Source organism: Phocoena phocoena, chromosome 3 (assembly GCF_963924675.1).
Source record: "Phocoena phocoena chromosome 3, mPhoPho1.1, whole genome shotgun sequence".
NCBI classification, from domain to species: Eukaryota; Metazoa; Chordata; class Mammalia; order Artiodactyla; family Phocoenidae; genus Phocoena; species Phocoena phocoena.
Window position 1 is genome coordinate 155,062,624 of NC_089221.1, and position 71,372 is coordinate 155,133,995.

Consider the following 71,372-nt stretch of genomic DNA (forward strand, 5'->3'; position numbering starts at 1 on the left):
CTATTCAGATCCTTTGACATGTTTAATTAAATTATTTGTCTTTTTATTATTGAGTTATGAGGTCTTTATAGATTCTAGATACAAGTCCCTTATCAGATAGATATATGATTTGCAAATATTTCCTCCCATTCAGTGGTTTGTCTTCACTTTCTTGGTAGTGTCTTTTGATGCACAAAATTTCTTAATTTTGATGAAGCCCAATTTGTCCATGTTTTTGTTCTATTGCTTATGCTTTTGGTGTCATAACTAAGAATCCATTGCCAAGTCCAAGATTTATCCCTATGTTTTCTTCTAAGAGTTTTATAGTTTTGGTTGTTATATTTTAGTCTTGGTACGTTTTGAGTTAATTTTTGTATATGATGTGAGGTAAAGGTTCATTCTTCTGCATGTGGCTATCCAGTTATCTGAGCACCATTTGCTGAAGGGATTACTCCTCCCTGCATTGAATGTCTTGACTACCTTATCAAAAATCCATTGACCATGGATAAATGTTTATTTCTGACTCTCAATTCTATACCATTGATCCTTATATCTACCTTATGCCAGTGCCACACTGTCTGGATTACTGTTGCTTTGTAGTAAGTTTTGAAAACAAAGTTGCGAGTAGTCCAACTTTGTTCTCTTTCAAAATTGGCAATTTTGGATACCCTGGGTTTTCATGTAAACTTTAATGTCAGCCTGTCCATATATTTAAAAGAGCCATTTGAATTTTGACAAGGATTACATTACAGTTTGTGGAGTACTGTCATTTTAACAATTTAAGCCTTCCAATCCCAGAACATGAAATATCTTTCTTTCCACTTATCTAGATCTTATTTAAAGTTTCAACAATGTCTTGTAGTTTTCAGAGTATAAGTTTTCCACTTCTTTTGTTAAATTTATCCCTAAGTATTTTGTTTATTTTAATGCTATTGTAAATATAATTGTTTTCTTAATTTCATTTTCAATTGGTCATTGGTAGTTGATTTTTGTAGAGTGAACTTATAATCACTTGTACCTTATAACCTTGCTGAACTTGCTTTTGGTTCTAATACATATTTTTTAGAAGAGTACTTAGGCTTTTCTATGTACAAGGTCATATCATCTGTGAATAAAGAAAATTTACATCTTCCTTTACAATCTTGATGCCTGTTATTTCATTTTTGCCTAATTTCCCTGGCTAGAACCTCCAGTACAATGTTGAATAAAAGTGGCAAGAGCAGACATCTTTCTCTTATTCCTGATTTAAGGGAGAAATTATCCAGCATTTCACCATTAAGAACAATGTTAGTTGAGGGATTTTCATAGATGCTCTTTATTAGGTTGTGGAAGTTCACATCTATTCCTATTTTTTTAGTGTTTTTATTATGAAAGGGTGTTGTATTTTGTCAAATGTGCATTCTGCATCTATTAAGGTGATATTGTGGATTTTGATTTTTAGTGTCTTTATATGTATACTACAACAATTGATTTTCAGATGTTACACTTTGCATTGCTAGAATTAATATCTCTTGTCATGGTATATAGTTATTTTAATACATTGATGGAGATGATTTGCTAGTATTTTGTTGAGTATTTTTGCATCTATATTTGTAAAAGACATTGGGGCATAGTTTTCTTTCTTTGTGATGTTTTTGTTGTTTGGGTACCAGGATAATAATGGCCCAATAAAATGAGTTGGTAAGTGTTCCTTCCTCTTCTATATTCAGAAGAGTTTCTGAACTATTGGTATTAATTCTTCTTTAAATGTTTAATTGAACTTACTAGTGAAGCCATCTGGGCTTGAGTTTTTTCTTTGTGGGTAGTTTTTTATTCCTCATTCAATCTCTTTACTTATTATAGGTTCTGAAGTCAGTTTTGATAGTTTGTGTCTTTCTGGGAAATTTTCCATTTCATCTCAATTATCTAATGGCATACAATTATTCATAATATTCCTTCATAATCCTTTTTTTTCTTGTAGTTCAGTGGTTATGCCCCATCTTTCATTTCTGATTCTACTAATTTGCATTATCTCCTTTTTTCTTAGTCTAGCTAAAAGTTTGTCAATATTGCTGATCTTTTCAAAGAATCAACTTTGGTTTCATTAATTTTCTGTTGTTTTTCTAGTCTTAATTTCATTAATTTCCACCATAATCTTTATTATTTCTTTTCATCTTCTTGCTTTAGGCTTAGTGTATTCTTATTCTAGTGTCTTAGGGTAGAAGGTTAGGTTACAGGTGAGATCTTTCTTCTTTTCTAATATGGGCATTAAAAGCTATAAATTTCTTTCTAAGCATTCCCTTAGCTGCACCCCATAAGTTTTGGTGTGCTGTGTCTTCACTTTCAGTCATTTCAAATTAGTTTCTAATTTCCCTTTTGATTTCTTCTCTGACCCATTGGGTATTTAGGAATGTGTTGTTTAATTTCCACGTTGGTGAGCGTCCCAAATTCCTCTCTGTGATTGATTTTTAATTTCATTTTATTGTGGTTAGAGAACATAATTTGTATAATTTAAATCATTAAAAAATTTATTAGCATATCACCTCTTCTAAAGACTCTTACATCTGATCTTGAGAAGAATGCATGATTCTGCTGTTGTTGGGTAGAGTGTTCTATATGTTTTATGGGTCTAGTAGGTTTATAGTGTTGTTCAGGTCTTTTATTTCCTTGTCGATCTTGTGCTTACTTGTTCTACTCATTATTGAAAGTAAGTTATTAAAATTGTTAACTTTACCATTAATAGTCCCTTTATTGCTGCCAGTTTTTTATTTATATATTTTGATGTTCTGATGTTAAGGGCCTCTATGTCTGTGATTGCTATATCTTCCTGATGGATTGATTCTTTTTTAAAAAATTAATTAATTAATTAATTAGGCTGTGTTGGGTCTTCATTGCTGCAGCTTTCTCTAGTTGTGGCGAGTGGGGGTTACTCTTCATTGCGGTGTGCAGGCTTCACATGGCAGCGGCTTCTCTTGTTGCAGAGCATGGGCTTTAGGTACGCGGGCTCAGTAGTTGTGGTGCCCCAGCTTAGTTGCTCTGCAGCATGCGGGATCTTCCCAGACCAGGGCTCGAACCTGTGTCCTCTGCATTGGTAGGAGGACTCTGAACCACTACACCACCAGGGAAGTGCCTGGATTGATTCTTTAATCATTCTAAAATGTTCCTCTTTATCTCTGGAGACATTATTTATTGATATTTTAAAGTCTGTTTTGTCTATTAGCATAGCCGGTTCAGCTTTCTTATGGCTGCTATTTACATGATATATCTTTTTCTATCCTTTACTTTAAATCTATTTGTATCTTTGAATTTAGATAGCATACAAGTGAATCTTATCTTTTTATATAGCCTGACAATCTCTGCTTTTGGCTGGATCATTTAATCTATTCACAATTAACATTATTATTTATACAATTGGATCATGTCTGCCATCTATTTTTTTCTATATGTCTCATGTCTTTTTTGTTCTTCTATTCGTCCTCTACTTTCTCTTGCATTACGTGACTATGTTACATTATGTAATATTTAAGTTACATGCTTATATATGTTACATAATTATGTAACATTTTAAGTTCTTTAATGATTTTTTACACTATATTTTTATTTCCTTAGTGATTGCCCTTGGGCTTACATATACATCTTAGTCAATCAGAATCTATTCAGATATATAGCAACTTAATTCCAATGAGATATAGAAATGTTACTATTATATAGCTCTATTCCTTTCCCCTTTTTTATGGTATTATTTTTATACACAATTTCATCTATAAATATTAAAAATATAACAATATATTGTATAATTATTACCTTATATAATTTTATGTCTTTTAAACAAGCTGAGAAAAGAAAGGAGATCAAAGATATAGTTAATAGGGCTTCCCTGGTGGCGCAGTGGTTGAGAATCTGCCTGCTAATGCAGGGGACACAGGTTCGAGCCCTGGTCTGGGAGGATCCCACATGCTGCGGAGCAACTAGGCCCATGAGCCACAACTACTGAGCCTGCGCGTCTGGAGCCCATGCTGCGCAACAAGAGAGGCCGCGATAGTGAGAGACCCGTGCACCGCGATGAAGAGTGGCCCCCGCTTGCCACAACTAGAGAAAGCCCTCGCACAAAAACGAAGACCCAACACAGCAAAAATAAATAATAAAATTAATTAATAAACTCCTACCCCAACATCTTCTAAAAATAATAATAATAAAAAGATACAGTTAATAGCTTTTGTCATATTAGCCTTCTAATTTACCACTTCTGGTTCTCTTATTTGTTCCTGTGGCTTCAAGTTAACATCTGCAGTCATTTCCTTAGCCCAACACAGATTTGTTCCCATACTCCTCCTGTGAGCTATTGTTTTCTATATGCTAAAGGACCAAAACACAAATATATACACATTATTTTACACAAGTTTTTTTAGTTCTGTTAGGAGTAGAAAGAAAAGGAAATATGCATTTATACTATCTTCAATATAATTACCTTTACCGGTGTTCTTTGTTTTTTCATGTGGAATTAAATTACTGTCTGAGATTACTTGCTTCCAGCCTGAGGAAATTCCTTTGGTATTTCTTGTAAGATGGGTTTTCAGGAAACAAATTCTCTCAGATTTTGTTTATATGAGAATGTCTTTGTTATGTCTTCATTTTTGAAACATAGCATTCTTGGGTATATGATTCTTGGCTGACAATTTTTTTTTTAATTGAACACTTTGACTATGTTATCCAAATGTCTTCTGGCATCCATTGTTTCTGCTGAGAAGTAAAGAAATCTTACTGAGGTTACCTTGTAAGTGATGATTTATTTTTCTCTTCTTGATTTAAAGATTTTCTCTTTGTCTTTGGCTTTCAGCATTTTTCCTGTGATGTGTCTGCTTGTGAATCTCTTTGTGTTTATCCTACTAACAATTCATTGAGCTTCTCAAATGTGTAACGTTTTTCCTCAAATCTGGGAAATTTTCAGCCATTTTTTTCTTCAAATATTTTTTCTGCTTTCATTATCTCCTATCCTTCCAGCACTTTCATTACACATATGTTGATGAACTTAATGTTGTCCCACATTTCTATGGGCTCTATTCATTTTTATTCTTTTTTATCTCTATTCTTCAGCTGATATAATTTCTGTTGATCTATCTTCAAGCTCACTAATTTTTCTTCTGATAGTTCAGATCTGCTGTTGAGCCTATTATGGTGAATTTTTCATTTCAGTTATTATACTTTGCTCTAGAATTTCCATTTGATTCTTTTAAATCATTTCTACCTCTTATTGATATTTTCTATTTGATGAGATATTGTCAACATACTTCCTTTACTTTAAGCATGGTTTTCTTTAGTTCTCTGAAGATATTTATAATGGCTACTATGAAGTATATGTCTGTTAAGTCAGACATCTGTCCTTTCTCCAAGCAGTTTCTGTTGCCTGCATTTTTCTCCATGTAATGGTCAGATTTTCCTGGGTTTTTTTTTCCATCTCATGAAATATTTTTTGTTGGAAACCAGACATTTTAGGTAATATATTATAGCAATTCTGGGTACTGATCTCTGTCCTCCGTGTCCCCAGGACTTGTTGTCATTACTTGCTGTTTATTTGTTTAGTGACTCACAATTATTTTAGTGAAAATTTCTCCCCTTCAGTGTGAAGACTTGGAGGGTGCAGCCTTAGGCATGTGCAGACTCACCCTGGGAAGATAATGATTTTAGCCTCTTTGTCTCTCTCCCTGCCCATACCCAGATGTTGAGCTACACTAATTGCTGACTGATTGCTCTGTTGTTTTTAATAATGCCCTGGGGTTTAAATTGCTGCACAGTCTGATCAAATTAAATTTGGGTTCCTGAACAGGGATAGATTTTGAAGTCGGTGTTTGAGATTTGTTCTGACAACAAAGAACCTAAGGAGAGCTATTCTTAGTGGTCTCATTTCCTGGTTGTCTCTGTTAAACTAGGCACCCTATGGCTTAGCTTATAGTTCTAATAAATCTAGCAGTGTCCCCTTTTATTGTTTTTCACCACAAGCTCTATTATTTTTTAGCATAATGCTAAACAGTCTTTAGGCTTGAATAATCCTACTTTCTGTTGCAAATAAGCTCAGTTCCTTTTGGACAAGCTTCAAAGTATTCTGTTTGACACCTACCTCTCCCTCTGAGAAAAATCTTTGAGCCTCAGCTCTAGAGCTGGGAGTGGGGACAGTGGCATGCTTTTCTCTGAGAAAAACATCTGCTTTAATAAGAGGGTATTCCGTGGAAGAGGAGGGCAAGCTGCAGCCTCTGGTCTTGGTTTGCCTCTCCTGGTATGGAATCTGTACTTCACATGCTAGCTGGGGTGAGGGCCATTAGGGCCATTGTAATCTCAGTGGACCACACTCAAGGTAGAGCCCCTCTTGTACAAGTAGAGACTAAACAGAATATGGGAGCCCCCACCTCTTGACCACATTCACCAGGAACTTAGCTTCTACAATGGACAGCCAAGGGCAAGAGGAGAAATGTTGATGCCCTGCCCCTCCCGGGCCTCCAGTTGGGGGATGAGGAAGAGGGTGCCATGTGTTCTTGGCTGCACTGTCTGGAGTGGAGTTTTCACTGGGGGAAGGGAGCTGGGGGAAGGGAGGGAGGGAGCAGGTTGTGCTTCAGTTGCCATAGACGCTCACTGTTTTTACCAAATTTTAGCAGGTTTTCTTGAATAAATATGTCTTCCTTTTCTGTATGCTTCAGGCCATTTCTAAAGAATTTAAATGTTTGTTTTAAAATAATTTTCAATAGTGTCCATAGAGCTCCTCATACTGCCATAACAGTGGAATCTGTGCTACCATTTTTACTAGGTTCCTATCTTTTTTATGTATCCCTGATGAAGTTTTTGAGTGTTATGCCCCTGTCCCATTTCCCCCATACACTCTATGGTTTCAATTGTGGAATTTTTGTATGGAATGATGAATTTTAAGAACCCATATGTTGAATTAAAACAGAGTTGATTGTGGGCTGGAAGTAAAAGATAAACCACACAAATAAAAAACAACAGAAAGCAGGTGTGGCTATAACAATGTCAGACAAATTATACTTAGTTAAGATGTATTTCAAGAGTTAAAAGTTACAAATATTATACACAGCTAAAAGGGTAAATTCAATAAGAAGATATAAACAATCTTAAATTTGTATGTCTCTAATAATATTCTTTCAAAATACGTAAAATTGATGATAGGTGCTACCAAGTCACATTGTAAAGGGCATGGATAGAGAAGTAAAGGATGCCATCTATCACATTAATAGAAGAGAAAAAAAATAATAAAAAATACTCGATTAATCCATTAAAAAGCAAAAAAAACTTCATTAACTCATAGAAAACAAATACATAAACATGTAATAATATAAATTGAAATTATGTAAAGCAAAAATTAACAAAACTAAAAGGAAAATTGACAAATCCTAATTATAGTTAGAATTTTAGCATACCTCTTTCAGTAATTGAAAAGAACAAGAAAACAAATAGAAAGTTAAGGAGACAGAAGATTTGGACAGCATGATTAAGCAACTTGATCTAGGAACATGTATAGTGCCATGCTACACAAACAACCTTTTCAAGATTGGTAAGTTTACCAAGATACACCACATACTGAGCCTAAAGGCAAGTTGCAACAAATTTCATAGTATTGAACTCAGTGAGAATACATTCTCTGATCACATAAAATTAAACTAGAAATAAAAAGTCCCCAAGTATTTGTAAATTAAACAACATACTTCTACATAACCCATAGTTCAATGAAGAAATAACACTGGAAATTAGAAAATTGTATGATCTGATTTACAGTAAAATAAAGGAAAACTACAAAACATTATAGATATAAATAAAAGAAAAACTAGATAAATGCATGGGCATACCATATTCATAAGTGAAAACTGTTAAGATGACAATTCCTCAAAATTCCTCAATGTAATTCCAATCAAAGTTCTAGCATATTTTTCATTTTTTAAAATTGACAAGCTGATTCTATAGTTAATGCAAAAAGCCAATAAAAAGTAAGACACTCTGAGAAAAAAAGCATGTATTTCAAGGACCAACACTACTACATATTAAAAGTTATTATAAAACCACAGTAATTACAGCTGTGTGGTACTGGGCAAGACAGGTAAGCAGACAAATGAAACATAACAGTCCAGAAACAGATTAATCCATATAAGGTGACATGGTTTATAATAAATGTGCATCTGCAATGCAGTAAGAAAAGGCTGGTTATTTCCATAAAATAATCTAGATCAACTAAATAGCAATACAAAAAACTCTTGATACCAATCTTACACCATACACAAATCAATTCTAGATGAGTTGTCGATATAAATGTAAAAAAAGAAAACTAACACATTGAGGAAAAAAGTTGAAGAAAATATCTTTATGAGTTTGGAGTAAGCAGAAAATTTTTAGAATAGAACACACAAAAGTGCACAACAGAAAAAATTATAAAATGTACTACATTAAAAATAACTTCCATACTCCAATAAAAATTAATTTAATAATAACTTCCATTTACCAAAGGTAATGTTAAAGTAATGCAAAGGCAAATCACTGAGTAGATGATATTTGCAATGTAAATGCTTAACAAAGCATTTGTATCCAGAATACATAAAGAAGTTCTACAGATTAAAAACAAAAAGACAACTACATAAAAAAAATATTCCAAAGAACAGAACAGAAACTTCAAAACAGAGAGTATCCAAATAACCAATATACACATAAATGCAAATTCAGCTAAAATGAGAAGACTTCCAATTCCACCATGACAAATTATCCCTCTGACTATAAACAACTAGAAAACCATACAAAATGTATCAAACAATGCTTTTCAAATATTGGACAACAAACCAGGTGAGTTCTACAAATAGTCCAACTGTCTGACTGGATGAGTCATGCAAAATTTTCAACTTTCTAGATCATGGCACAAGGAGAAGAAACCCAAATAAAGCACAGTAGACCTGCTGAGTTAAGACAACATACCTTAGAATTAGGGAGGCCAAGGCAGCTTGAATTTGTGGTACAAGGTTCAGGACAAGATTAAGTTATGCATAAGAAGTACTCCTTAAATCTGTAAATGAGTCACCTCAAGTTTTTTGCTGAGTGTTAAGCTGCCTTTGCCTTTGCATAGGCAAAAATCCAAGAGGCTGGGAAGAGGGCTATGGACCAAGCATTTCCAAGAACACACAAAGGGCTGGAAGCAACAGCCAGAAGAGACCTTTTTGAACACCTGAGACATTCAGTAGAAACCCGAAAATAATAAAGCCTTAGTAAGAGAATACTACATCTCCATAACAAAGCTTAAAAATAAGTGTCAAAAGAAACAAGATGATCTACAAATAACTTGACTGTCTACCAGAACAAATATTAATACCCTCAAAAGGAACATAACAAGCCCAGACATTCATAAGTATAACATATAAAATGTAAAACATCCAATAAAAATTACTAGACATGCAAAGAAGCAGGAAAATGTGACACAAAACCAAGAGAAAAACAGTCAACAGAATACAAACTCATAAATGAGAGCAATGATGGAATTAGCAGACAGTGGCTTTAAAAGTTATAAATAGAGAGGAGCCAAGATGGCAGAGTAGAAAGATGTGCTCTCACTCCCTCTTGCGAGAACACCTGAATCACAACTAGCTGCTGGACAGTCATCGACAGGAAGACACTGGAGCTCACAAAAAAGATACCCCAGGGCTTCCCTGGTGGTGCAGTGGTTGAGAGTCTGCCTGCTGGTGCAGGGGACACAGGTTCGTGCCCCGGTCCGGGAAGATCCCACATGCCGCGGAGCGGCTAGGCCAGTGGGCCATGGATGCTGAGCCTGCGCGTCCGGAGCCTGTGCTCCGCAACAGGAGATGCCACAACAGTGAGAGGCCCACATACCACAAACAACAACAACAAAAAAACGATACCCGACATCCAAAGACAAAGGAGAAGCCACAATGAGATGGTAGGAGGGGTGCAATCACAGTAAAATCAAATCCCATAACTGCTGGTGGGTGACTCAAAAACTGGAGAACAATTATACCACAGAAGTCCACCCACTAAAGTGAAGGTTCTGAGCCCCACGTCAGGCTTCCCAACCTGGGGGACTGGCAATGGGAGGAGGAATTCCTAGAGAATCAGACTTTGAAGCCTAGTGGGAATTGATTTCCCCCAGGACTTCGACAGGACTGGGGGAAACAGAGACTCCACGCTTGGAGGGCACACACAAAGTGTGTGCATCGGGGCCCAGGGGAAGAAGCAGTGACCCCAGGGGAAACTGAACCAGACCTACCTGCTAGTGTTGGAGGGTCTCCTGCAGAGGCGGGGGCCGGGGGGGCTGTGGCTCACCGTGGGGACAAGGACACTGGCAACAGAAGTTCTGGGAAGTACTCCTTGGCGTGAGCCCTCCCAGAGTCTGTCATTAGCCCCACCAAAGAGCCCAGGCAGGCTCCAGTGTTGGGTTGCCTCAGGCAAAACAACCAACAGGGAGGGAACCCAGCCCCACCCATCAACAGTCAAGTGGATTAAAGTTTTACTGAGTTCTGCCCACCAGAGCAACAGTCAGCTCTACCCACCACCAGTCCCTCCCATCAGGAAACTTACACAAGCCTCTTAGATAGCCTCATCCACCAGAGGGCACATACACAGCAGAAGCAAGAAGAACTACAATCCTGCAGCCTGGGGAACAAAAACCACATTCACAGAAAGACAGACAAGATGAAAAGGCAGAGGGCTATGTACCAGATGAAGGAACAAGATAAAACCCCAGAGAAACAACTAAATGAAGTGGAGATAGACAACCTTCCAGAAAAAGAATTCAGAAAAATGATAGTGAAGATGATCCAGGACCTTGTAAAAAGAATGGAGACAAAGATCGAGAAGATGTTAGAAATGATTAACAAAGACCTAGAAGAATTAAAGAACAACCAAACAGAGATGAACAATACAATAACTGAAATGCAAACTACACTAGAAGGAATCAATAGCATAATAACTGAGGCAGAAGGACGGATAAGTGACCTAGAAGACAGAATGGTGGAATTCACTGCTGCGGAGAAAAATAAAGAAAAAAGAATGAAAAGAAATGAAGACAGCCTAAGAGACCTCTGGGACAATATTAAACTCAATAACATTTGCATTATAGGGGTCCCAGAAGGAGAAGAGAGAAAGAAAGGACCAGAGAAAATATTTGAAGAGATTATAGTCGAAAACTTCCCTAACATGGGAAAGGAAATAGCCACCCGACTCCAGGAAGCACAGCAAGTCACATACAGGATAAACAAAGGAGAAACACACCGAGACACATAGTAATCCAACTGGCAAAAATTAAAGACAAAGAAAAATTATTGAAAGCAACAAGGGAAAAATGAAAAATAACATACAAGGGAACTCCCATAAGGTTAACAGCTGATTTCTCAGCAGAAACTCTACAAGCCAGAAGGGAGTGGCATGATATACTTAAAGTGATGAAAAGGAAGAACTTACAACCAAGATTACTCTACCCAGCAAGGATCTCATTCAGATTTGATGGGGAAATCAAAAGTTTTACAGACAAGCAAAAGCTGAGAATTCAGCACCACCAAACCAGCTCTACAACAAATGCTAAAGGAACTAGAACAAATCATCTCAAAATTTGTATGGAGACATAAAAGACCCCGAATAGCCAATGTAGTCTTGAAGGGAAAAAACGGAGCTGGAGGAATCAGACTCCCTGACTTCAGACTATACTATAAAGCTACAGTAATCAAGACAATATGGTACTGGCGCAAAAACAGAAACATAGATCAATGGAACAAGATAGAAAGCTCAGAGATTAACTCATGCACCTATGGTCGACTAATATATGACAAAGGAGGCAAAGATATACAATGGAGAAAAGACAATCTCTTCAATATGTGGTGCTGGGAAAACTGGACAGCTACATGTAAAAGAATGAAATTAGAACACTCCCTAACACCATACACAAAAATAAATTCAAAATGGATTCTAGACCTAATGTAAGACTATAAAACTGTTCGAGGAAAACATAGGAAGAACTCTCTTTGTCATAAATCACAGCAAGATCTTTTATGACCCACCTCTAGAGTAATGGAAATAAAAATAAACAAATGGGACCTCATGAAACTTCAAAGCTTTTCCACAGCAAAGGAAACCATAAACAAGATGAAAAGACAACCCTCAGAATGGGAGAAAATCTATCTATCTATCTATCTATATATATATATTTTTTTTTTTTTTTTTTTTTTGCGGTACGTGGGCCTCTCACTGTTGTGGTCGGAGCACAGGCTCCAGACATGCAGGCCCAGCGTCCATGGCCCACGGGCCCAGCCGCTCCGCAGCATGTGGGATCCTCCCAGACGGGGGCACGAACCTGTGTCCCCTGCATTGGCAGGCGGACTCTCAACCACTGCGCCACCAGGGAAGCCCGAGAAAATATTTTTAAATGAATCAACAAAGGATTAATCTCCAAAATATATAAACAGCTCATGCAGCTCAATATTAAAGAAACAAACAAACAAATCCAAAAATGGGCAGAAGACCTAAATAGACATTTCTCTAAGGAAGACATACAGATGTCCAAGAAGCAAATGAAAAGCTGCTCAACATCACTAATCATTAGAGAAATGCAAATCAAAACTACAATGAGGTATCACCTCACACCAGTTAGAATAGGCATCATCAGAAAATCTACAAACAACAAATGCTGGAGAGGGTGTGGAGAAAAGGGAACCCTCTTGCACTGTTGGTGGGAATATAAATTGATACAGCCACTATGGAGAACAATATGGAGGTTCCTTAAAAAACTAAAAATAGAATTACCATATGATCCAGCAATCCCACTACTGGGCATATACCAGGAGAAAACCATAATTCAAAAAGACACATACACCCCAATGTTCATTGCAGCACTATTTACCATAGCCAGGTTATGGAAGCAACCTAAATGCCCATCAACAGACAAATGGATAAAGAAGGTGTGGTACATATATACAATGGAATATTACTCAGCCATAAAAAGGAACGAAATTGAGTCATTTGTTGAGACGTGGATGGACCTAGAGACTGTCATACAGAGTGAAGTAAGTCAGAAAGAGGAAAACAAATATCGTATATTAATGCATGTATGTAGAACCCAGAAAAATGGTACAGATGAACCGGTTTGCAGGGCAGAAGTTGAGACACAGATGTAGAAAACAAACATATGGACACCAAGGGGGGAAAACTGTGGTGGGGTGGAGATGGTGGTGTGCTGAATTGGGCGATTGGGATTGACATGTATACACTGATGTGTATAAAATTGATGACTAATAAGAACCTGCAGTATGAAAAAACAAACAAACAAAAAAAAAACAACTAATACTAAAGTATCTTTGGGTTATTTGTATGGAAATATGTTAATATAAATGTTTCAGACATTACATGAAATTTCTAAAAATCTTATTTGTTCTGATATAATGTTATAAGTCTTAATTCTAGTTATTACGTTAAAATGCATATCTCAGAAATATCTAAATTTCCTTGACAAGGAAAGATATATTGACCATTACATTATTATGAACTTTCATGAATTCTTTAACCGTGGTCATTTTTAAGTCTTTTGGCATTTACAGACAGTTCTGGGTGTATTCTGATGCTTTTGCAAAAATGTTCCTATAAAAGGGGCAAGGAATTCATGGAAAAGACTCTTGACAAGTACAGGTGTCTGTTAACTGACTATACTGCTGAACTGCATGAATAAGCATTTTCAGAACTCTAATGGAACACTGATGAATTCATAAAAGTGCTAACAAAAGATCAAGATGATGAAAAATAAATTAATTACATGGGACTGAGTGAACTGATGAGGATGATTACAATTTCTGTGACTTTCTGGGTTTTTTTGTTTTTGTTTTCGCGGTACGTGGGCCTCTCACTTTTGTGGCCTCTCCTGTTGCAGAGCACAGGCTCCGGACGCGCAGGTTCAGCCATGCTCACGGGCCTAGCCGCCTGCGGCATATGGGATCTTCCTGGACCGGGGCACGAACCTGTGTCCCCTGCATCGGCAGGGGGACACTCAACCACTGCGCCACCAGGGAAGCCCTGTGACTTTCTGTTTGAAAAAAAAAAAAAATCCCACAAGGACTCAAGAGGCAAAAAATATACAAATCAATTTTCACTGCAAAGTAAAGGAGCTGTTACAGTGAAGGATTACTGGACTGAATGTCAATATTATGACATAGTATGAGTGTGTTTCATGTTTGGTAATTGCAATGATTGTTGCTTTTGTTGTGGTCATCCATTTACAATGCTTAGTGTCAGTTTATTTATCTCTTGTAAAAATAAAACACAGTGTGTGTGTGTGTGTGTGTGTGTGTGTGTGTGTGAAAAAATAAAAATACAAAATAAATTAATTTTAAAAAGTTATAAATATGTTGAAGAATTTTAAAAGAAAAACAAACAAACACAATGAGCATGGAACTCGAAGATATATAAAAATATCAATTGGAATTCTGGAGCTAATAATTATAATATCAGAAATGAAAATTTCGTTGGAAGGGTTAAATAGCAAATTAGCAGAAGGAAAAAACAGGGATCTTGAAAAACAACAATAGAAACTATCCAACTGAAACACTCTAGAAAAAAAAGGCTAAAGGAAAAACAAACAACCCCAATTTTTAAGGTGGGCAAAAGACTTGAATAGACATTTCTCCAAAGATGTACAAATGGCCAGTAAGTACAAGAAAAGATGCTCAGCATCACTAACCATGAGGGAACTGCAAATCACAATGACAAGAAGATACTATCTCACACCCGTTAAGGATGGATACTATCGGGGAAAAAAAAAGAAATAATAAGTATAGACGAGGATGCAGAGAAATTGGAAGCCTTGTACACTGTTGGTAGGTGTGTAAACTGGTGCAGCTGCTATGGAAACAGTATGAAGTTTCCTTTAAAAATTAAAAATAGAATTATCATAGGATCTAGCAATTCCTTTAGGAATTTAAAACAGGGACTCAAAGATTATATATATATATATATATATCTTTGATATATATGTTCCAGTGATCCCACTCCTGGGCATATATCTGGACAAAACTATAATCCAAAAAGATACATGCACCCCAATGTTCATAACAGCACTATTTACAACAGCCAAGACATGGAAGCAACCTAAGTGTGCATCAGCAGGTGAATGGTAGCAACAGGTAAAGAAGATGTGGTATATACATACAGTGAAATATTACTCAGCCATAAAAAAGAACAAACTAATGCCATTTTCAGCAGCATGGATGAACCTAGAGATTATCATACTAAGTGAAGTAAGTCAGGCCGAGAAAGACAAATATCATATGATATCGCTTATAAAGGGAATCTAAAAAAATGACGCAAATGAACTTATTTACAAAACAGAAATAGACTCACAGACATAGAAAACAATATTAAGGTTATCAAGGGGAAAGGGGGGAGGGATAAATTAGGAGTTTAGGATTAAAATATACACACTACTATATATAAAATAAATAACCAACAAGGACCTACTGTACAACCCAGGGAACTATACTCAATATCTTGTAATAACCTATAATGGAAAAGAATCTAAAAAAGAAAATAAAAAAATATATAGATCACTTTGCTGTACACCTGAAACTAACACAACATGGTAAATCAACTGTATTTCAATAAAAAAATTTTAAAATAAAAATTGAAAAAAATTCTAAATTTTCTGTTTAGTGTATTTTACCACAATTAAAAAAAATAAAATGGTTAGAAAATAATGAAGAGACTCTCAGGAAACTATGGGATAATACCAAGTTGTTAACATTCATAATATTCATATCATCAAAGTCCCAGAATATAGAAGAAGAAATACTTTTCAGACATACCAAAGCTGAAAAAATTCATCACTAGCAAACTCAGAGTAAAAGAAATGTTAAAAGAAGTCCTCCAGGCAGAAGGAAATTGATACCTGATGATACCTGATGAAAATATGAGATCATAAATAATAAATATATAATATTTTTCTTTTTATTTAAATGTCTTTAAAAGATAAGTGACTAGCTTATACAAAAGTAATGACAATATATTGTGGGGTTTATGATACGTACAAATAAAATGAATGACAACAATAGCATAAAGGCTGAGAGGGAAGAATGGAGGTAAACTGTTGTAAGGTTTTTATATTATACATGAAGTGGTATATTTATCAGTTTAAGGTAGACCACTATGAATTAAAGATGTATACCATAAACCCTAAAGTCAGAAAACAAAGAGATGCACAGCAATGATAACCAGAACAATAATAATGAGAAGTGGCAAAAGACTCATATCCAGAATATATAAAGAACTACAAATAAATAAGAAAAAGGTAGTACCAAGAAGCAAAAGACTTGAAATCCAAATGGACCATTATAAGAATGTGCTCAAACTCAACATTAATTAAGGAAAAGCTAGCGAAAATCATAAAGAGATGCCACTACAAACCAACTAGAATGGCTAAATTTAAAAATTAAAACTGACGGTAAGTGTCAGCGAAGATGTGGAGCACAGGGAGCTAGTTATACTGCTGTGGAGTGCAAAATGATACAAATAGTGAAAAAGATAGTTGGTACCATCTACAAAGTTGAAGATACATATACTACGACCTAATAGTGTCACTCCTAGACACATAACTTAGAGAAGAGGACACATGTACACCAAAAAACATATAAAAGCATGTTTGTAGCAGCAAAAGTCGGAAACTGGTAACAACTCAAACTTCCATCAACAGTAGATGGACAAGTGAACTATGCTGTATGACACAGAAGACTATGCAGCAATGAAAATGAGTGAAGTATAGGTTTTCATAGCAGTACACATTAATCTCACAAAAGATGCTGAGCAAAAAAATATATGTGTGATGAATCCATTTAAGTAAGGTTAGAAAACAAGTAAAACATATTTGGGCAATAAAATGATAAAGAAAAGCAGGGAAAAGATAAAGCCAGGATTTGGGGGTTAGGGAGGGCTTCTGGAAAGCTAGTGCCATTCTATATACCTTGATCTGGAGGGTTGAAACATAGGTGTTTGCTTTAAAATTTACATTTATAATACATTGATATATACTCTCCATATATTAAAACTAGATAAAAATTGAAAGAAAATCAATATATGGTTGAGAAAAAAAATCTAACTTCGTTTATTTGGTTGCCTACTTTCCCCAACATTACTTATTAAACCATCTATATGTGATTACAATTTAATATATTCCATTCTTACTTGCACTTGAGATTTGGTAACTGTTGTTATCAACAATAGTTTTTGGCAAGGATGAATGGACTTTTGCAAGGGGTGGGTAAAGGGGAGGGATAGTAAAAGTGTAAATAAAAAAGCCGGAGTGGGAGATAGTCATCCTCATGGGATTTGTTTTTAAATAGGAAAATTCTAGAGACAGAACCGAAAAGAGAGAGGAAGCCTGTGAGAGGTTTGCCAAGTCAGAGAGCAAAGTGTCACCTGATAAAAGGACTTATGAATGAGCTCAGAGCAAAACTATTTGGAGGAAATCTAAAGAGGACATGCCTGCAGGATGGAGGTTGGTTATACTGGGTGCCTGGCCCAAGGGTACAGCCTCCATCTACACCACGTAGACGGTAACATAAAGTTTGCTGAATGTTCTCAAATATTTGATATATTGCTATTTTAAAATATGTTTATTGCTCATTTTTCTTACTTTAAACATAGTATTTATTTTTTAACATCTTTATTGGAGTATAATTGCCCTACAGTGGTGTGTTAGTTTCTGCTTGATAACAAAGTGAATCAGCTATACATATACATATGTCCCCATATCTCTTCCCTCTTGCGTCTCCCTCCCTCCCACCCTCCCCATCCCACCCCTCCAGGTGGTCACAAAGCAGGGCGCTGATCTCCCTGTGCTATGCGGCTGCGAGTGGCATGGACATATATACACTACCAAATGTAAAATAGATAGCTAGTGGTAAACATAGCATTTATTGATGGAAGAAAATCACAGAAAAATACGTAGTGCCACATTTTGTCCAACCTTGACAGCGGGATTCATTCCCTTTTTAGCGCACAATTTAGGACTGGTAGGAGCAGCCCCAGGGCCGGCATGAAGGGCTGCGGTTGATTTGGAAGTGGGGCAAGGACCAGCCTTCCCTCCACAGTGCAAAGCCAGCAACCCTCCTGTCTAGGCAGGATTCTCCCTAGGCTGCAGGGCGGGACTGAGAGGTGCGAGGGCTGCTTTAGGTGCCAGGCCCTTTCCCGGGAGCCCCGCCCAGGCCCCGCCCAGGCCCGGCCGCAGCCCCGCCCCGGTCCCGCCCGCGCCTTGCAGCGCGCCCACACTCAGAGCCCGAGCCGCGGTCGCTCATCTGACCCGAGCCACAGCGGCCGGAGATGCAGCGGGGTACCGCGCTGTGCCTGCGCCTGTGGCTCTGCCTCGGACTGCTCGACAGCGAGCGTGGTGAGCCCTCCGCCTGCCCCAGTGTACAGCTGGCCACGAGGGGGGACATTTTCCCTGGGCAAATGGTGGGACCTCACCGATGGGAGACGGGCGGGGGACAGGGCCCGCGGGACCCTCCGGCACGAGACAGGGTCGGGAGCCAGGGATTCAGACACCGGAAGGAGCACGGCGAGTCGGGCCGGGCTTGCCGGGATGAGGAAAGGGCGGGGACGGGGCGCGGGCTGCACCGCAGCTTAGAGGTGGTGCTCAGTCCCCGACTGCGGTCCACAGTCTGTAGCTCAGCTCCCTTGGACCTGGGCCCCTTTGCGCTGCACCCTCAGCCTGGATCCTTCGCTTGCTTACACGCTTTCCCGCGGAGTCCAGGCACCGTACTGTTCTGTCCTCGAGCCCGAGAGCACTGGGGATTGTACCCCCGCGCAGAGGCTGCAATCCCCGCCGGGTCGTAGACCTGGGTGCGCACTTCCTGACACCTCTAGTCTGCGCTCGAGATCGGTCCTCCAGAGGGAACTCTGGTTGGTGTCTACCATCCCCAGGCCAAGGACTGCGGGGGCAGGGGCTCGGGATCGTGGGGGATAGGCGCTGTGTGGCGGATTGGGCGCAGGTGCCTGTTGGAACTTGAGGAGAATCTTGAGTCGGCAACTCGTAAGTGATCAGCATGGCAGAAGAGGCAGAAGGCCGGCCCTCGCCGTGTTTGAGGGGTAGGACCCTGGAAGGCCAATCTAAGGATCTTGGATCATAAGGCAGGGGCCGACAAGGACGGGTCTTAAACACAGGAGAGGCAAGGTCTGGTTTGTGATGGGAACATGACCGGAGGTTGCTGCTGAGGGATTGGAGGGAAGAGAGTGTGGGGGATGACGGAGGGAGCAGAGGGGTATGGTTGTTCGGAGATGTCAGGATAAAGCAGCAGGAATAAGGGGAGGATGAGCTGGAAGCCCATGCAAGATCTGGTGACCGTGGAAATCAGAGGGTGGAGGAGGGGTAATGGGTCCCCAGTGGTTGAGGGAGGAGTTCTGGGAGGTCTGAAGGAGAGATGGGGACCTCGCTATTTTTAAACACCATGGGCATTGAATAGTGGCTTTACATGCTTCATTTCTTTTAATCCTCACAAGGGAGTGTTAGACCCGTTTTACAGATGGGAACACTTAGACCAAGGACACTTATAACTTCCCCCAAAGTCCCCGGGAAGCCAGTAGTAAGGGAAATTGTCAACCCAGGTCTTTGGAATAACAGAGCTCTGTTCTCTGTGCCTATATGGGCTGAAGAGCTGAGGATAGTGGAGGTGAGGAAGGCGTGGGTGAACCTAGGGGGAGGAGGAGGGAGGAAGACATCTATCTGGCCTCCAAGTCAGGGCAGGTCTGAGCAGAGGGGCTGCCACTTGGCCCTTCCTCGCTTCCCTGCACCCTGCCCAGGACCAGGCTCTCACAGGTGCTCAGCATGTGTTAAGTGACTGGATGAGTGTGGGGAAAGAGTTGAATGGCGCCATGGCTGGGCTTTGGGGCAGAGGAGTGGGAGATCCCACCTTGAGGCGACATCCGGCAAGCACTGGGTGTAGTGTCCAAGGCTCAGGAGAGAGGCTGGGCTGGAGAACTGGAGAGGAAGCAGACCAAAGGGTCTAGGATGGGAACCTCTCCCCCAAGGAGGGGACCAGAGAGGGAGAGGCTTCCAGGGAGACGGGAAACATTCGGCATGCAGGGTTTGAGGAAAACCAGGAGAGGCTTGTGTCCTGGTGCTCCTGAGTGGAGCAGAGGGGGAGATGGAGGAGGGAGCGGGGATGAGGTCAGTCTTGCAGTGAGTGCAGGTGATTCTTACCAAAGTTGGGCAATGAAGGGGAAGGGAGAGAATGAAGCTAAGGGGCCCATGGAAGGGGGGTGGACTAGGTCATGGCTCGTGGGGAGATGTCCCATGGAAAACAGACCATTGCCGCTGTCCCTGAGCCTTGCATTTGCACCACCCATTTCTGGGCTGAGGAGGGCCCTAAGAGCTGCCAGCCTGATGGGGGATACTGGAGCAGAAGCATAAACACTCCAGTGCAGCCAAGTGTCAGTGCAGCCAGAGTAGGAGGCCAAGTGCTGGCAGGTGAGCAGCCTGGCTGTGAAGCTGACTTCAAAGGTGTGATGTTGGTCCCAGAACGAGACTCTTGTCCTAACTCTACCCCTAAATTCCTTGCTATATTACCTGGGCTCCTCTCTTCCTTTTCTTGTGCGTCAGTTTCCCCATGCATAGGAGTGCAACAAGCTGACAAGCACTGAGGGGCTGTGCTTGGGGTTGGGCTTTTTGCCCCAGTAGTGTCCCTGTAGAGAAGGTAGGTGGCAGAGGTCACCTCCAACAGACTTTGTCTCTTGGAGCTTAGTCTAGACTGAGGCTATTTGTGCCTCTGAACAGTGGGCAGTCAGCTCAGGGACATGTTGGGGAAGGAGGCAACTGCTGGGAAGCTTGGCTGGCCCAGCCTGAGGATGCTGGCTCCTGCCATGGGCTGAGGCACACATGACCATCCCAGCTCTTCGCTGTCCCTGCTCCTCAGCCCTGAGCCAGACCCAGGTGTGGACAGAGGTGTGGGGGTGGGGGTTGTGGATGCAAGTCAGTGCAGGCAGAATATGGGGGCTGGGCGCATCTTACTTGGTGCCTGTGGATCAGTGGCTCAGTGCTCTGGGGACTCAAGTGTAGGTGCTGCTCACATCCCCAGCATGCCGGAGGCACCAGGTCAGTGTGGCTGAAGGCTCTCTGCCTCCCCAGAGCCCAGTGCCCACATGGCCAGGCACCAGACTGGGCATGAGGTATAACAAGGGGACTGTCTGGCCAGCTCCTTGCTGTGCCATCCCCACCCTGACCCCCATGCAGTGGCACCCCAACCTGGGGAAGGGGACTGCAGTTCTGTGCAAGTTGAAAGGTACAGTGTCTGCTCTAGGCAGTCTAGGGAGGCTTTGGACCAAGCACATCCTGCAGGGGTTTCCTGAGCACCAGACTAGCAGGAACACAAACATGGTATCGTAGCCCAGGGGCGAAAGTGCTCAGTGACCCAGTGGGGCCCAGCTGGTGGCTCTGGGCTGCTTCTAGCTTGGGACTTCCTGGAGGGGTCTGCAGACTCCAGGGAAAGGGATTCCAGGTAGGGCAAAACCCCCTCAAAGGCCCAGAGGCAGAAGAGTCAGATGGTGATCAGATGAGGCTAGACTCCTAGGGGCGGAGGGATGAGATGGAGGAGACAGGCAAGTGGAGGTGGCAGGAGCCAGCAGCACACCTGGAAAGGGGAGGTCTGAGCAGGGAGTCACCTGGTCAGATTCCCCTGAAGGCATCACCGGAGGGGTAAAACCAGATGCAAGCCCACAGCAAGGAGGCTGTGGGTGAACCCAGGAGATACGCCAGGGAAGGAGGTAGCAGGGGATGGTGGAGAGAAAGGGACAAGTGCCAGTCTCTGGCTTAAGCAACAGAACAGGTCATGAAATTGTTTACCAGATGGGGACCCTGAGAAGAGGAGGAAATGTGGGGAAAGATGAGACACTCCAGTAGGGAGGCAGGGCCTCAAGCTGAAGGCAGGGAGGAGGAAAGTTGGGAGCACTTGAGTGTGATGAGGCAGAGGGGAGTCGGGGAACCCAGGGAAATTAAGTGGGGTCTCAGCCATGAGGGGAAGTTCTTCTCTATGTCTAGCTTACACCCCTCCCGCTGCCGCTTGTGTGTCCCCCCACCGCCCCGCCATTGTAGATTTCTCTCCACTAGGGCCTAGCCTGTGCCCCACAGCCCTGAGATACCCCTCAGAGAGGGGGGATGCGTAGGGAGAGGGGTCCGGAGAGCCTCTCACACTCCTTGCACCAACCTCTGAGCAAGACACAGCCGACGTGTCCAGCTGGAGCCAGGGATTCCTGAGTTTCGATCCTTTTCAGACACTGGCTTCCTCTGGGATCTCGGTTTTCCGGTCACGCCAAAGGGAGAAGCCTGGGAGCAGGAAGATGCGGGCTTTGGCGCTGGCTGCTGCTGAGGCTGGGTGTGGCTGACAGCAGGCACTCTGCTGCTTGGCTCTGGTGCCCCAGGCCACCCCCATCCCCGAGGCCTGGCTGGGGTGTGGGTGGCCCAGTGAGCAGGCACAGGTTTCAGGGTGGCAAGTGGGGGAGCCCCGCGACGTGGCCAGTGAGGTCAGCATGGGTTCATGGGAAAGGACTTGTCAGCCACAGGAGAGGACATCCTGCCTGCATTTCCCTCTTCCTGCAGCAGGAGCCCATGGCCCAGATTTAGCAGCGCTGGGGGGCCACCTCTGAGCCAGCTGGGCTGTCTGATAACACCACCCGTCCCGCTGCCACAGAGCAGATCCCTGATCCCAGAAAGGCCAGGGCAACTGCCTGGCACAGTTGGCTGCACCCACAGCTGTGCTGCACTGGGAGCTCCACATCTACCAGGGTGCCCTTCCTCCCCATCTCACCCCCAGGGGGTACTCAGGCAGCCCACGGTCCCACTCAGCCTCTCCAACACTCCCTGCTTCCCAAAATTGCCTCTATGCTGCTTCAGCAGGACCACTCTAAAACAAAGATCTGAGCCTTCCTCGGGCCAACCGCCCCCGCCGGCCCCTCTTGGGCTGATAGTACAGGCCCTCCTGCTAGGGTCCCAAGGGCAGCCGTATGTAGCCTGACATCCACCTAGCCTGCACCCATCACATATATGCCCCAGCCTCAGCACATGACCTTTCTCCTGCTCCAGATATGTGCAGAAGCCTACTGAGAATTCCAGGCAGAAGGTGATGCCGCTCCAAGTGGGAGGGGTCTACTAGGGCGGGAGTGGGGCTTCATTCCCACTCCCTGTGTGCCCCAGGAGCACAGAATCTAGGCTTTCAGGTAGGTTCAGGGGAAGCTCTTATCCTTATCCAACCTAAAGCACCATCCTCAAAGCTATCCTGAATTCTACCAAATGGAGTTTCGTTTGTATGAAGCAGCACTTATGTGCACACATACACGCACACACACTTGGAGTGTCTACCAGTGAAATGGTTAATCAAATTTCTTCACACTAGCGTGTGTGAAGATTTTAACCTTGTGACATAGGCTATTGTGCCCATTTTAAAGATTAGAAAATTAAGGCCAGAGGAATGAAATGGCTCATTAGATGCTAGAGCAGCTTTGAGGGAAGTGACAAGTGTCTGGTGTCTGGTGCTAGATGGCATAGGGGCTGAGGGGCAAGAAGGGGCAGGCGTGGCAGGTGTTGTCCACATTCCCCAGGGAAAGCACTAGAGAGGTGGGTATGTGGGGTCCTAAATTTCTGACCACCTCATGGACATTTTCACCTTGATGTCCTGTACAGCTTTCAAAAGCAGCATGCCACTAGACACATTGCTTTCCCCCAGGCCTACCCCTGGCAGATGTGCCTACTTCAGGGCAGGACATCTGCACCTCCATCCCTCGCCTCCACACCTGCCCACACACTGTGTTCTGTCGCTTTGTTCCCTGGATCCTCAAAGCCAGTCAAGAGCAATCCAGGGTCAAGTCCATGCTGGGGATGCCACCCTGGAAAGGCTCTCATCCTTGCACTGAGGAACTGTCAAGTGCAGTGAGTCAAGCCGCTGCATGAAGCTGTGGAAACATGCAGAGAGGCCCCTAGGAGGGGACTTAAAATTGCGACCCTGGGGCTGGAGCAGGCACCAGGCAGGTGACGAGAGTGACTGGTGAGTCCCTTGAGAAGATCAGATTCCATCCCTAAGTAGCGGAGAGGCAGGAAATTGTTTTAGGCAGAAGAGTGATTTGTGTTCTAGAAGACTCCTTTGACCACTGGGAAAGGCCTGGACCAGTGGGGAGACACTGGTGTGGTGAGCCAGAGGAGGGATTTTGAGGCTGGCCAGGCAGTGGGGTGGCAAAGAAGGGGACTGGAAAAGGCAGCCCCAGAATGTCTAGGGGTGGCACTCAGGCTGGAAGGCATCTACTGCTAAGCGTCTGAGCTCTGCGAGTGCAAAGCACTTTGCCAAGTGGCAGGGAGAGGAGAGGGGCAGGCCTGGTGCTTCCAGCCACACTGCTGTTGGTGCTGGTTCTGAGGAAGTATAGAGTAAATAGCAGCTTCCCATAATCCTGTCCCCCAAAGATAACCTCTGACTAGCAAGTTAACCTCTGTGCCTTCGTTTTCTCATCCGCAAAATGGTAAGAATAGTACCCACCTCAGGGGGGCAATAGAGGGGTGTGGTATGCACAAGTGCATAGGCTGTGCTGGCATACAGAAAATGTTTGCTCTTGTTGTCTGTTGTTGTAACAGGGTATATTGAGGTAAGCAGAATTTGGGGGTCAAAGTATATGAACATTTTTTTTTATTACTGTGAGTGCCTGTTTGTCCCCATCCTTGCCAACACTGGGAATCCTCTATACTTTTAACACTTGCTCATCTGGGTTGGGGATACTTCTGTGCCCTGTGGCTCATTGTTCTCCTCAGTGGGTGGTGTGGTATGAGGGCTGGGGGCGCCTGGCAGGAGACATCTGGGAAGCAGAGTCCTCTGGGGCTGGAGCTCAGAAGAGCTGCCAGGGAGGGTGGGGGGCTCAGAGGTAGGCTTGAAGCCCTGGGGTTGTGCCACCTCCAGGAGGAAGGAGCGCACCTTAAGCAGCTCCAGTTAAATGAGCCACAAAGAGCCTAAGGCTGGGCCTGTGACCCGGGGCCTTTCTCTGAGGCCTCATTCCTCCACACCATGCTCCATCTGTTTCACCTACCTGACAGTCCAAGGTCACCTGCACTCTGGTCTTTGCACATGTCCCTCTGCCCTCTGTGCCCTCCTCCTGAGCCAGCAAGCTCCTGTTCAGTCTACGAAGCCTATTTCAACTCACAGGAGCACTCCCTCCCACTGGCAAGGCTTTCTCTGACTGCCCCCCACCTTGGCACTTTGACCAAATCACAGAGTCACAGTGAGATGCAACTGCTGTGACATGCAAAACAGTGGACAGGCAGTGACAGTGAAGGTCTCAGTGTGCCTGAGCCAGCAACAGTTTATCCTTACAATGGTTCTTAGTGTGGTATTATGGTGGTCTGTGGTTCCCAATAATCTTGGGGACAATTCTCATTTCATAAGTTTGGAGCAGGGGAAGTGACTTGCCCAAGGTCATAGTCAGAATGACATTGTAGGGTGTGCAGCTGGGCTCACAGGGCTTCGGGCACTCTCTCTAGGTACAGCCCCTCCCATCTCAGCCCTTTCAGTCCTGCAGGGTGGGAGGTAGGAGGACTGATGGACTATTGACCTCACCCTTGACCTCTGGAGGCACAGAGGCTGCCATCCGGGTGGTGGTGGGGGGACTCCAAGACAGAACACCCCTGAGCCTTCTTCCAAGGTCTATGCACAAGCCTGGCCCCAAGAATGAAGGGAGAGGGCCTTAGAGCCGGCTCCCCAACTCGGCCCAGCCCTGGGACTGATGCATGGAGACCCCAACCTGGCCTCACCTGCCCCCAGTGCTTCCCCCTCAGCTTGCCTTCAGTTTGTAGCCATGGGCCTGGCCCTGGCTGCCTCTGTCCTCCAGGGCACAAATGCTAAGGAGAGTGTGGACCAGACTAGCAGGACTGCAGTACAGCGCCTGTCACCCACCAGGTGACCATGACATTTCCTTGAAATAAGGAATTGCAAATGCAAAAACCACTACTGCTACACTCTGCCAGAGTATGTAGGGGCACCCCTGAGCTTGCACACCATCCTGACATCATCCCTGGGTTGGTTGTGCTGAACCTGAGGACAGAGCCATGGGCCAATGACATCCTGGCCCCCAGGAGCCACACAAAGGTACAAACCTTCCCCGTGTGGTGGGTGAGGGCCTGGTGTGCTCAGCAGGTGGATACTGGGTGTGGCTGGTGTCTTGACTGTGTGGCAGAAGAATTGGGAGGTGAAGCTGGTTAGAAGGGGTGGCCTGTTGGGCAGGGCATCACCCTGGAGGCCGGGCCAAGGGCATTCACAGCTCCAGAGGGCCACAAGGAGCCAGTGAAGGTGTCCGCTGGGCTGAGGCCAGGAGGCCAGGAAGGAGACTGCTAGGGAGCAGAGAGGTAGGGAGACTGGCACTCGGGGTGGCAGTGGGAGAGAAGGAGATGGAGAGATGTGAGGGCTGAGTCCCAGGCAGGGATGGTCCTGGACTTGGCCAGACTTGGGCTCCTGCACAGCTGCTGGTTATCACTGATGTGGAGCCTGGAGCCTCAGTTTCCTCATTGCTGACTGGACTCGTGATCCCTCCCTCCCTCCCAGGCTACGTGAGGATCAAATGAGGCAGTGACTGCTGGGCTGTGGTTCAGTGCCTAACCCACAGGACTTCCCACCCCTCCTGCCTGCCCCTCACCCAGGATCCTGGTGTGCTGCTTCCACAGCCAGCGCCTGTGGCTGACCCCAGGGTCCCACTGCCCAAGGCTGCTGACAGCACAGAGAAGAGGAGGTATGCTCTCTGGCCTCCCTGACCTCGGCCTGGCGCCTGCCCGGATTGCTCTGCTCAGGCTAGGGGGCCAGGGCTGCTGGCCAGGGGAAGGAAGAAGCCAGTTCCTGGGTCAGGAACAGGAAGGCAGGGGGAGTGCAGCAGAAGCCAGGATGACAGTGCTTCCTGCTTCGGGAAGGGAAGGACAGCGGGGACAGACAACAGCCAGGCAGGAAGGATGCGCCTTCTTTGGGGTTTCAGGTGGGGGCTGGGCAGCACAGAGCCTCTGGGCATGGCAAACCAGGCCTGAATCTGCCCCAGCTGCTGAGCAGCCTGGGGTACAGATGGTCACCAGGGAGCCTGGCCTTTAAATCCAGAAACATCTTTTCCAAAGGAACAACAAGGTTTGACAAAGTTCCAACCCAAAGAAAGACCTCAGAGGTTTGTTTAGCCAACCAGTCAGCCATTCATCCCTCCTTCCATCCACCCATTCTTCCATCCATCCATCCATTCATCCATCTATCCATCTGCCTGTCCATCCATCTATCTGTCCATCTGTCCTTCCATCTAGCCATTCTTTCTTTTTTCCACCTTTCCATCCTTCTATCCATCCATCCGACTGTCCATTCAGCTAACCATCTTTCCTTCCATCTTTCCACCACTCAACCTTTCATTCACCCACTCATCCATCCATCCATCCATTCGTCCATCTGTCCATTCATTTATTCATTCAACAAGGATCTATGGAGGCTTGACTCTCTGTCAGTGCTAGGCATGGAATGGGGTAGAAAAGAGGACTGTTTGGGTCCTAACCCCATTGAAACTGTCTAGTAGAGGAAATGAAAAAACATAACTTAAATAAAAAAGTAAATAACAAAATTACATATTGTGATAAGAAGAATGAAATAAGCAACCGGGAGGTTAAGGTGGAGCTTAAAGGAGGACTTAGGTTTTGGAGCGGGTGAGGAGGTCACGTCTAGCTGAGGCCTGAAGATGATAAGAAGCCAGCTGTGCAAGGCATGTGAGAGGAGACAAATCAGGAGGAGAGGTGTGTGTAAAGGCCCTGGGGTAGGAAGGAGCATAGCATGTCATAGAACAGCCTGGAGGCCATGGTGGCTGGAGGACAAGAATAGGACATGAGAGTGGACGAAGAGGGTGTGGAGGGCGGGGCAGGGGCCAGGCCACGGTCAGAAGTTTGGATTTTCTTTAAAGTGTAGTGGAAAGTCACTGATGAAATTTAAGCAGGAGCGTGATTTGTCTCCTTTGCGTTATTAAACTATCACTGTCAACTGTGTGAAGGATTGGAGGAGGGCAAGAGTGGGCCAGGGGCTACTGTGGGGACGAGTGCAGTTGGTTAGGCTCCAGCAGGAGAGTGGGGGCTGGCTCTGGGATGCTTTGGTGGTGGGTGGATGGGCCGGGGTGGGAGAGGTGGGCATTTGGGGAGATGGGAGCTATCAAGGAGATAGCTTTGGCAGGGGTGGAGAGGATGTGAGTCTGCAGTTCAGCAACAGAAATGTGGAACTCAAGGTGTCTGTGGGATGACCAAGTGAAGTGGCAGCTGGATACTTAAGGCTGGAGTTGAGCAAAGGGGTCTGGGCTAGAGGTAGAGATTTCGCAAGTATATGGACGCTTAGGAGAGAGACTGGTAGAGAAGAGAAAGTGAGGAGCTGCAGCACTTGGTGTTGGACAGAGGGGACGGAGGACGAAGGGAGAGTGAGCTCACAGAAGCTAGCAGAAGAGGGAACAGCTCTGCTCCCTGCCCTGGAGGGCCTCCCACAGCAGCATGGAGGTCACAGGATACCTTGACCAGTGGCTCCATGAAGCAGGGGAGGGGGCCGCACCCTGTGGGAAGATGAGCAAATGTGAGAGCAAGGAGTCAGCGAGCAGAGCTTTTGCTAGGAATGGGAATAGAAAAGAGGAAGGGAATATAGGATCAAGGAATTGAAGAGTTTTTGTTTGTTTATAAGATGTGGGATGATTCCATAGAGAAAAAGTGGTAATCAGGAAAGAAAGAAATTATCCACAGTGGTCAGATCTGGGGAGTTGGGATCCCTAGCTCGATGGAAGGCTTTGCCTTGGGAGCAGGAATGTCAGAGAGTTTCCAGGGCCTAGGGCAAGGGTGTGGGATTTAGATGTGGGAAGATGAGGTGTCTCCATCTGATGGCTCTACTTCATTAGTGCTGAGAGTGAGAGAGAAGGGAACACCCTGAACTGCAGCCCGGGGGTCATTTAGGGTCTGCCAAAAGGAAAAGAAAGGGGAGGCAGCAGCATGGGGCTCTGGCTTTGTGCTGCAAGCCGAGCCACTGAGGGACATGGGTGCTGCAGGGTTGTGGTGGAGAGCAGGGGCAAGGGAGCATTCAGAATGTTGGGCCATGGGACATGCAGTGCCAAAAGAGAGGTGAGGCCAGGAGGAGGTAGCAATGCAGAGGGGTCCTTGGCCTCAGAGTTTTGATGAGGTTGAAGAGCTTAGCAGTGGTGAGACAGTGGCACCTGGCAGGAGGCAGAGGAGGCAAAGAGAGAAGTGTAAGAAGATAGGCACTCAGTGATGGCACAGATTCTGGTGGGGACCAAGTCCAGGGTATGCCCAGGAAGTGAGGGGCTGAAGGGAGGAGGGAGGACAATGGAGAAGCACCCTGCAAAGGCCAGGGTGCTTGTGCTGGTGACTCACCCGTGTGGATGTCAAAGTTATGAGGAATGGCCTGAGTTGGGGTGGAGGGGCCTGAAGAGCCCGGAGCAGAGAATGAGGGGAAGTGACCAGGACAGCAGCTGATGACAGCTTTAGTGGGGAGTGGCTGGTGCTGCTGGAAAAGGGGAAGTGACCGCAAGGAGTTCTCTGATGTGTGCAATGGGAGCAATAATCACCCCAGGGGCAGTGGTGTCCTCAGAAAGCCAGGTTTTAGTTAAGGCAGGAAGGATGGAGGAGGACAGTGATGTCTGCAGTGAAGACTACTGATCACACAGGGTCCAGTGGAAGTGACTGAAGAAAGAGAAGCACTGGGGAAATTCAGGGCATGTGGCAACAAAGGAAAGGCTCTCTCAGATGGGTGAAATGGTTGGCAAACACTATGGATCTTCCTGTTTAGCACACTGATGGAGATGCTTCCTTTGGTGGTATGGTGGCCTCTAGGGAGGAAGCTCCTATAGGTTCCATCCCCCATCCATCCACTCAACCCACCCACCCTCCCACATATCCATCTTCCATCCTACCATCCTTCTATCCATACCCTCAATCTTTGGTGTTCACCTCTTTTGTATTAAGGTTAGAAAGATGAATAACATACAGCCTCTGTTCAGATGTGACCAGAAAACCACAGTTCAGTCCAATAAGTGTTCTAACACCATGAGCCTAGGAGGCCAACACTGCCTGAGTAACAGTGACTGCCCCATAGAGAAGGGACTCATGAACTAGACCCTAAAGAGGGAGCTCCACAGGAGGGAAGGAAGTACAAATGTCCAGGGCAAAAAAAATTAGCAGACAGAGACTTCAAGATATGAAAAGCCTGGCACTTTGGGACAATGGTGAGAGGTCTGTCCCTCTCAGATGTGTCAGGAATTGAAGCTGGAGAGAAGGGGAGTAGGCAGAATGGAGAGGGCTGGGGTCCCCCACTTTATCTTAGAAGCAAAGAGGAGTTGCACAAGGAAGCTGGGCTGACAAATGCCATAGCTCTGTTGCCAGGGTGACAGGTGTGTGCCCTGGAGGAGCACCCCAGAGAAGGGGACCCTTGCTTGGCCTCCCCAGGGGCCCCAGGGCAATGCTGCAGGCCTCACCATGCAGGCATACATAACCCAGGGCAGGTGGGTCCTGGCCGCTGCACCTCTCCTCTGGTGCCCACATGCCAGCCTCAGGCCTGACTCCTGACTGGTCCACAGGGACAGCCAGTTCTTTCATCCCCTCACAAGTCCAAACCCAAGTCCATCATTCCCCTCTCCCCCCACTTATGTAGTTCAGAGGCCAGTTTGCCTGGCATGGCTTTATTCACTTTCCACTGCCTGGAAAATCCGACTTCTCTTTCAAAGCCCATCTTAGTGGTGTCAGCCTCGGATTCCTTCCTGACCCCTCAACACCAGAGCAGAGGCTACCCACTGTGGGGCTCCTCCACCCCAGCAGCCCTGGGGGTTCATGGTGGGGAGGTGTGATGCGGGGGCTGGTACCACCCTGGGGAGGAGTGGACCTGGTGGCAGAGCCCAGGGCTACTTTCCCATCTCGGGGCCCCAGGGTGGGGCCACTGTCCTGAGTGCCAGGAGTGGGTGCACTGAATTCGAGTTAAGGAGAGACTTCAGTGTTCACAGCATCTGGCTAGATGAAGGGCTGCCTTCTTAGGGCTGTGGTGTAGTCCAGCTGGAGGGTCTCAATTTCCCTGGCTGTACTAGATACTAGTGGGATTAGAGGCTGGATGAGGGCCTTCTGCCTCTGACCTACGGTGGTGGGGTACCTAGAAAAGTTTGGCCAGCAGGAGGCACAGAGGGAGAGGCCAGCCAGGCCCTGGCAGCCAACTTGTCCAGGTGATGCTGAAATGAGACCTTGGGGTGCAGAGTGTGCCGTCCTGGTGCCTCTTCCTAGGGCAGCTTGGGGTCAGGGTGGTGTAGAACCAAGTATGGTGGGGATTCCCCCAGCCTCTGCCTCCCACAATTAGCTGCCAGGGCAAGACCCAAGCCTCAGGGAGCTGGGCTAGAAAGGGCAGAGGCACTGAACCTGTAGGACTGGGGGCTGGGGCAGGATAGTGGGCTGTGCCCCCCAGGAGGACAGGGACTTGGGGGAGGGACAGGACGCAGCCCAGGGCCTCCGGCCACACAGTCCTCTCTTCCTGTTGTCTCAGGATGGTCCTGGCAGGATGCATCTGCTAGAGTTCCAGGTCCAGACCTCCCCTGGGGCCTGCTCCCACCCTCCCCCAGGATCACACACACACACACACACAAATTCACATGCGTGCACACGCAGACATGTCAATGACACACACACAAAGTCACACACAACACTCACATATCAGTCCTATAAACACAGATCTATGCACACACAGAGACAACACACACGCGTGCATGTGCACACACACATGCAAACACTACACACACTATCCTGCTGGGAGGATGGGGAGTAAGGAGCTGCGTGGGCAGCAAGGCCAAGGTTCTGGAGGGCCACAGGAGGGTGTTTAACCAGGTGAGGCAGTTATCTGTTTGGGGATTAGCCCTTTTGGAGGAATGGGGGGCTGAGGCAGGGAGAGCAGGGAGAGGAGAGCTGGGGCAGCCAGAGGGCGCCTTGGGGGTGAAGAGAAACTGATGGAACCAAGGACATGTGAGCTGGACTCCATGGGACATGGGAGAGGGCGAGGTCACAGGCAGAATTCCAGGGAGAAACCAAGGCCTGAGTTCTGGGCATGTTTGGCGGTCTGCACTGTGCAGGTCTCCCTCACAAACAGTAGCTGTGCATCTGGGGGGAGGAAACTTCAGGCAGAAATGTGGGGGTCCCAATGCCGAGGAGATGTGCTCCAGGCCTCACCCAATGTAGGGTGAGGCCTGTGGTCTCCCCTATTGACTTCATGTTGACAGCTCTGCTCATGCCGGGCTAGAGGTTCAGTCCAGGGCTCAATCAGGGCTCACTTGGGGCTCGGCCCAGTCTGCAGCCAGGGGGCAACCTGAGGTGGAGGTTACCAGTTGTCTTGGGGCCTTATAGGTACTGCTCAGGGCTGAGAGCCTAGGCAGCCCCTGCCCGGGGAGGGGCCCATCAGCACCGGATGGATGTCATCATGTGAACTCATGACCCAGTCCCATGCTAACCCTATCTCCCACCCCAGGCCTGGCGAGTGGCTACTCCATGACCCCCCCAACCCTGAACATCACGGAGGAGACACACGTCATCGACTCCAGTGACAGCCTGTCCATCTCCTGCAGGTATTCAGCCCTCAGCCAGGAGGGCAGGGGACTGGGTCCCTCCTACCTGGCAGGCCAAGGAGACTACAGAAGGCCAAGCAGATGGTGGCGGAGCACCCAGAAGGCAGCCTCTCCCCAGGGCAGAGGCCTCGAGGCTTAGGGTTGCTTCCAAGTGGCTTGAGTTGTAGGTGCCTGGAGGCATAGACCATCCCTTGCTCTGCAGACACAGGCACCCTGCACCCACCCCCATTTCACTCCCTTAATTTCATATGGACCACAGATCAGTCACCCTGCATCCACCCTTGGGTCACCCCACACTGACCCCAGGCCACCCCATGCCCATGCCCAGGTCATCCTGCATGGACCCCAGGTTGCCTGCACCCACCCTCAGCCACCCTTCACTGGCCCCAGGCCCACCCACACAGACCCCAGACCTGTTATCTTCCCTGCAGCCCCAGCTGTAATCTGAGGCTCAGGCTTCTCTGCAGGACAGCCTGCCACATGCAGGCCCAGGAGCCAGGCAGAGGCCCCAAGGGTCTCAGGGAGCACCCTGCCCCAGGTTCATGGTATGTGCCCAAACGCTGGTCTGCCCTGACCTCTGGGTGAGATAAGCTATGGGCCAGGCTTGGCTCCTGAGGAGGTTCCACAGGGACTGTCCCCCAGGGCTGCAGCCTGGGCCCCTCTTGATGTCCTGCATCCTCTGCCAGGGGGCAGCACCCCCTGGAGTGGGCCTGGCCAGGGGCTCAGGATGCACCAGTCACAGGGGAGAAGGACGGCGAGGACATGGGGATCGTGCGAGACTGTGAGGGCACAGATGCCCGGCCCTACTGCAAGGTTCTGCTGCTGCAGCAGGCCCACGCCAATGACACGGGCAGCTACCGCTGCTACTACAAGTATATCAAGGCTCGCATTGAGGGCACCACTGCAGCCAGCACCTACGTATTTGTGAGAGGTGAGAGGGGTCCAGCACTCACCCATGCGGCCACTCAGGAGCCACAGGCAGGGTCCTGGGTCCTGGAGGGGTGGCTGGCACCTGCACCCCCACCCCCAGCCTTTGAACCCCATGGGGCTGCCCTGCAGCCTCAGACCTGGGCAGAGACCCCCTGAGCCCCGCCTTCCCCTCCCACAACATGCCCCCTCTCCTCAGACTTGGAGCAGCCATTCATCAACAAGCCGAACACACTCCTGGTCAACAGGAAGGACTCCATGTGGGTGCCCTGCCTGGTGTCCATCCCCGGCCTCAACGTCACGCTGCGCTCGGTACAACCCCACGCCAACACCCACCCTGGATCTGGCCCTCCAGTCCTGTCCCTGGAAAACTGCTGCTTCTCTGGCCAAGAGGAAGGGGGCAGCTGGGCGCTGACAGCCACCATGTCTCTACAGCAAAGCTCAGCACTGTGGCCTGATGGGCAGGAGGTGGTGTGGGACGACCGCCGGGGCATGCGTGTGCCCACTCCCCTGCTGCGCGATGCCCTGTACCTGCAGTGTGAGACCACTTGGGACGGCCAGGCCTTCCTATCCAACCCCTTCCTCGTGCATATCACAGGTAGGGGCTGCCTAGGGCTGCAGGGCCCTCCCCCAGCAACCACTCCCTATGTCCTGGGAGGGGAACTGCAGGAAGAGGACAGGGACCCCCCATTTCACAGTAATGAAGCTGTAGGTGCCATGGTTTGGCTGGTTTCAGTGGGTGCCCTGTACTCTGTGCACGTTGTCCTATGAGGGACATGGGGGTCACTGTGTGTGTGTCACCAGGAAATGAGCTCTATGACATCCAGCTGTTCCCCAAGAAATCACTGGAGCTGCTGGTTGGGGAAAAGCTGGTCCTGAACTGCACTGTGTGGGCTGAGTTCAATTCGGGTGTCACCTTCGACTGGGACTATCCAGGGAAGCAGGTGAGGTCAGCAGCCCTGCCAGGGGCTGTGACTGAATCATCCCCAGGTATCCCCATCACTACCCATACTCACTCTGGTCAGGCACACACTTACCTCTGTGTAGAAGAGGTGCAGACTCAGTCCTGCCCCAGGAGCCCCTATCTGATACAGAAGTTTTCCTATCCTGAGGAAAACTCTGGGTCTGGGTCCAAGGCTTCTGGAGCTATTGCTGGCTGGGCTGGGGTGTGTGCCTATGGGGGTTAGTTCTCTCAGTGCCAGCCTGCTCTGACCCTATGCTTCCCCTGGTCCTGGGCAGGCAGAGCGGGGTAAGTGGGTGCCGGAGCGGCGATCCCAGCAGACTCACACAGAGCTCTCCAGCATCCTCACCATCCACAACGTCAGCCAGCACGACTTGGGCCCATATGTGTGTCTGGCCAACAATGGCATCCAGCAATTCCAGGAGAGCACTGAGGTCATTGTGCATGGTACGGCCTGTCAGGTCATTGTGCCCAGCATGGCCTGGGCTAGGTCAGTTGTCAAGCCTGGGGAACAAGGGTTCTTGTGTAGTGTGGGCCCAGGGTCATAGGTCATGGTGCACCTGAGCAGTGTGGCGTCCAGCCAGAGGGAAGGGAGGGCCGTGAGTGGACGGACTGCCCGGTTCCCACACCCCAGAAAGCAGGGCATCTGGCCACTGGGGGTGGCTGTGAATCCCTGGGTGGTGGTGGGTCAGCGATGCTGGCCCCAGCTTTACCCTGATGCCTCCCGTCTGGCAGAAAAGCCCTTCATCAGCGTCGAGTGGCTCAAGGGTCCCATCCTGGAGGCCACGGCAGGAGACGAGCTGGTGAAACTGCCCGTGAAGCTGGCAGCATACCCCCCGCCGGAGTTCCAATGGTACCTCCCTCGCTCCTGCCCCTCACTACCCACCAGGTCCAATGCAGAAAAGAACCACAGGGAGGGAAGGGCAGCATTCTCCCCATCACAGCCTACTCCTTGAGACTTGGATGGGGAACTGTCCCCACTATCAGGGCCTGCACCCTGGGCACGGAACCCTTATGAAGATTCTAAGGAATATGCACATAATGCAATATTTTGGCTAGAGGAAACTTTGGCCTGAATTGCCGCTAAACTGTGAAAGAGTGTAAATACCGGTCTCCTGTTATGTGTGGGTGTGTGTGGGCACAGCATAGGGCTTTATCTGTTTCCTGCACCCACTCAGCCTCTCTGAGGGCCCCCGCTGGAGGGTGTCATAGAGGGATGACTTCAGGTTTCCTAGGCCCCTCTCCAAACAGGTTGCCACACCCAGGATCCTTCTAACCAGAATTTTGGAGATGTCACAGGGGCTTCACAAATTATTATGGTGCTGGGCCCTGGGCTGATCTGTGTGGCAGTGAGCTAGAACTTCCGGAAGGCCTTCAGGCTCCAGATCCCCAGTTCTGGTGTGTGACCTGAGAGTATGGTCTCCCTTGCAGGGTATGCCAAGTGTCAGTGAGGGGTCCCTCACTGGTGGCTTCACCCTCACCGGGCGCTCCCAGAGATCTCCCAGAGAGCTCAGGAAGGCATAGCACCCCACCATGCACCCTTCGGCCATCTGAGCAGTCCACTTGGCCTGACCCTGGGAGGTCACACTCTAGCCTGACCCTTATCGTACACGAGGAAAACAGGCCAGGAAAGGGGAATGGCATTCCTGCCCAAGCCCTGAGCCTCCTGGGAGGAGTCTGCTCCATTCTTTCACAGTTGGCCAGAGGAGCCTTGCCTTCCCAGCCAGGAGCACCTCCCACCAGGCAGGATGACATTTGCTGAAAGCCTGGAGCTGGGCAAGCAGAAGCCCAGACATTCTCAGCCAGCATCCCACTTCATTGGCCATAGGCTGGAAACAGGCTTCTCCTGGGAGAGCCCCCAGATGCCCTGGGCCTGCGCCTTCTGTGACCCTACCTCTGAGGCCACAGGCTTTGGGGTCCATCAGGGGCATCTGATACAGGACCGGGACCCTTGAGACAGGGTCCGGAAGGGCGCTGATGCAGTCTGGAGCCTCCCTCACAGGTGCAGTCTCTTGGAGATGCCTAGGGCCCAGTACCCTGCCCTCCAAGGCCAGTAGTACTGACCCTGTCTAGGAGGGTGGCCAGCTCTGTTGCATCAGAGATCTGGCCCAGGCCTAATCCTCTGGCAGCTGACTGCCTCTCACCATTCCCACCACATCTGGCCTTTCTTTTCTCATTTGGCCAATACCTTCCTCCAAGAAGTGCTCAGCTGGGCCCACTGTTCACTGAGACACCTGCCCCAGGGCACTAACGGTGACCATAGCTCCACAGGGGCCAACTCTTCCAGGTAATCGTGTGATGATTATGAGTAAGTGAATGGATGGATATCTAGTGGACAGACAGACAGGCTGGTCCTGGTTCCCAAAGCAGCCTCTGTGTGTCCAGCATCGGGCTGACCCTAAAGGCCATATCTTGGGTAGGCCTGATGACACCTGCAAGAAGGTTCATTTGGTTTCCCTGGTTTTCAGATGAGGACACAGGGGCTTGGGTCAGTGAAGCAGTTCACCTTGGATCACAAATGCGGCAGGTGGCAACCAGGATTCTGCACCAGAGACCAGCAGGCCTCACAGCCTTGGTCCTGCTCTGCCCTGTTGTGTGACTCCTGGCAAGTCACGTCTCTTCTGACTGGGCTGTGGTGTTGCAGCTGAGGGTCAGACCCCCGCATCCCCCTCACTGTTACTCTCTGCCCCGAGGGCTGTGCTTCTCCTAGTGATCCTCTGGCTTAGTAAACCAGGGTAAGGTACCTGCCTAAGGGAGGGCAGCTTCCAGGCAGAGTCCAGAGCTTGGGTTGCAGGAGCACTGCCTGCAGTACTGGGGAGGAGTCTCCTTTGGGATGTGAGTTTATTTATTCATTCACATGTGCGTCGAGCACCTACTTGTGCTGGGCGCTGCTGTACGTGTAGGGGATATGGCAGTGAGGTGACAGTCCCTGTACAGCTCAGTAGGGGAGACGGACAGTTAACAGACATACGTGTGAACACTAGCATGCAGATGAGCAGGCACAGGCCCGAGGGCCGGCCCCCGGTTCACACAGCTTCTCTGACGAGTGGGTGATATGAATATAGGAGAGAGGGAGACTTGCAGGTGTCTAGCATCCAAGCAAGGCAGGACAGTGAGTTGCATAGCCCTGGGGAGGGGGCAGGGCAACAAGAAGTCCCCATATCTGGAGAGCTCCAAAAAGGGCAGAGCCAGGGTCAGGGCTCCTGGACCCCCATGTGGTAAGGAGCTGTGCCCCTTGGGGACTGCACCTCCACCCCCTCACAGCGCACACCGGTGAAGCCTATGAGAGACAGACAAGGCCCCCTGGGGACTGCAGTTGTCCCTGAGCCTATAGGTGTTGTGAGACCTGGTAGGTTGAGCCCGGAGACCATCCCCATAGCCTTTAGGCCATCTGTTCCCCAATCCAGAGTCAGCTGCTGCAGCCCACACCCCTACTACTCTTCCCAGCAGCCTGGTCTGGTGCAGGAGGGGCCTCTTGCTCCTGGCCACTCCTGCCTCCTGACAGTATATCTCAGTTGTAGGGGCTGGGGTGCTTCATGGAAGGAGTGCCAGGACAGGGCCAGGGTGGTGTCCGCAAAGCCCCCTGAACTCCCTTCCTGGTCCAGGTACAAGGACAGAAAGGCAGTGTCAGGGCGCCATAGTCCACACGTTCTGGTGCTCAAGGAGGTGACGGAAGCCAGTGCGGGCATCTACACCCTCGCCCTGTGGAACTCCGCGGCCGGCCTGAGGCGCAACATCAGCCTGGAGCTGGTGGTAAATGGTATGTGTGGGCAGGACAGGAGAGGAGATGGTGGATAGGCGGGTGTGGTGGCGGAGGCTGACTGATTGGCTGTCTGCCTGTGTCCCCAGTGCCTCCCCACATCCACGAGAAGGAAGCCTCCTCCCCCAGCATCTACTCCCGCCATAGTCGCCAGGCCCTCACCTGTACTGCCTATGGAGTGCCCCCTCCTCTCAGCATCCAGTGGCACTGGCGGCCGTGGACGCCCTGCAAGACCTTCACCCAGCGCAGCCTGTAAGTGTGGCTCCACCCTGTCTCCCCTTACTTCCCAGCCCAATCTCCAACCTCAGTCATAACCCCCACTTACTGTCCACAGCCCTCCCCAGACCCCTGCTCTAAACCCGAACCCTATCGCGATTCAGGGATTGTAGCCAATCCCTGACCTCACCTCGCCTGAGCAAGGCTCGCTTATATCAGTCAGGCCAGGCTGGACACTGGGGATGGTCCAGCCCACCCACCTCCCTTGAAAGCAAAGCCCTCCTGACACACAATTGCACATCTGGAGAGGACCTCTGGGCACCAGGGAGGACACCTCTCACGAAACAGGCAGACCTAGGCTAGTTTTGTGAGACTTGTACCAAGCCCCAAGGCACACTAAGTATGTCCAATGCTCATCAGCTCATCTGTGCAGCGCTCGCCATGACCCCTTAGAGAGGAGAAAAGTAAGGTCAGAGAAGGGATGTACCTTTCCTGAGGTCATGGCAAAATAAGCAGCAGATCTTGCCCCACTGCTGGGCCACACTGCCCTACCTGACTGGGCTCCAACGGGACAGTCTGGGAGAACAGAGAAAACTTGGACAAACAAGGACCTGGAATGGAGGGGCCAAGGTGGTCAGTGGTCTGGAAGGCACTAGAGAACCAGTGAATGGTGTTGAGCAGGGGAGTAACTAGTCACATTTGCCTTTTAGCAAGAGATCCTAATGGGCAGGGTGCAGGGTCACAGGCTGGGGAGAGACAGGAGCTGGGAACCCAAGGGAGACAGGGTGGCTTATACCGGCAAAGGGGCTGTGGCCCTGGCATGATCAGTTAGGAAGGTTCAGTCAGGGTGGCCAGTCCACAACATTCAAGGCTCATAAGAGATTCTTCTAGACCACGAGGTTGCAGGTCCCTGGCACCTCCAAATGTGCTTCCCTCTTACGCTCTACCGTTATGCTCTGCGTGATTACAGAACCCTGGGGCCAATTCTGCTCCATTAGGAACAGACAAGAGCCTCCCTTGGGCCACCCCTTCCCCCCAGACCCCCATCCCAGCAGAAGACCAAAGGTGCTGGGATGCACAGCCAGCCCAGGGAGGGGCTGCAGCTCTAGAAGGGGTAGGGAGGGAGAGGGCTTCCTGTAACAGGATTGGTGACTTTGCTGCCCTAGGAGATCTGGGTGGACTTTGCAGGAAGGGACACATGCAGGTAGAAGCAGGAGGCACAGCAGACTAGAGGATAACCACAGAGCCACGGGCTTGTGGTGCTCTGCAGGCGCAGGTCCTGGCTTACTGGGGAAGGCTGTCTCTGGCAGCTCATGCAGGATGGGTCGCCAGGCCCTGAACAGTGTCCCAGAAACAAAGCCCCCCCACCTCACTTCAGCCCAAGGGCCAGCCTTACCCACCATGATGCGAGATGAATCTGAGTAGGAGAAAAGCTTGACCCTACCCGCAGTGTGGGCCCTCTCTGCCTGTATCCCTGACCTGCCCCTTGCCCCTTCTTGTCTTTAGCAGCCAGCGGCGGCAGCAGCGAGACCAAATGCCACAGTGCCAGGACTGGAGGGAGGTGACCATGCAGGATGCTGTGAACCCCATTGAGAGCCTGGACACCTGGACTGAGTTTGTGGAGGGCAAAAATAAGGTATGGGCCAACCAGGCCACTGAGTGGCTGGGGGAGAAGAAGAAAGGAGGTGGGGTGGGGCCCTCTCCTGGCCTTCTAGTTTTCCACTGGGCTTGCAGAACTCTTGCGATAGTAGCTGAGAATCAGTAACCTTTCTGCAGTGTCTCTGGGCATTAGTTTCCCTGCCTGCATGTAGACTGTGGGGGCCAAACCTCCAACTGCTTCCTAGACAGGGAAGCTGAGATTCAAGGCCATGGGCCCAAGCCACCCAGGGCTAGGAGGGTTGGGGCTGGGGGCCGGCTCCATCCTTACCAAAGGCTGCTGAGCTGCTGGCTCAGGCTGGGGGCAATGCCTAGAAAAGGCCAGGCAGGGGAAGGACTGAACAAAGGCACCCACTTCCTACAGTCACTTCCTGTTTTCCTACACACCTCCAGAGCCTCTTCCTGTTCCAGGCTGGCCAGGAAGTGCCCGGCTTGGGGTTGGGGGGGTGGGGTCTTTGGATGGTAGGCAGGGCCTATGGCCCTCTCTCCTCCTCTGCTTCCAAGCTTCCTACTCCCCCAGGCCAGAGTCCTTCTGGAGCCCTGGAACCCAGCCCCTCCCCTTGCCACTACCCAGGGCACTTGTGGGCACATCACAAAAGCCCTGGGGCATTCATGGGCACATCACAAGGATCTCACACAGTGACCAGCTTCTCCCCTTGGACCACAGGCTGACCCTTGATGTGACCAGAGCATGAATCCTAACTCTGGCTTGGACCATCCCAGTGCTACCAGGCCCCTGTCCCCTCCTCGATATGGCCACATCCTGAGCCCATCCACAGCCAGAGGTCTCTCTGGTCCTGCCTAATGCTGCCCTCTGACCTCAGCCACAGTTGAGGCCAACTGTCCATAGTGCTGTTCCTTGGGTTTTCTGGGGAGCCACCTCTTGCTGCTGCCCAAGGGTCTCACCACCTTTTCTCTGCCTCACCATTCCTGGTACTGTCTCTGAGCTTTGGTCATCTCCAGCTCAGAGCCTCAGTTTTCCCCATTACTCTGGTGGGCACAGCAACCTCCATGCAGAAAAGGAGGTTGGGGTAGGGGAACTCATGCAGGAAATGGATCCTTATGCCTGACACATGTCCTGTCCAGACGGTGAGCAAGCTGGTGATCCAGGACGCCAATGTGTCTGCCATGTACAAGTGCGTGGTCTTCAACAAAGTGGGCCAGGATGAGCGGCTCATCTACTTCTATGTGACCAGTGAGTGACTTGGGCAGGCCTGGATGGAGGTCAGGAACCAGGTGGGCACAGGAGGAGAACAGGCCTGGGAGAAGATGATATGCCTAGATTGGGGCCCATTGAGTTCTGGTGACCTTGAGGCACCCAGGAGAGATATCCAGGGTCCACTGGGCCCCTGGGTCTGGGCAGGAAGGATAGATTTGGAGGTCATAGGCATATGAACTGGGGTGGTAATCCACTGGGATGGATTGGCACCGTCTGCCCCCAGACCTGGAGTGCCTCCCCTACGGGTGCCCTCTTGTTCCCCACAGCTCCGCCTAACTCCACTTCCCTCCCACCCCCTTCCTAAGCCCTGGATCTTGCACAGCAGCTGGTTCCTATGTGTGTTTTGCCCTGGGGGGAAGGTCCATAGTTTCCTCAGATTTTCAAACTTGTTAGTGACCTCAGAAAAGCTAAAAGATCATGGAAGGACAGTCACTGGGCCCAGAGATGTAGACGAGGGCATGTGGAAGAAAGATGGATCCAAAGAGAACACTTTGGAAGGGAGAGGAGCCCGTAGGAGCTTGACAATGAATGGCCAGAGGGACAAAAGGAAATTGGGAGGCATTGCCAAAAGCTAATGAAACCAGATTGTTTCAAGGAGAGGACAGTGGTGGGGAGTGTGGTCAGCGGTGAGGGAGAATGGGGACTTAGGCCCCTGCTGAGCCTGGTAGCAAGGAACTCAATGACGATCTGGGATCCTGGGAGAGGTAGGGGCAGCAGCCAGTTGGGGCTTGTCTAGGAAAAAGCTAGAAGGAGGCAAGGCCGGAGGAGACCCTGGTGGAAATGACTTCAGAGAGCTGGTCTCTTGTAAGTGAGAGGGAGAAGAGGGCTCCAGAGTGGTGTCCCTGCGCCAGATACATGTGATGTACACCCTTAGTTGAGAGCTGAGTGAGTCCAAAGGCCAATGAAAACGGGAGAGAGAGCCCTTGGGCAGGGGGTAAGTGAGCCAACACTGTGACACAGCTTCATAGTAGTTCCTCCTCCCTCCCCAGCCATCCCCGATGGCTTCAGCATAGAATCGGAGCCATCAGAAGATCCTCTAGAGGGACAGGCCGTGCGCCTGAGCTGCCGGGCTGACAACTACACTTATCAGCATTTGCGCTGGTACCGCCTCAACCTGTCCACGTTGCATGACGCTCACGGGGACCCACTGCTGCTCGACTGCAAGAACGTGCACCTATTCGCCACGCCGCTGGCCGCCAGTCTGGAGGAGGCGGCGCCCGGGGCGCGCCACGCCACGCTCAGCCTGACCATCCCCAGCGTGGCACCAGAACACGAAGGCGACTACGTGTGCGAGGTGCAGGACCGGCGCAGCCACGACAAGCACTGCCACAAGAAGTACCTGTCAGTGCAGGGTGAGGCAGGCAGGGCCTGAGGGCAGGGCAGGGCGGCGCTTCCCAAGGAGCCTTCACCCCCAGCCCAGCATGCGCCTGGGGGGTCCATTACCGAGCCCGAGCCTGCAAGAGCGTCACCCTCCCCAGCCCTTCTGTGGAGGTGCGCAGCCCGGCCCACCCCCGAACTCAAAACCTGACCCTTCAGCTTCGAGAGTTCCCAGCCCTGGAGGGCCCCTTCCTGGAGGGCCCTCCCACTTTCTGAAGCTCCAATTAGCTGCGTCTCCACCCCGCCCCCAGCCCTGGAAGTCCCGCGGCTCACGCAGAACTTGACCGACCTCCTGGTGAATGTGAGCGATTCCTTGGAGATGAGGTGCCCGGTGGCCGGGGCGCACATGCCCAGCATCGTGTGGTACAAAGATGAGAGGCCGCTGGAGGAAGAGTCCGGTAGGGGGATGGACGTGGGTAAAGGAGGGAGGGGGTCCGGAAGCTGGTGAAGCCAGGCCCCAGACCTACCTGAACTCGAACCTGCACCCCAACTCGCTGCAGGAATCGACCTGGCGGACTCGAACCAGAGGCTGAGCATCCAGCGCGTACGCGAGGAGGATGCTGGGCGCTATCTGTGCAGTGTGTGCAACGCCAAGGGCTGCGTCAACTCCTCCGCCAGCGTGGCCGTGGAAGGTCCGGCCTCCCCTTCACGCCCCTCCACCCACCCTCCGCCTGCCCTTGGCGCCGTCTTCTCGTGGCCACCTCACTGCTAGTTGTGCCCACCAGAAGGGGCACTTCCCGCAAGGTGCACCCTCTCCCTCCTCACAACACGCACACACTAGCCTCTTTCTGCCCACTCAGGCTCCGAGGATAAAGGCAACATGGAGATCGTGATCCTTATTGGCACCGGGGTCATCGCCGTCTTCTTCTGGGTCCTCCTCCTCCTCATCTTCTGTAACATGAGGAGGGTGAGCACTCCTCCCCCAGCTGAGTCTCTCCCCAGCTCCTCATGGGGTCTCTCTCCACCCTGGCTAGCCCTTAAGTTAAGGAATATTGTTCCACGTGGAAGCCTTGTATCCTGGGAGGCCTCCCTGTCCCCTCCATGCTGGGCTCTTACAGGACCAGAGGTTGTCTGTCCATCTGTCCCCTCCTATATTGAAAGTCCCTAAGGAGCTCCCATCTGTCCCAGGCAAAGTTTTACCCAAGCCAGGGTGGTATGGCCAAGTCAATGAGCTGTCCCCATCCACACCCCCAGCCAACCCATGCAGACATCAAGACCGGCTACTTGTCCATCATCATGGACCCTGGGGAAGTGCCTTTGGAGGAGCAGTGTGAATACCTGTCCTATGATGCCAGTCAGTGGGAGTTCCCCAGGGAACGGCTGCACCTCGGTGAGACCCCGCACCCAGCCTACTTCACCCACCCTGTACTGCTGGGCAGAGACAGCTTCAGCTGCTATGGGGCTGGGCAGGCTAGAGCCTTGAAATCTCTCCATTCTCAGAACTCATGCCAGAAAGTCCCACCTAGCCCCCACCTGGCCCGACCTGTCCATCTAGGCATGCATCCCCAGAACAATGATTGGGGCTCTCAATTCCCAGGCCCCCGAGGTCACTTCCTGCTGCTCTAAGCAGGGTGAGCCCATCACACCTGCTGGGAGAGGATGCAGGCCTTCCTGTCTGCCTCTCCGCTACCTCTCTTCCCACTCCCACTCCCCATGCACTTCCTGTTTGGCAGAGGGGAGCCGAACTTTCCTCCGCCTCCTGGGTCTTCCTTCCTGGCCCTCCACAGGGGTTGTCCCTTCTGCCCAATCCTCTCCACCCTCACCCCCATACAGCTCACCTGGAACCGGCTCCCTGCCCCCACAGGGAGAGTCCTCGGCCATGGGGCCTTTGGGAAGGTGGTGGAAGCCTCGGCCTTTGGCATCAACAAGGGCAGCAGCTGTGACACTGTGGCCGTGAAAATGCTGAAAGGTGTGGGGTCAGCTGGTAGAAGGGGTGGCTGAGCTGGTGAGGATCAGCAGCTCTGGGTGGGCTGGTGGGTCTGTGGTACAGGAGGGGAAACTGAGGTTCAGAACAGATTCTTACCCTAGGTTCTACAGGGAGTCCATGGGAATTAGAGCTGAGCCTGGGGCTCATCTCAGTTCCACCTAAACCCTTTGCCTCAGAGAGGCAGGTGGGATGTGCTGCGCCCACACCAGCAAGAGCACTGGCCATGCCTCAGCTAAGCTAGTGGTGCAGAAAGAGGGTCGTGCAGGGGCTGGGTGGTGGGCTGGGCACCACGCGAAGCCCCCATGTTCCCTCCAGAGGGCGCCACAGCCAGCGAGCACCGTGCCCTGATGTCAGAGCTCAAAATCCTAATCCACATCGGTAACCACCTCAACGTGGTCAACCTCCTGGGGGCGTGCACCAAGCCCAACGGTAAAGAGCTCGGGTGCCCTGGTGGGAGGGTGAGTCCCCCAGGGTGCTCTGTCTTTGTAGGTGCGAAGGGCCAGCTGGGCTGGGAATGGGCGGGGATGAGGAGGGGCGCAGGAGGGCTTTGGGGCAGGGCCGTGGCTGTGGTGCTTGCCCTCCAGCGTACCCTCAGTCACCAAGCTCCTGGCTCCTGCCCTGCCCCAGGCCCCCTCATGGTGATCGTGGAGTTTTGCAAGTACGGCAACCTCTCCAACTTCTTGCGTGCCAAGCGGGAGGCCTTCAACCCCTACGCGGTAGGTAGCCGCCCCACCAGGGGCCAGAGCTCTGCTGGTGAGCAAGCAAGGCTCTCAGATAGGCTGGGGAGAAGGTGTGGGGAGTGCTTTTGCAGTAGATGGCCAGCCTCCTCCCCCTCGGACCTGCTTTGTGCATCACAGGAGAAGTCCCTTGAGCAGCGAAGGCGCTTCTGCTCCATGGTGGAGGGTGCCAAGGCTGACTGGAGGAGGCCAGGGAGCAGCGACAGGGCCCTCCTCACAAGGCTCCTGATGGGCAAGGGCGGGGCAGGACGAGCCCCTCCGGTCCAAGAAGGTAAGAGTCTGGCTTCCCCTTGCCTGAGTTGGCTGGCACACTCATACCTCATGATCAGGGACCCTGGGATAAGCCAGCCTGGGGCCCTCCTGGAGAGACTTATGTGGGAGAGCATGTAATGGACTCTGCCTTAGGAAGGGAGGACACCTCAGGAACAGTTTTCACAGAGACTTTTGATGTTTGATTTGGACATCTAGACATGAACAGGAGTTTGCCCTGCAAACATGGTGGGGAGCAGTCCAGGCAGAAGTAGCAGGAACAGAGGTCTAGTGTGGCAACAGTATTCATTGCTCTGGAAAGTGGTTAGTGGGTGTCACAGAGAGAATGGAAGCTGAGGGGCAGGAGAGGGGGCCAACATGCTTGTTAAGCCTGGCCAGGAGCGATGCAGCCAGGTTCAGTGAACAAATGCTCCCTTTGGGGCTGGGTGGAAGATGGGAGTCATGGATAAGGACCCTCCTGAGCCAGCCTCGCTTCTTTGTGCAGCTGAGGACCTGTGGCTGAGCCCACTGACCATGGAAGACCTTGTCTGCTACAGCTTCCAGGTGGCCCGAGGGATGGAGTTCCTGGCCTCTCGCAAGGTGACTGCCCCGGCAGGCTCTTCAGAGGGGAGAAAGGCCAAAACTCACCAGCATGTCAAGCTTGGTCCCAGCTCACCCCACAGCACAGCTATGATCAAGGCGCATCTCTCCCACTTCGCAGAGTTATAAACTGAGCCCAAAGGGTGGAATTGACTTCCCAAGGTCTCCAGCTAGTCAGAGGCAGAGCTAGATATAGAATCAGTCTGTCCCGCTGCATAGCCTCTTCTGCTGTCTGCACGGTTCCACAAGCTCTCTCCATGGCAAATCCTGGGGGCACACAGAAATCTGTTCTCAAAGAGCAGGGCTCAGGTGGGGCACCCTGGAGCTCTAGGTGTGGGTGTGGCCCCAGGGGCCTGCACTGATCACTGCATTGCACCTCGTTGCACCCCTAGTGCATCCACAGAGACCTGGCTGCTCGGAACATCTTGCTGTCAGAAAGTGATGTGGTGAAGATCTGTGACTTCGGCCTGGCCCGGGACATCTACAAAGACCCTGACTACGTGCGCAAGGGCAGTGTGAGTGCAGACCACAGAGGAAGGATGGGGGTTGGGGGCCATGGAGCAGGGTGGTGGACTCACTGCCATCCACATGGAAGGTCTGAGGGCCTGCGCCTACAGGGATTCTGGTGACCTTGCTGAGGCACCTGGAGCAGGTGAGTGGAGACAGGAGCTGACAAACAGGGACCACAGCGCTCCAACTGGAGCTTGTGTTTGGCCCCGTACCTTGGTCCATTAGGTGGGCACTGACTCCCCATGCCTGCCTACTAGGGGCCGGACATGCAGAGGTGGACCCTACATGGCGTCTGTCTTGGAGGTGGACAGACCTGGTGTAGCAGGGTCACAGCAAAGTACATGGGTGCTAGGTGCAACTTGTGTCTCATTGGTGGTGCTCAGAGGCAGGCATCTGAGCATCCACAGCTGATTAGGGTTTTGCCCCAGGGGAAGAAGGAAGAGGCTTAGAGGGAGGTCAACAGGCAAAATGGGTCCAGGCTATGAGAGGCCCACCGTGAAGGCTTTTGTCCTTCATTCTAACTGGCAGGGGTGTGGAGGTAAGAGTCAGGTGTGTGGTCCAGAAGCCCCCCCGCCTCTGCAGGCTGTGAGGAGAGGGGAGTAGGGGTGCTGGGGTGGAGGCAGAGGCAATTCTGGAAGGACCATGGCCCTCAGGGCTCCCAGGTAGAAGCCATAGGAGGAAAAGCACATCAGAAGCCACAGGAGGAGGGGTCAGGAATGATGCCATGCTTCCAGCTTGGGGACCAAGTGAGTGGAGAAAGGTGGAGCTGGTGAGGGTGTGCAGGGATACAGGTGTTCCTCAGGATGCTGGGCCGAAGGGTCTAGAGCTGGAGGAGGGCTGCAAGTTTTCCCTGGGAGAGCACAGAGGAAGAGAGGCGCTCAGATGGACCCAGGAGAACAGTAGCAGGGCAGAAGCCTTCAAGGGAGGAATGAAGGCTTCTGCATCCTACGTGCAAGATGGGGGAGGGGGAACAGGGCAAATTGCAAGAGCCATCTGAATACACACAAGGTGGATGTAACCAAAAAGACTTTCTTGGGATGTGACTCCACAGAGTCCTGGGGAGACTGGGGGCAGGAGGAGGGCTGCCCAAGGGTTTGGCCTCTTCCCTCTCTTCCCTCCCCCGCTGGGGACACATGTTTCTCCCCCAGGCCCGACTGCCCCTGAAGTGGATGGCCCCCGAGAGCATCTTCGACAAGGTGTACACCACACAGAGCGATGTGTGGTCCTTTGGGGTGCTGCTCTGGGAGATCTTCTCCCTGGGTGAGTGCAGGGCAGGGTGCAGGGGAGGGGGGAGGCAGGATCACAGGTTCCAGGTCACTCCACCAGCCCCTCTGCACAGGGGGCTGAGCAGCCCAGAGGTGCACACCTGGAGCGAGCAGCCCAGGTCATTCTGAGGCAGGTGGTTGGAGAGCCCCCTGCCTCTCCCCTTCACCTCCAGCCTATGCCAGGGCAGAACCCTGTGTTCACTCAGCAGCCCCTGGGGTCAACACAGGTCACAGAGGGTAACACCATACGAGTTCCCCCAGATCTCTCCCTCCCTGGCTGAGCCCCTTCCTCACCTGCCATTAGGGATGCTGCTCCTGCTTTGGCAGGGCTGGGAGCAGCTGGGAGGAGACAGGGTGCTCACTCAATGACCACACCTGCAAGAACCTCACATGGGAACCTGGGCCCTGCTGGGACCAAGGTGAAGCCCCCCCGCACCAGGGTAGGGATGAGGCAGTAAACAAGTGGGAAAGTGAAAACACTGAATGGCAGCCGTGACTGATGCTGTTACTAAAAATAAAAGAGCATGGAAGAGCGCAGGAAGGACAGCACTGTGTGTGAGCCAGAGGGGCCAGGAGGGCCCAGGCTGATGAAGGTGGGTGGAGTAGAGGCAGGTGGGCCTGGGAGGATAGCAGTCCAGGGTGAGGGGTTAGCCATGGCCATGGTCCCCGCGTGTTGGAGGTGGACATGGTGTAAGCAGGTGGCATCGGGAGATGCAGTGAGAGCTAGGAGAGGTGGCTCATGCAGCCTCTGCAGGCCCGCTGGGATGAGGACCTGAAATTTAAGTCTACTGGGAGCCATGCAGGGTTTTGAAGGAGGGATAGAGCAGTCTGACTCTTGTCTTAAAAGGGTTGTTCCACTGCTGTATGGCTTGCAGGAGCTGTTTTTCCCGTGGTCAGGAGAGGCAAGGAGGGAGCTAGGCAGGGTTAGGTCCTGGTTGCTGGTACAGCCACAGGACTTAAGGAAGAATTAGAGAAAGCTTCTCCTAAGAGGGGTCATCGTGACAGGGCAGCTCAACTGGCTCGTCGAAGCTCTACTGACCCTGATGATCCCAGGATGGGCCATGTTTTTGCTAATGTGCCTGTAATAAGCGGTGATGCTCATGGCAGCTCTAGCAAGCGGGTGCCACCGTCCTCTTAACCAGATGAAAAACTAGCAGTGGGGGAGGGGAGCAGCAGGCCTCTGCCATGGAGGACCAGGACAGAGGCGATCTGGGGTCTGGGCTGCACAGTAGTAGCCTGCTCCCCACACACCCACCCATCCTGTTCCTGCCCTCAGGGGCCTCCCCATACCCTGGGGTGCAGATCAATGAGGAGTTCTGCCAACGGCTGAAAGACGGCACCCGGATGAGGGCCCCAGAGCTGGCCACTCCTGCCATGTGAGTCTCTTGGGAAGCCATGAGGCACTGGGGGGCCAGAGGGGTGGGTGGGCATTAGGAAAGGGGAAGAGGGGTTGTGTACGGGCACGGGAAGGGTGGTATGCAGGCAAGGGTGGGAGGTGGGAGGTTGTTCAGTCACAGGGGTGGGGGTGGAGGCCTACAGACACAGTCTCTCACTCCACCACTGGTCCATTGACAACTCTCCTCCCTGCAGGCAGGAGGGACAGACCTACCTAGGCCCTGGGGAGGGAGGGAGGCAGAGCAGGTGTGAGGGATCGTTCGGCAGGGGGCTTGGGGTTTGCTGGGGTAGGGTGAGGGGTGCGCTCAGAACACAGTCCAGCGTCCGGCTGTACCCGCAGACGTCGCATCATGCTGAGCTGCTGGGCCGGGGACCCCAAAGAGAGGCCTGCGTTCTCAGATCTGGTGGAGATGCTGGGGGGCCTGCTTCAGGGCAGGGCTCATCAGGTGAGCCCCCACTCTCCCTGTCCTGCTACAGCAACCTCTGGCTCCAACCCAGGGACCATCACATGGATGGTCAGAGCCCAACTTTGCCCATGAAGAGCCCCAGGCTTGTCCTCAGGGAGCCTGCAAGGAGCCCTGTCTCCCAGCAGAATAATGATGTGTTCCTCTACCTCCCTCTCTGTCCCTCTGCCCCCTTCACCTATCTCCCCCCACAGGGGTGGGGAACAAAGGCAGCTCAGGGCTGGCTCAGGGCAGCTCAGGGCCTCAGCAAGTGCCCTGGGACCTGGAGGAGGGAGCAGGGAGCTGCCTGCTGCCCCAGCCTCAGGGGCTGGAGACCGGCACTTGGGTCCACTTCTGCCCAGGAAGAGGGTGGGAAGCACTAGTGCTGGTTCTTGAGGCTGTGGAGCAGCCGGGGCTCTGGAGTGAGGATGCTCTTGTTGTGCCTACCTCCTCCTTAGATCGGACACCTGGGAGGGCTGTGGAGAGAATTTACCTGCTCCTTTAGTCCTTGGTGCCCTTGAGCACAGCACTTGAAGGGTGAGGAACTCCAGCAGTCCTGAGTGCAGGCGTGGGGCTAAGGGGGCACAGGGGCCTCTGACCCTGGCCATTTGTGCCATTCCTGCCAGGAAGAGGAGGACTGCGTGGTTTCCTGTGGCTCTCAGAGCTCAGAGGAGGGCAGCTTCTTGCAGGCGTCCACCACGGCCCTGCATGTCATGGAGACTGATGCTGACATGGAGGACAGCCCACCAAGCCTGCACCGGCACAGCCTGGCTGCCAGGTTAGCCACCCTCTCCAGGTCCAGGGGTCCCCCAGGCAAGGGGGACATAGTATGTTTTATCCTCATCAGTCATCAGGAAAAGTGAACTACAAGGACTTGAGAGGCCATTGTATACCAGCTCAACAAAGTGACATTAAATGACAGTGCCAGTGTCGGTGATGCCCTGGTGGACCTGGTCAGTCTCGGGGCCCCTCCCAGGCCATGCAGCCTTGCGACTTTGCTTTTCTCCACACCTCCTCAGTTCTCCCCTCTGCCATCCTCTGCTTGCCCGCACTCTTAGCCCCTGAGAGGCCCTCCCCCTGCCAATTTCAAGGAAGTGCCCATCTCAGGCACAATGCCCTGGCCAGCTCCATACTGCAGGGAAAGAAAGTGGAGCTGGTGGGGAGAGGGGCGAGTCTCAAGGGCCACTGGTAGGGACCCTGGGAACAGGGCAGGTCACTCGTTAACTTGTATTTAGGATTTAGAATGCAGCCTAAGTTCCCAGAGTTTGGGGTCAGAAGTCTCTTGCCAGTGTATGTCTATAGTCCAAGAAAGTCGTGTATCCACATTCCCATTGACGTTGCTGGGAGAAGGGCTCTGAGACTCCCCACCCCATCTTCCCCAGCATAGAGCAAAGCCAGGCCTGGAGGACAGGAACACCCAGCTGGTTCTTGCCAGGCTCCTTCCACCAGCCCCTGAACAGGCACTCGAATGTTCACACACATACACGCACGTGCAGGTCAGGCAGTAGCTTGCAGCACCGGGACTGCCTGCCTTGTACAGGGTAGCCCATCCTGGGGTGAAGTCCTCCTCCAGTCTCTCTCAAGTTCCATGTCACACATAAGCTGGGTGCCCTCCACTCACCTTCCACACCCTCCCCACTGGAGAGAGGTGCAGAATGAGAGGTGGAAAGAGCTTTCAGGAAGGGTGCTGGAGTGCGTTTCTCAGCACTTAACGTTTTCTCCCCACAGATATTATAATTGTGTGTCCTTTCCGGGATGCCTTGCCAGGGGGACTCAGACCCAGGGTCCCTTCAGGATGAAAACGTTCGAAGAATTTCCCATGACCCTGACAACCTACAAGGCCTCAGTGGTAAGTGGGGTGGGTGCACCTGTGCACCCCAGGTCAGGCCCACTGGGCTCTTTCCACAGGGAGTCAGATGTCAGGAAGTCCTGAGGCCAGCAGCAGAAACCAGCTTGAAAATGTCAAGTCCAGGTTGTGCCTCAGGCATGGTGGGGTCTGGGCACCCATGCAGTGCCACCATGTCTCTGCTGCTTTCACCTGTGCTTTCACCTCCCTCACAGAGGGGCTCACCTCCCTAGCACCCCCTTTCTCTCCCAGCAAGGTAGAAACCCCAGTAGGAACCCAGTGGAAAGATGACTCCTTCTAGATGGTTCTCCTGGGATCGGCCTGAGTCAGGACTCCCCTTTGGTGGTCATCAAGCCGCATGGCCAGAGAGGAGGAGATTGTGTCACTAGAGGAGGAGGCTGGGGTAAGGGGCATGGAAAACCACCTGTGTTCTCAGATGCGGTCAAGCAGAGTAGACCTCTTACAGCTCCGTGAGGCTGAAGGCACAGACAGCCTCCCAGCCTCCCTCCAGATGGGGTTGGTGAGTGAGCGCAGGCCCAGGGGAGGCTGGGTGCAGAGGCGGCAGTGGGTGCCCTGGACCACAGCCATGCAGACCCGGGTTCCCATTCCCAGGGCCAGATGAAAATGCTGGGGGACCTCCATCTTTGACAAGAGTGCAGTTCCCCTCCATGGAAATCAAAATGAAAACCACGCCAAGTCAGGCTAAAGGTGACCTAGGCCCCCTAAACCTGGAATGTGTCTAAGGATCATTTTTCTATACTATGAGCTGCCAGATCCTTTCGATACTTCCTTGTTTCTCCCTGTGCTCCTGCTCTGCCTGTGCCTTGAGCGTGTGTATAGCCACCTTTTATGTCTCCCAGTGGGGTGTTCCAGTTTTGCCACCCTCCTGAGTAGTGAGGCATGGCCCCACCAGGCCTCAGTTTCTCCCTCTGTGGTGGGGGCATGTGACCCTAACCTACAGGCCCTGGTGATGGAACGGATGCCTGTTTCCCGCACACTTGGCGCAGGATGAGTGTCAGGTTGGCAGCAGGGCAGGTCCTTGGGGCCCACAGCCTTAGCTTGTTTTCTCTGCACAGGATAGCCAGACGGACAGTGGGATGGTGCTGGCCTCCGAGGAATTTGAGCGGCTGGAGAGCAGGCACAGACAAGAAAGTGGGCTCAGGTAGGGCTTCTGGAGCCTCCTCTACCGGAAGGGGCCAGGGAAGGGAGGCCAGGCCGGCATGTGCCTGTCACTCTCTTACCTGAATCCTTTCATGGCTCTATAGTGCTTTTCTGTATGTTCAAGGCAGGCCACTCTGGGACCTGAGGCCTTTGTCCACCAGCCTTACCAAAGGCCCCCTCTCCCCGATCACTGTCCTGACCCAGTACACCTGGTGCTGGTCCCCAAACCTCCCTGCCATTCGACAGATGCTCAGACAATATCTCTTTGTGAAACCAGGAAAGATCCACCATGCCCAATGCGTGTAACACCCTTCCCCCAGCCAGGGGAGGCCACAGATCATGTGACCTAGAGCTGGCTGGTGTCCTACTTTGATAAGAATATGGTTACAGAGAAATCCTCCTGTGTGCTTGCATAGGGGGGGTGACCTGCATAAACAGTGACCTCCATTTGCCCAAGAAAATAGCCCCCGTCTCTAAAAAAACTGAATATTTAAACTTTTAATGGTATATAAAAGTAGTTAAACGTCTACTTATCCACTTTACTGGTTGACTTGCTCATAGCTGTTTAAATGACAGGACCTACAATATTATATAAAACAGTGCTCTTTTCTGCTTTCTTCAGATCCTTGTGTTCAGACCGTTCACTTCCACCTTTGACACCTGTGTCTGTCAGGGTCCCCTTTTTGGGTCATCTGACACAGTTTTTCAGAGCAAATCTTGGCTTCTGCCTAGGCTGTTTTTGAATCAATAGATGTTGTCTCTGAATATTTTACCCTAGACCACAGGTGTTAATTTGTATCACATTAGGATAGTTGATGCCATTTTTCGCCTTTCTGATAGGTATAGTTAAGACCTCTACAACTTAGCCAAATAGCTGTTATTTTCCCAGAAGCTTACAAAGGGCATGTTTGCAGCACTGTGGACACTGGTGGTTGTGGGGTCGTATGCCTAGGGATAATTACTGCATCTGTATTATGCATCTTGGCATTTTTTGTTTTTGTTGATTCTATCAGGTGATGTCTATTAGTAACCTATGTTTGGAAAATTAATGTTAATTTCTTTGACGGAAAGAGTTTCTGGCTGTTTCTTTACAGAACAGTTTTTTTATCTCCCCAAAAAGTAATTCAGTAAGAGAGTGAGCCAGAGGATGGTAGCTAGTTAAATTCAAATCTCCACAGATCTTCCTAAAAACAACACATGGAACAAGGCCTCTCAGAGCCCATGCCTATGGTATAACCAGGGGAGAGACTCCAGCTATGTGTGGGTATAGAACTCAGCAGCAGAACCAGCAGAGCCATGCCCAAGCCCTGGCAGAAGGAGGGCAGGATGGGGACTGCCCCGTGAGAAGGGAATGTAAAGGTCCTTGGGACGGTGGCCGTGCAGACTGGGGAGATAACGGAGTATGAGCACTAGAACAACTGTCTTGGGAAGGCACTGCTTCTGAAAGGGCAGTGAGCAGGAAGTGAGTGTACATCTCAGGTGCCTGGTGGTGAAGGAAAAAGAAAGTTGCAGAAGATTCTTATGGAAGCAAGATTGTATTAAGAATCAAGAAGACAGATACCCAAGGATCTGTTCATTACAGAAACTGCACCTCATGATAGAGGCAACAAAGTGCACTATTCTCTTCCCAGGTCCCCTTAGAAACACATTGTGATGAGCCACAAAGAGGTGTAGCAGGTGCATTCACTTGACATATGGAACATTCTCCAAACAGGTGCAAGGATGGAATGTGCCTTGGAGGCATCTGTCAGGGAGAAGGAGGGAGTTTATCTTCCCAGTTCTTTCCTATCTCCTCTTAACCACTGGTTAGTACTCACCCTATGGGAAGTTAACTCACCCTCACTTCCAGGTGGTTCACCCAGCCCTTTCAGTGGCCACTCAGGATGCCAGATCTCATTCCCTGTGGTGTGGCATTTCATCCAAGTCTGTAGGTGAAAGGAAGATCTGGAAACCCTGTGCTTGTGGTTCGTCAGTATGGATGAATGGCAGCAGCCAAGAAGGGGTCCAGCACTCCCTGCTAAGTGACTGGCTGGTCCCCAGTGGTGATACAGCATGGGACACAAACGGAGCCTTTGGAAAGAGGGATGCAGTTGAAAGAATTCAATGTGATGTGGATCTGATACAGCACTCCTGAATGAGGAAACCTAGGGAGATACCCACATCCCTGACCCCTCTTCCATAGGGTAATCTCAGTGTGAATAATGATGAACAGAAAAAATAAGCACTATCCATATAAGAATAAAGAAGAAAATTAGAATTAAAAGTTTTCAGTAGCTGTAAACACTCCAAAAAAAAAAAGCATGGAAAAACTGTGATACAACACATCAACATGAATTAATTTATAATTAAATAAGCAGCTGCACAATGAATCATAAATTCAAAAATTCAGAATAGAAATGGATGAACAGTGTGAAGATATCAAATGGGAGCTGACTAAATTCATGGAAGAAATTGAAATAAAACACAAATCCTCTCAAAAATGAAGAGCAGAGTGCCCAAGGGACAATTAGATATGATCAGACTTACAGTGGAGGGCACATTTGATAGATATGAAAAGAAGTCAAGAAATTAAAACTGAAATAAGTAAAGAGGTAAAAGAGTGTCAGAAGGAACGTGAAAAATTTAGAAGTTGAATAGAAAAGATCCAACATATGTACAATTGGTGTCTCTGAGGAAGAAGAATGCCAACAGTGAAATAGAACTAATATTTTAAATATGTAATTCAAGATAACTCTTAAATAAAAGGAGACCTGAATCTACATATTGGAAGGGTACCTGGGAAAACTGGCCCAAGAAGAGTAAACTCTGAGGCATATCCTAGTTGAACTATTAGACTTTAGAGATAAACATTCTGGGAATTCAGGCAAAAAGGCCAAGTCACTTAAAAAAAAAGAGAGAGAGAGATTGGCATCAGGTTTTTCAATAGCACCATGCAAAGCAAAAACAGAAGCAAAAGCAAAGAAACAAATTTTCAAAAATCTCAAAGAAAATGAGTGTTAAGGAGGGAGAATCATAGGGCCATCAGTGAGGCAGGTGGGGACTGGAAGCAGCAAGGCCTCCTGGGCCAGGGGGAGAAGCTTGGATTTTATTCTGAGGGTGATGGGAAGCCACTGAAGGGTGTATCAAGAGGAGAAGGACACCATCTAACTTGAAGGATCTCTGAAGACTGGCCTATAGGGTGGCATGAGTGGGAGAAGAGAGATGTGCTAGGGCAGCCCAGAGCATGCAGTGATGGCAGCTCACTCTAAAGTAGGGGAAGAGCATGGATTGAGGGGCATGGATGCATTTTGGAATAGACAGGACAGGACTTCTGGGTGGGCTGGATATAAGGGATGAGGGAAAGGGAGGAAGAAAGGATGACACCCAGGTGCTTGAGTCATTGAATCAGCGTTGGTGTCATTTACAGAGATGGGCAAGACTGGGAGAGAAGCAGGTTTGGGGGGATGAAGTTGGGCTTTCTCCATTGTCCCACACCCAGGCTTGGGACAAAGAAAGCTCTGGTGTTTGCCAACAGTCACATCGGTTCGTTTTTGTATTTAAGTCAAGTCTGTGTGTGCTTCCATTGGCTTTTCTTATTGCTCCGGTTGTGTCTGGTGATTCCTATAAGACCCAACATGGTTTCAATCACTCTTCTCTTCTTTTCTTACTGACATCACCTTCCCTGTCTCAGCAGCTGTAAAGGACCAGGCAGGAATATGGATGTGACCATGGCACACCCTGACCCCCCAGGGAGGCAGCAGAGGCCAGACCCAGGGACCCAGGGCCAGGTGTTCTACAACAGCGAGTACGGGGAGCTGGCAGGGCCACCAGAGGAGAGCGACGGCATCCCATCTGCCCAAGTGCCCTTCTTCACAGACAGCAGCTACTAAAGCAGCTTCGGGCAAGGTCCACTGGACCCTGGGCTCCAACAGTTGATGGGGACCATGCCTGGCCAGCGAGCAGAAGGCTGGAGGCCCAGGCCAGGAACTCATCTCATTCAGTCTGGGGAAGAGCAAAACCCAGGCTTCAGGGCTCTCTTGAACTCCATCACCATACCTGCCCAGGACCACCCTCCTGATCCCTGGGGCCCTTCTCCCCTTCAGATTCAGATTCCACTTAGCTCAACATCCACAGGGGCCAGCCCTGGGTCAGGCACTCTCATGGGAAATATCTCTTTGGGTGCTTCCTCTCAGCATGGTTGGTGGTGTGATCCCTGATTTCTGATGAGGAATATGAGGGTCTAAGAATCACATAGTAATCAAGGTTCAGCTGTGGTCTCCCAGCACCCACCCAAAATGCTGCCCCCTCCATGCAGCCTCTCTTCCCGTGGGAATGGCTTTCTTCACTTGCCACTCCAAGGCTCAGGAGAAGATGCATATGGCTCAAAGATGCATTCCACCTCAAAGCAACAAATGAGAAATTTGTGGGGGGAATGGGGGTGTCCTCTCCTGAGCCTGACCAAACAGCTCAGAGTAGCCATCTCTGCAGTGCCGAGCCAGTTACAGCAAGCCTTCTTCTCCTGCGTGTTGAGAAGTACTATTCAACATTGTTTTTTTCCTTAGAACTTCAGAGACTATTTGAGCTGCTGTGAAGAATTTACTTTTTAAAACTTCAGTCTGAAGGGAGCCCAGGGAAGGCTTTTCTGAATCTGGATGATCCTTGCCTCTGACACCCAGTCAAGTGCTGTCATAACAGACCCCACTGTGGCCACCTCTTTCTGGAGAAGGTCCCCAGCCTCACCTGCCTACCCCAGAACTGGAAGAATCACCTGATGGTCTAGAGCTGCCCCATTTGAGAATCACCTGGTTCTTCCCTCTGGGACCTAGATCTGCCACCCAAGGCACCATCCAAGCTGTGAACATCCTTGTGAGAGGCAAACACTGTGGGTTCCACCAAAGAAGGCTTTGGGGCTGGCCCAGAGGACCCACCAGCATAGCTCTGTACCAGGAGGCAATCAGTGGATGTCCCTGTGGCCCCAGGAAGGCCCTGTCTTCTGCCCCCTGATCTGTACCTGACATCAGTGCCCTGGGGAGTGAGTCAGGCAGGTCGAGCCTCTACTCTCACAGAACAGCAGAGGACCATCTGGAGGCTGGAGCCATTCTGCCCAGGGCCCACCCACCCCCCAGCCCAGTTCACACTCCCTAGCTACCCACACCCCTAGCAGGAGAAAGACCCTTATCCCAGTTAGCACCACAATGTTTGGCACCCCACCCCAACCCCATGAGACGCTTGCAGGACAGGCGGCCGTGCAGCGAGCAGGGGCTTGCCCGGCAGGAACCCCCCCACATTGTGTATTGTTCCTTTAAGATATGGTGAATGCAGGCATGACTGTCCCCAGTGGACCTCCTCTGATGTCACCTGCCTGTGAGATTTGGGTCTAAGGTTTACCTGGTGGAAGTCCAGAGGCTGTTTTCAATCAGAGGAGCAACTCATGATTTGCGTTCAGGGGCCCAGGCCTGAGACCCCTCTCACATGTGTACCACCTGTTTGTGTCACTTATTCTCCTGTCACATAACTGCATACACAAAAATGTACTGGGAAGAAAATCTAGCCCCACCCCCCTTGTAGAACATATGCTCTGAAAATATAAAATATTTAACAAAAGATAATAATAAATTTGATGCCAGTCCTGAGTTACAGTGAATGGGTTCGCAGCTAAATCCCAGGTCTCTGTGATCAGCCTTCCTCCTGCTGATCATCAGCCCCACAAGGTCACAGGACTGGCCACGCAAAGGAAAGGGCAGCAGAGGCAGCTCAGCCCCTCTTCTCTGCCCAGTAGGCTGTGGAGTCTCCCAAAGCCACCAGCAGAGGGTGCTGGACGCACCAGGACACGGGGTTCCGCTCTGAGCTGGGAAGCGCCCAGCTTGGCTCCCGAGAGAGCTAGGAACGCGTTCCCCTAATGTTTACTTTATGAATAAAGTGACAGTGCTTTGTCCACACCTACTAGAACCAAATGCTGCCTCAGGCCCTAAGCACCGGTGGCCCATGGGCCTGAGAGCACAGCCCAGGCTGGGTCCCTGCCATCAGCTCCCCAAGTCTCACCCTCCACCCCAGAAAGAGCCTATGACCACCTCCATCACAGACCACAGACGGGGACAGGACAAGAGGGGTTCAGCATGCACCCAGGGTCACCTCCATGACTGAGTGCACTCCTGGACTCCAATATCAGGGGGTTCTGAGCTAGGACCCTTACTTCAATCCCCACCCAGAGAGATGAGCTCCAGCCAGGAGAGTGTGGCAGGGCCCTGCCCTGGGATGTTTGTATGCCTTCCCTTCACAAGTGAGTGGCTGGCATAGAAGTGGCTTTAGATTGGGGTGTGACACTGGCCCTCTGGACACGGCCTCAGCAGGCTTCCCAAAGGAGCTAGCCCAGGAGTAGTCCCAGGGACTCAGGAAGGAAAATGGGCCATGTCACATGGACCCAGCTGTCAGCACAGCACAACGGGCACCTCACCCAAGTGAGCAGACAGAAGCCCAGCAAAGGTCAGGAGCCAGAGGCCACTTTGTGGCCAGGCCCTGTGCCTACCCTGTTCAGGCCTCTCTCACTCCTCGGGCACCTGCTGTGTTGCCTATACCCCGTGGCTGCAATGCCCACTGTCCCGGCCTCGTTTTCAACTTTCATGGGCAAAGTCCCTCCCGACAAAGGCAGCTTTTGGCAGTAGTGGGTTTGCTGTTATTTTTACCTCTATAATAATTCTAAATGTGAATACGGAAAAGACCCCCACTGAGTTTGGACATTTTAACTTTACAATATCATTGGTTGAATTTAACCACTTTCCCTTGGTGAATGTCTCAACCCAGGTGTCAGCCATCCGGATGCCTGCCTGTTCACCCAGCTCAAAGTGCACCCACATGTTGTGGGAACAAATGCCCTCAGTTCCAGTTCTGCCCTTCTGGGCTACTCTGGTCCTGCCTGGGCTGGATACTCAGGGCTGCACTGAATGTCCCCACCTGCCCTCACTCCCCAGAGCACCAGAGACTCCAGGTGTGAATAGGAACTCGGCCAGCGAGGGCACCATCCAGGAGCATCTTACCAGGCAACAGTGTATTCCCACCTCAGGGTCCCTCAGCCCTTCCCACATCCCAGGAAGCTTCTCTTCTCTCCTCCTCTCAGGCCCCAGCCCTTCACAGGGTGCCCACCCACCCTCTTGTCCCACCTCTCCTCCTCCCCAGTCTCACACTCCTATTCATTTCTACCAGAGAGCCATGAGTTACCTCCTTTAGAAGGAATCAGGCCAAGGGAACACTTGAGTGTCCCTTGATTCTGTCCTAATGTCACCCCTGCTCCTTGGCATCGGGCCCTGCTCTGAGCCACGCATTGTCCTAGGCCCTGGGACATGGCAGAGTCCCTGTCCACAGTTCCCATTGTAAGTAGTGACATGTGGGTGGAGCTCTGCACAGGAGGAAGATTGGTGTGGAAGGCCTTGGGTCAGAAGGAAGGAGGGACCTGGGGGGATGGGTGGAGGTAAAGAGGAGAGGCTGGCAAGACCCCATCCTATGGGTCCTGGGAGCCCAAAATTAGGAGTTGGTTTCTTGTTCTACGGTGAAGTTTAGAGAAAGTGGTGATGAGCTCTGACTTAACATTTATGCTCTGAGAAACACACCTCTTGAAGGAGCAGAACAGGACCTCCTGGGAGCTGGGTGAGGCCTGGGTGGGGAGAGTCTGGGCTGTGAGGGGCAGAAGAGGACAGCTTTGGAAGACACCAGAAGGGCAGAGAAATTCTGTTCTTATTTGGGTCCTTATCCAGGTTAGATATGTGGAAAAATCCCTTTTCCTAAATGGTCTTCTGCAAGAGCCAGTCCTAAGACCTGCTCCACCCACATTGCCTGAGGCCCAGGGTGTTCTCAGTCCAGGAGGAGGGTCTAGGCGCCTAAGTACCAAGGGAAGAGCCTAGAGGATGAGCAGAGGATGGGGACACAGAGCCTGACCCACACCCAAGGAAGGGTCTTCCTGGCTTCCTCAGGACTGGGAAGTCCAAATGGAAGAAGAAATAGTTCAAAAGAGAGGAGAGAGCCAGCAATGGAAGCACCCAGGATCTTCTGGATGAGGTGGTAGTGCTGATGTCCTGGGGGAAGACAGAGGGACACCCAGAGTGGGTAGGTCAGGACTCCAGCCCTGTCAAGCTGGGCTACAGAGTCCCTGACCTTGGTGTTCACTGTCAGTAGGGGGAACCCAGGAAACAGCTTCCAGCACAGACACTGGCCTCCCCCACCCCCATGGTGGATCCTCCAGGCCACTTGTCCCTAGGAGGCCTGGGCCAACTCTTGAGGCTGGGCACCTCAGCCCAGATAATCAGCTACAGAGAGTGTCCAAGGTGCTGGCCAGTGCCCATGTCATGGGGTCCACCCCACCAGATGTCCACATGCAAGTTCAGAGAGGGAACTTCAGTATCACCAAGAAGGAGGCCTGCCCTGTGGACCCCTGAGCGAGACCTGGGTGCCATGAGATGCCAGGCAGAGAGCCTGGGCCAGGCTGTGCTCTGAAGGCTGTTCACAGCTGAGAGTGGAGAATGTGGCACCCTGAGGCTGGGTGGCCCTGGGCCAGCCACTGCCCCTTAGGGCCTTAGTTTCTCATTTGTGACTTGCCACCTTGATGATGAGATAACAATTGAAATGCCCCTAGGAGTGACCACACTAAGGAGGAAGCCCTGCCCTCACCAAGTCATGTCCTTCAAAAGCAACATTAAAAGTCAACTGGGAAAGACACTGTCTGCAGTGGTATCCAACCCCAACACCTCCTCTCCATGGACTCACCCACCTACCCATCCCCCAGATACCCACTGCTCAATCCACCCACCCATTCGTCCACCGACCTGTCCATCCATCCACCCACCCATGCATCCATCCATCTATCCATCCATACATCCATACATCCATCCATTTCCCCATCCATCCATTCATCTGTGGCTGAATAAACGGGAACTCAACCCACCCACAAATACCCCTTTCAGGAATCTCAGAGACCTTTTGGGGCTTCAGCCAGGGAGGATGGGGACAGAGTTATTCTCAGCTAATCAGTGAGGGCTTCAGTGAGGAGAACAGACAGGGGAGGTGGAAAGCCTGTTTTTAGAAGGATTAGGGTCAACCTGATGTTAAAAGAAGAAAATGTATCCCTTGTATGAGACCAAACTGGGGAGTTCAAGAAGTCAGTGAGCAGCCTCTGAGGATCTGCTGGAGCAACTGGCTGTAGGTACCACTGCAGGGCAAGTGAGTCGTTCCTGTCCTGGACCGCAGTGGAGTGGGTGCACCTCTGTCTCTTCAGAGCCAGATAGAAACCTCTTTACTTTCCAGCTGGAGCCATAGGCGGCAAAGTTTGTCCTAAGCCAAATGTGGGAGGCAGGAGGGATAATGGAGGGGCTGAGGGAGGAACTCAGAGAGGCTGGGGAGAGAGAATTGAGGGCTTTGGAAGGTGGTGGGGAAGCATCTTTGAAGGCCTCGGTCACCCTCCATGGGACACGGGGTCCAGTTAGGCAGGTCAGAATGGCTCCCAGGGTGATATCTCTGGGCTGCTCTGGGCTACTGCCAGAAGTCCATCAGAGCTGGTTTGCATGCAGCAAGACAGCCAGGTGTGGACCACCTGGAAGGAGGCTGCTCCCTCTCCCCAGAATGGAAGGCCTGGCCCCCTTGGGCACAGATAGGTATCATGGTTTCCTCCATGGCCTGGAGAGATGGGAGTAACAGAAGGGATTGCTATTAAACCCTTGGGTTTTAACCTGTTGAATCAGCTTCAAAGAGTCCTCACTTTGGGATGGCAGGGAACATTTCTGTCTGTGGGTTGGGCCTTGATCTGGAGTCTGGGCTGGGACATCCCCTGGGGTTTGATCCACAAGCTCCCATTCCTCACCTGGCAGGCAGCTGCTCCCAGTCCCAGTGTGTGGAGGCAGCACAAGGTGCTGGTCAGTGGGGGACCTTCCAGTCCTGAGGGGCAGTAGAAGGCATGGGAAGAGAGCCAGGTGTGCAGACACACCTGGAACTGGCCTGGGGACCCCTGGCAGGTCACTGACTTTCTCTGAGCTGCTTTTCTTCTGACTCGTAAGGGTGATACCATTCCATTTAAGGAATGACTGCTGGCTACACCTTCAGTCCATGGATTGTAGGGCTCCACTCTAGCCCAGGCTGAAACAGGTGGACTGGACTTAATTGTACAGGACACAACTTGGCCATAGCCACTGCAGTCAGCACAGCCACTTAGAGCAGTGCAACCTGGAGGAACCTCATGGGAGATTCCTGGGGATAGTGGCTTGTCCCCCAAGCCTGAAACAGTGTCTGAGGTTTGGTACTGCTGGCTGCCAGCTTGTCACCCCACGGGAGACACCTATCTGAAAAACCAGAATTTCAGTCTTTGCTTAAGCTATCACTTTCACCAATGCCGGGAACCCACACAGCAAAACCATGTGGATGGCAGCTGACCCTGTCCACCCTACCCACAGCAGGGTTTTGTGGGGAGGAGTGCCGTGGACAGGAAAAAGGAAGAAGGAAGTAGTTGAGGGAGCCCGATCAGTATTGACCCAAGGGAAGCTGCCCATGGAGACAGGAATAGACATGTTGGTAACACACTTCAGAGCCCCAGGGCCCAGATGACTGAGCTATGAGGAAGAGAAAGGAGCCCACAGTGGGTTATTGGGATAGATTCATGGCATGACCATGGGCAGGACACCACAGCTCTGAGCCCCGCAACTCTCCTGCTCTGGCCCTGCCCCCAGCCTTCTTATCTTCAGCCACTCCGACTTGTATAAGAGAAAGGCCCAAAGCCTTGCTGGGATGGCCTCATCTGGGCTCCCAGGAGAGCCCTGGATATGTCGACCTGAGTCATGGTGACTACTCAGAACAGGAGAGGGAGGGGTCTCCTGGTTGGTTGGTGTGGCAGTCCTGGCCCAGGAGGACTTCTCTGGGAGGGGACAGGGTGGCCATATGGGCAGGGGGAGTCTCTGAGACCAGGCTATGGCAAAGGGGCCCCAGGATCCTGGGAAGCCCCTGAGGACTGCCCATCCATGCCCAGCCTCCGTGGGAAAGGAGCACAGAGGAATGAGGAAGGGCACCATGAGGGCTGTTTCCAGGCTTGTATGTGCACTGGCTTCAGATATTGACAGAGGAGAAGTTTATACTTGAGGAATATCACAGGTACAAGGAGAGTACACCATAGTGAGTTATTGTAAAAAAAAAAAAAAAGTGGGCATTAAGGACCCTCCAACGATGTACACTAACCAAGTCACCAGCTGCCCACTGGTGTGAAAGGCGCAGCTGGGTCTGCCGACCCAGAGTGTCCACACTCCTCACTGAGAGGTGGAATTGGTGCCCACAGTCCTTTCCATTTTTCTTAATAATTTACTTAGCCAGGTTCTCAGACAGGGCTCAGAAACACAGATGCTGGTCTGGCAGAAAGAGAATGAGAAGAGAATAAGAGAGCTCCTGGGACCTCATGGGAAGGGGGTGCCTTGCAAGGTGGCCCCAGCCTAATGTGAAGGGGCTGCTGGCCTTGCTGCCTGTGGCACAGCACAGCGACAACTGCCAGACACCCTCCCCAGGTGTTTGCTGAAGTCAGAGCCACAGGGGAGGCCCAGGCAGATGCTGCTGGCTTCTGCTTGCCTCTGCACCCTCGCCCTGGGCCAAGTGGGCTCCAACATCCCTCTGGGCACCCTCTACTGACCTGGAGGGGAGGAAGTCATGCAGATCTTGGAGGATGTGGTGGCTTGAGAAGTACCCTCAAACTATCCAGCTCTTAATTCCTGAACCTTTGAATGTTACCTTATATGGAAAGATAGTCTTAGCAGATGTGCTGAAGTTAATTAGCTTGAGATGAGGAGATTATCCTGGATTATCCAGTGAGCCCTGAATGCAATCACATGAAATCTTATAAGAGGGAGGCAGAGATTCCACACACACACATATAAAAGGAGGAGGCAATGTGACCATGAGGCAGAGATTGGAGTGGTGTGGCCACAAGCCAAGGAATGAGGGCAGCCACCAGAAGCTGAGAGAGGCCCATAGAGCCTCTGTGACAATGTGCTAGGTGTTCTCCAGTTACTTCTACTCAGCGTTGATGGCTTCTCTGTGAGATACATGAGGCCCAGAGCTGAGGACCAGCGATGTACTTAGGGCCATGGAAAGGTTTTCATTTTAATTTCTCTTTAAATCAAAAAAATGTCAGAGTAATGAATACGTGTATATAAAATAATGGATCCAGCCTGGATTATATTTTTTTAATTGAAGCACAGTTGATTTACAATGCTGTGTTAATTACTGCTGTATAGCAAAGTGATTCAGTTATACATATATATACGTTATTTTTCAAATATTCTTTTCCATTATGGTTTATCATAGGATATTGAATACAGTTTCTGAGGTATACAGTAGAAACTTGTTGCTTATCCACTCTATATATAAAAGCTTACATCTGCTAACCCCAACCTCCCACTCCATCCCTCCCCCAACCCCCTTCCCCTTGGCAACCACAAGTCTGTTCTTTATGTCTGTGATTCTGTTTCTATTTCATAGACAGGTTCATTTATGTCATATTTTAGATTCCACATATAAGTGATATCATATGGTATTTGTCTTTTTCTTTCTGACCTCACTTAGTATGATAATCTCTAGGTCTATCCATGTTGCTGTAAATGGCATTATTTCACTCTTTTTTATGGCTGAGTAGTATTCCATTGTATATATGTACCACATCTTCTTTATCCATTCATCTGTAGATGGACATTTATGTTGTTTCCATGTCTTGGTTATTGTGAATAGTGCTGCTATGAACACAGGGGTTCATATATCTTTTTGAATTATAGTTTTGCCCAGATATATGCCCAGGAGTGGGATTGCTGGATCATATGGCAATTCTATTTTTAGTTTTCTGAGGAACCTTCATACTGTTTTCCACAATCATCCTGGATTATATTCATCTTTATGCTAGCACAGTCATAAACTGTATTTTTTAAACAGTTTTTATGGAGGAAGACACCCACTTACTAAGGCAAAAGTGCCCGGGGCCCACAAAAGGCACAATGCAGGCCTTCCTCCTCTTATAAGTAATTGTCACGGGGGCTTCCCTGGTGGTGCAGTAGTTAAGAATCCACCTGCCAATGCAGGGGACACAAGTTCAAGCCCTGGTCCTGGAAGATCCCACATGCCATGGAGCAACTAAGCCAGTGTGCCACAACTACTGAACCTGTGCTCTAGAGCCCATGAGCCACAACTACTGAAGCCTGTGTGCCACAACTACTGAAGCCCACGCACCTAGAGCTCCTGTTGCTCTGCAACAAGAGAAGCAACTGCAATGAGAAGTCCATGCATCGCAATGAAGAGTAGCCCCCAATCGCCACAACTAGAGAAACCCCACGTGCAGCAGCGAAGACCCAACACAGCCAAAAATAAATAAAAATAAATGAATTTTAAAAAATTGTCATGGACGTTCCCATAGGGTATTTTTGTTGGCATGTCTGCTTATATTTGTAGGACTAATTTCTTGAATTAGATTTGCACAGAGGGAGAGTAATGAGGTCCGGATTTGAAGGGTTTAGATCCCTGAGGTCTCTTCAAATCTCAAGAGGGATTTCTATTGTCTGCAGGCCTTTGTAAACACTGACAATTTTTTCCCCTAAAGTCTTCTCTTGTCTTCTATCAATAAATCATTGAAAATTTCAGAACAACTTTAGTCATTACTTGTTTGGGAAAACATGGGTCTTGCTTTATCTGTGCTTGATTTGACAGTGGTCATTAGAAGTGAAAAGCTTTGCTCCCATCAGTGTGAGGAGAGCAGGAGAATGGAGCTGCTAAGGAGACACCAGAGACATTTTCAAGTTTAATTCTTGTCATTTCCCATTAAGCATAGTAAATTCAACACATGTATTCACTTTACTCTCTCCCAAATTTCTACTGAAAGTGGACTTAACAATAATTGTTTTAAGTTGTAAATCCACAAGAGCAAAGAAAATTGGAGTTGGAGATAAAACAGTGACAAAACATGCCAACAAATTCTTGAAAGATAAAAAGTGGATAGAGATCTCTTCAACTGAATTGATTATACACATGCAAAAGAATGAAGTTGGACACATACGGATGTGTGCTCACTCTCTCTTGCGAGAGCACCAGAATCACAACTAACTGCTGAACGATAATTGACAGGAAGACACTGGAACCCACCAAAAAAGATACCCCACCTCCAAAGACAATGGAGAAGCTGCAATGAGATGATATGGGGGGCACAATGAGAATAAAATCAAATCCCATAACTACTGGGTGGGTGCCTCACAAACTGGAGAACAATTATACCACTGAAGTCCACCCACTGGAGTGAAGGCTCTGAGTCCCACATCAGGCTTCCCAACCTGGGGGTCCAGCACAGGAGGAGGAATTCCCAGAGAATCAGACTTTGAAAGCTAGCCAGATTTGACTGCAGGACTTCAACAGGACTGGGGGAAACAGAGACTCCATTCCTGGAGGGCAAACACAAAGTAGTGTGCACATCGGGAGCCAGGGTGAAGGAGCAGTGACCCTGTAGGAGACTGAACCAGACCTACCAGCTAGTGTTGGAGGGTCTTCTGCAGAGGTGGGGGGTGGCTGTGGCTCACCATGGGGAAAAGGACACTGGCAGCAGAAGTTCTGGGAAGTACTCCTTGACATGAGCTCTCCCAGAGTCTGCCATTAGCCCTACCAAAGAGCCTGTAGGCTCCAGTGCTGGGTCGCTTCAGGCAAAACAACCAACAGTAAGGGAACTCAGCCCCACTCATCAGCAAACAAGTGGATTAAAGTTTTACTGAGCTCTGTCCACCAGAGCAACACCCACCTCTACCCACCACCAGTCCCTCCCATCAGGAACCTTGCACAAGCCTCTTAGAGAGCCTCACCCACCAGAGGGCAGACAACAGAAACAAGAATTATAATCCTGCAGCGAGTGCAGTGAAAACCACATTCACAGAAAGATAGACAAAGTGAAAAGACAGAAGACTATGTACCAGATGAAGGAACAAGATAAAACACCAGAAAAACAATTAAATGAAGTGGAGACGGGCAAACTTCCAGAAAAAGAATTCAGAGCGATGATAGTGAAGATAATCCAGGACCTCGGAAAAAGAATAGAGGCAAAAATCGAGAAGATGCAAGAAATGTTTAACAAAGATCTAGAAGAATCAAAGAACAAACACCTAGAAGAACTAAAGAACAAACAAACAGAGATGAACAATACAATAACTAAAATGAAAAATACACTAGAAGGAATCAATAGCAGAATAACTGAGGCAGAAGAACGGATAAGTGACCTGGAGGACAGAATGGTGGAATTCACTGCAACAGAACAGAATAAAGAAAAAAGAATGAAAAGAAATGAAGACAGCCTAAGAGACCTCTGGGACAACATTAAGTGCACCAACATTCACATTAGAGGGGTCCCATAAGGAGAAGAGAGAGAGAAAGGACCGAGAAAATATTTGAAGAAGAGATTATAGTTGAAAACTTCCCAAATATGGGAAAGGAAATAGCCACCCAAGTCCAGGAAGTGCAGAGAGTCCCAGGCAGGATAAACCCAAGGAGAAACACGCCAAGACACGTAGTAATCAAATTGACAAAAATTAAAGACAAAGAAAAATTATTAAAAGCAACAAGGGAAAAATGACACATGACATACAAGGGAATTCCCATAAGGTGAACAGCTGATTTCTCAGCAGAAACTCTACAAGCCAGAAGGGAGTGACAGGATAAATTTAAAGTGATGAAAGGGAAGAACCTACAACCAACATTACTCTACCCGGCAAGGATCTCATTCAGATTTGATGGAGAAATCAAAAACTTTACAGACAAGCAAAAGCTAAGAGAATTCAGCAACACCAAACCTGCTCTAAAACAAATGCTAAAGAAATTTCTCTAAACAAAAAACGGAGCTGGAGGAATCAGGCTCCCTGACTTCAGACTATACTACAAAGCTACAGTAATCAAGACAGTATGGTACTGGCACAAAAACAGAAAGATAGATCAATGGAACAGGATAGAAAGCCCAGAGATAAACCCACGCACATATGGTCACCTTATCTTTGATAAAGGAGGCAGGAATGTACAGTGGAGAAAGGACAGCCTCTTCAATAAGTGGTGCTGGGAAAACTGGACTGGTACATGTAAAAGTATGAGATTAGATCACTCCCTAACACCATACACAAAAATAAGCTCAAAATGGATTAAAGACCTAAATGTAAGACCAGAAACTATCAAACCCTTAGAGGAAAACATAGGCAGAACACTCTATGACATAAATCACAGCAAGATCCTTTTTGACCCACCTCCTAGAGTAATGGAAATAAAAACAAAAATAAACAAATGGGACCTAGTGAAACTTCAAAGCTTTTGCACAGCAAAGGAAACCATAAACAAGACCAAAAGACAACCCTCAGAATGGGAGAAAATATTTGCAAATGAAGCAACTGACAAAGGATTAAGCTCCAAAATTTATAAGCAGCTCATGCAGCTCAATAACAAAAAAACAAACAACCCAATCCAAAAATGGGCAGAAGACCTAAATAGACATTTCTCCAAAGAAGATATACAGACTGCCAACAAACAGATGAAAGAATGCTCAACATCATTAATCATTAGAGAAATGCAAATCAAAACTACACCAGTCAGAATGGCCATCATCAAAAAATCTAGAAACAATAAATGCTGGAGAGGGTGTGGAGAAAAGGGAACCCTCTTGCACTGTTGGTGGGAATGTAAATTGATACAGCCACTGTGGAGAATAGTATGGAGGTTCCTTAAAAAACTACAAATAGAACTACCTTATGACCCAGCAATCCCACTACTGGGCATATACCCTTAGAAAACCATAATTCAAAAAGAGTCATGTACCAAAATGTTCATTGCAGCTCTATTTACAATAGCCCAGAGATAGAAACAACCTAAATGTCCATCATCAGATGAATGGATAAAGAAGATGTGGCACATATATACAATGGAATATTACTCAGCCATAAAAAGAAACGAAATTGCGCTATTTGTAATGAGGTGGGTAGACCTAGAGTCTGTCATACAGAGTGAAGTAAGTTAGAAAGAGAAAGACAAATACCGTATGCTAACACATATATATGGAATTTAAGAAAAAAAATGTCATGAAGAACCTAGGGGAAAGACAGGAATAAAGACACAGACCTACTAGAGAATGGACTTGAGGATATGGGGAGGGGGAAGGGTAAGCTGTGACAAAGTGAGAGAGAGGCATGGACATATATACACTACCAAACGTAAGGTAGATAACTAGTGGGAAGCAGCCACATAGCACAGGGAGATCAGCTCGGTGCTTTGTGACTGCCTGGAGGGGTGGAATAGGGAGGGTGGGAGGGAGGGAGACGCAAGAGGGAAGGGATATGGGAACATATGTATATGTATAACTGATTCACTTTGTTATAAAGCAGAAACTAGCACCCCAGTGTAAAGCAATTATATTCCAATAAAGATGTAAAAAAATAAATAAATAAAAAATAAAAACACTCTTTTAGAAGTAAAAAAAAAAAAAAAAAAGAAACTTCTCTAAGTGGGAAACACAAGAGAAGAAAAGGACCTACAAAAACAAACCCAGGGCTTCCCTGGTGGCACAGTGGTTAAGAATCCACCTGCCAATGCAGGAGACATGGGTTCGAGCCCTTGTCCAGGAAGATCCCACATGCCACAGAGCAACTAAGCCCATGCACCACAACTACTGAGCCTGTGCTCTGGAGCCCCAACTACACCTCCTGAGCCACTTGATACAACTACTGAAACTCACGTGCCTAGAGCCCATGCTCCACAACAAGAGAAGCCACTGCAATGAGTAGCCCATGCAGTGCAACAAAGAGTAGCCCCTACTCGCCACAACTAGAGGAAGCCCGTGCAGCAATGAAGACCCAATGCAGCCAAAAATGAATAAATAAAATACATAAATTTATTAAAAACATAACCAAAACAATTAAGAAAATGGTAATAGGAACATACATATCGATAATTACCTTAAGTGTGAATGGATTAAATGCTCAAACCAAAAGACACAGGCTCACTGTGTCTACAAGAGACCCACTTCAGACCTAGGGACACATACAGACTGAAAGTGAGGGGATGGAAAAAGATTTTCCATGCAAATGGAAATCAAAAGAAAGCTGGAGTAGCTATACTCATATCAGATAAAATAGACTTTAAAATAAATAATGTTACAAGAGCAATCCAAGAAGATATAACAATTATAAATATATATACACCAACATAGGACCACCTCAATACATAAGGCAAATCCTAACAACTATAAAACAGGAAATTGACAGTAAGACAATAATAGTGGGGGACTTTAAAACCTCACTTACACCAACGGACAGATCATCCAGACAGAAAATTAATAAATAAACACAATCTTTAAATGACACAATAGACCAGATATATTTAATTGATATTTATAGGACATTCCACCTGTAAACAGCAGACTACACTTTCTTCTCAAGTGCACATGGAACATTCTCCAGAATAGATCACATCTTGGGTCACAAATCAAGCCTTGGTAAATTTAAGAAAATTGAAATCATATCAACGTCTTTTCCAAACACAACGCTATGA

At 49.6% G+C, this 71,372-nt stretch overlaps 1 protein-coding gene across 1 annotated transcript; it reads left to right on the forward strand.

The window, feature by feature from the left end:
- The first annotated feature begins 18,300 nt into the window (after positions 1-18,300).
- Positions 18,301-56,704, forward strand: FLT4 (fms related receptor tyrosine kinase 4). The gene is made up of 33 exons (XM_065873758.1): positions 18,301-18,735; positions 18,844-19,009; positions 25,778-25,898; positions 26,636-26,724; positions 32,490-32,586; positions 33,273-33,517; positions 33,713-33,825; positions 33,949-34,111; positions 34,318-34,457; positions 34,753-34,921; positions 35,210-35,327; positions 38,080-38,234; positions 38,324-38,486; positions 39,960-40,086; positions 41,193-41,301; positions 42,315-42,677; positions 42,954-43,100; positions 43,203-43,334; positions 43,503-43,609; positions 43,897-44,032; positions 44,507-44,611; positions 44,945-45,058; positions 45,257-45,345; positions 45,487-45,637; positions 46,121-46,215; positions 46,608-46,730; positions 47,874-47,985; positions 49,267-49,366; positions 49,726-49,831; positions 50,455-50,606; positions 51,557-51,677; positions 52,751-52,836; positions 56,509-56,704. The coding sequence occupies exons 1-33, from the start codon at positions 18,301-18,303 to the stop codon at positions 56,702-56,704; spliced, it is 4,845 nt and encodes a 1,614-aa protein (XP_065729830.1).
- The last annotated feature ends 14,668 nt before the right edge of the window (positions 56,705-71,372 follow it).

Coding starts and splice junctions, on each gene's coding strand:
- FLT4 (XM_065873758.1), top strand. CDS start 18,301: ATGCAGCGGGGTACCGCGCTGTGCCTGCGCCTGTGGCTCTGCCTCGGA. Junction 26,725..32,489: donor GACAGCACAGAGAAGAGGAG/GTATGCTCTCTG, acceptor CTCCCACCCCAG/GCCTGGCGAGTGGCTACTCC. Junction 40,087..41,192: donor TTGTGGAGGGCAAAAATAAG/GTATGGGCCAAC, acceptor TGTCCTGTCCAG/ACGGTGAGCAAGCTGGTGAT.